Here is a 61,758-nt window from a genome sequence, read left to right on the forward strand (position 1 = left end):
TTTTATAGACTAATGTGTTTTGAGATTATGGAAGTAATAAATTCAGGAAGTTGCCCATCGAGGTGTGATAGGATGTTCTAAAGGGACAGGAAGGCAGCGGCAGGTAATTGATACTTAGCTGGAGAGCAAATTTCAAATAAGAAAAAAATCATTATCCAAACCTTCCGTAAAAAATTGACAAAGCATTGATTAAGAATAAAAGTGATTCACAGGTTACCAAGAAAGTGAGAAAACCCAAAATGAAAGGACAAATAAGCCTGTTGCAGTAACCACTACCATGATCACTATTTTCTTCAAAAAAAAGTCGGCCCAAGAATTAACCAAAGATCCCAGGCAGGCCACTATAAAATCAAATAGAAGTATCTCAAAACTTGAGTCTCTGTTTACCTTACCTCCCTTTGTTGTCTGCCTTTGTTGCCTGTAATAATTGTGATGATAATTTCAATTACTGAATCTTTTACTTATGTACTCTTTTAAATCATTGAAGTTATTTATTTTAATAATTTAACAAACACTTACTAATTGTTGGTTAAGTGAATGGTAGCCTGTATTTGACAAGAGATAGAACAAAGGTAAAATAACTGAAAATATTTGTGGAGCCCCTACCATGTACTGGGAGACATCCACATTATCTAGATAATTCTCACGACAGGGTTGGGAGATAGGTGTGCTTATCAACAATATGATAATCTGAGAAAAAAAAAGTACTTGTCCAAAATCACACTGATAAGGGAGAGGTAGCTAGAATTCAAAATTAAATTTGTGTAAATGCTTCTTAATATTTCAAAGCAGAATGTGAAACGGTGTCTCTGTCTTTGAGGAATTTAAGATTGTGCATATTAAGGATGTGTATAGTTTACTTTGGCATAGATTAAAAATTGGGATATTGGGGTCAGTGAGCCCTTCCGTTTTAAATACTAATAGTATCATGTATTTATTGAGTATAGGCTATGCATCACGAACTGTGCTAAGTGCATAACATTTTGCTAAGTGTATTGCTAAGTGAGACTTATGTGGTTTTAGATCTTGACTCTATTACTTCTTAGGTCAATGGTCATGGCCTAATTAATATCTCTATGACTCACTTTCCTCTTCTGTAAAATGAGTTTACAACGAATATTTACTTTTTAGTGTTATTATGAGAATTAAGAAAGTATGCCTGTAACATGTTTAGAAGAGTGTGAGGCACACAGGAAGGCTCAAATTGTAAGCTAATATGTGAATTATTAGATCTACTGATAGTGTAGTGAAATAATGTACTGAGGCCATACGATCATTCATGACAAAGCTTGACTATAAATCCAAGCAATTTCATTTTATTTCATTATGTTTAAGGTTTTTCAAATCTTTACTCTTAATAATTGTAGAGTGTGTAAGGGTTAATGCAAAATCTTAACTGAAACATATCTTACAAATCATCAAGACTAGGTTCATTATTTTTTAAGTCAGTAACACTTTAATAAAATGAGTAGAACCCATTATAATAACAGCTCTTTATTACATGGATTCAAATCCACAGCAGGCCAATCATGTTCCCTGACATTTAACAATCCAGTCAGTAAAAGCCTCTTAGTGCATCCTCAACACTGTAATTCCAAGGGGTTTCCTCCGAACTCCCTTTGCAAAGAAGAGGCTAAGCACCAGCAAGCAAGACTGTCGTTAACAGTAGTTTTACTTCATCATCTTCATCATCATCAATAAACACGCGGTTTCTTCCTTCTGCGTACATGGCATTGTCAAATGGGTGCTACACTCTGCCTGTGGTACCAAGTTTATAAATAAAATACACCGAAACAAAGGGGAAGCCATTAAAAAGAGTTTAATAACAAGTAGGCCATAAGGAAACCTGGGGCGCTGATGGAATCTCTGGAAGAGATTTAGAAACAACACACAAACTCAGAATGACTGTAAACGGTTTGCTTGGGAAGGGGTGCCAGAGGAACTTTGTAGGCGCTGCTGAAGGGTTTTCTAAGTTGCTCCGGGCTCACAGTCTTTCTGCTGTTATCTTTAAATACCCAGCGCCCGGGGGCGGCATCACTCTGCGTGGCGCAGGAGACCCCAGGCCACGGCGGGCTGTGCCGGGACTGGTGGGGTTCAGCCAGACACCGAGCCTGCCCGTTGGCCCTCAGCTCTTCTAGATCCAAACATGTTACATTAAAACCTTGTTCCTTGGCGATGTCACTAAGCAGTTGATTGTAACCTATATTTGGAATACAGGGGAGGCTTCTTTTCAGGAGAATGATCTTTTCACCAGGGGAATTCCTCAAATAATGCCAAGTACATCCTAGAGAATGTCCCACTACGTCTGCTAAAGAAATATAGTTCCCTGGGGTATATTGTCTCCCAGGAGCAGGCGCTGCCTCCTGGGGAAGGGTGCTTTGGGCAGTGGCCAGCCATGGTGACGAGCCAGCTCCTGCGACGAGCCAGTGGGATGGAGCAGGTTCACTGGCATCAAGGGCCAGGAGCTGCAGCGCAGATGCCAGCATCGGCCTGCGGAGCGTTTGGGCAGCCCCTGCGGCCCTGTGTTTTGCCAGCTTCTCCCTCGACGCTTCACCTGTGCCGGTGATGTCACCAACGGCTACCCTGAAGGTCCAAGCGGGCACGTGTATTTGCACATCGGACCTTTCACATTCATACACAGGGATCCCCGCCCCCCTTGCTCCCCTCTGAGTCCCTCCAGGGAAGGGGACGGGGTGTGGGTGCATTAGATTCATCACTTTAAATATAGACACCCTAGAATAAGTGCACACAAGCCCCTCACGTCAGTGAAGAGCTATACCAGAGGATAAATTCCAATCTCTTTGTTTCTAGCCATTGTTCTTACAAAGGGACTATTTGTGGCCCAAGTGGCATCGCGCGTGTCTGAGCAGGAGGCGCTCCAGTGCATTTTATTTGCGTGTGTGAGCATGCTTTTACTCTATAAATGGGCTACATGGTAGAAGAGGGGAGCAGGCCGCGCTGGTAGTTTTGTTGGGGCGTGAGCTACATTTTTATAGACTTAGAGAGTCTGGATTAATTTCTCTCATTTTGTCATCTGCATATCAAAGTTAGAGCGCCCGAAACGGTTCAAGGACAGTAACTTTAGAGGTTACCTAGTTTTCCATGAAATAATTAGGTGAAAAAGGTAACAACAAGGTGAGAAAGTAGGATTGTTAACATGAATTTCCTCTGTTGCTTTGACTACATTTTTATGTAAGAACTCAGGCTCTAGACTCAGACAGCTCTGGTTTCAAGCTGTGGTTTGCTAATAGCAGTTAGGTGTTCTGTGGGCGCTTTATCAGAAAGGCCTCACCTAATGTTTACCTCTCTAAAGTATTATTACTCCCCTGTCTGCTTCATACTGAATTTCATACCATATTTGCTTGCCTCATGTTTTATTTTTTCAAAATTCTTCAAAAAAATTCTTCATGCAGTTTTGAATTTGTAACTCATAACTCTGATTTATTTAGGGGAAAAAGAATTTCTCTACATTTGAGATAAAGAAAAGTGTTGAAGGATATAAAGCTAGGAGTTCACACTTAAAATTGATGACTTCCTCAAGAATAGAAACTAGAGATCTTCTCGTACTCTGCAATTGAGAAGCCAGAAATATAGGTGGTAGTTTATACATGGTGAACCACATGGGTATGGGGAAGTTTAAATGAAAAGATTGCCAAAAAGGGAAAGAAAATAGTATCTGTGGCCCCAAGAATGGAGAAAATTGAAGATTGAACACATATTTAGCAAAATTGTTTGGTTAGGAGATCAGACCACATTTGATTAGCAGGAAAATTAATTTTGTGTCAAGTGAAGACAGAATGATAGACTTTGCCTGAATATTCCAACAGCCTTAGTCTGTTCAGAAGCCTAATTTTAGGTATGAACCAAAATTCTCTTAGTTTCAGGGGCTGGAGGGGAGAACAATTCAGGTGGTTATTTCCATGCACACATTAAAATAATGGTTTAATTTATTTCCATTCAAATTAACAAGCAACTACTATAAGAGTAAATTTTAAACCAGTATTTTAACTATTATTTTAAAATAGTATTTATTTATTTGTAAGTAAGGAAGTATTTACATGGTATAATTGGAAGCATGAAATTCTACTTTTCAGTGGCTTCTCTATAGGCTAATTCTAAATCTTAAAATTGCACCATAGAAATAAATTCATTTGTTATAAAGCTCCACTGCAAAGGAATTTTTAATTGGAAGGTGACACAATTAACTTAAATCTGTACAAGAGTGTGGAGGAGAGAATTTAAAAATTAATTGATAAGAAAATATAGCTACAAGATCAGGGCAGGAGGTATAGCACATATTTTAAGAAAAGGTGATGAGTATTAGTGATACAATTTGGGGTGAGAATGTATAATAAAAAGAATTGGACCATGTGGTTACCAGTTCTGTTATTTTAAAAAAAATTTTATAATCATTGACTGAAACTAAGTTAGAAGAAGCTATGGTCAGTCCCTACTGAACAGCCTACTCTTTCATATATAAAATCATGTTGGTTTAATATAATTGCTAAATAATGAAGAAATTCATACTATCCTTGTTATACTGTATATGTTCTATATGCTTTTCATTAAAGTACCTCTATTTAGAACTAGGGGTAGTAGATCTCAAAGTTTCCTTCCTGTTCAAAATAATTTTATGAGTTAAAAATTTTATTTTCTATGTGAGAGTCATAGTCACTGGACTTCATTAGTGACAACTTTATATTATTGATTTGGTAACACTAACATTAAGAAAATAAAATCAGCAATGAATACTTCTATGGTTAATACATCAATGATCATTTATTGACTTGTTTCAGTTTCATTTTGTGACAAAGTCCACGCAGGTTTCCTCCTTTTACAAATGAGATAACTTAAATTCAAAGAAATAAAGTGATTGGTACCCAAATTCACACACTGCTATAATTAGTAATAGAATCTAGGTCCCAACTATATAAGCCTCTCCCACAAACTTCCCATAAACTTTTTTTATGAATTATGCAGTGTCAAGAATCTTTATGGGTTTTGGCAAAAGGCACCAATTGGACAAATATAGAACAGAAATTCATACTTCTATTCAAACCACTGAGGAGAAATTAACTTGCAAAATTCGATACATAGAGTCAAGAGCAAAACTGTGAAGGGACGACTGCTGTCGGCTCCTCTTAAAATTTTAACTATTGCTTTATTTTGTGGTTCTTTTAAGTGTATCTTTATCATTGACATCCCTAGAGAAATAAGTCTGCTTCTATTATAAAATATCAGCATTTTACCTTCACAGATCACTAGGAAGAAAATAAACACCATCAAAAAATTATTCGAACCAATGGCGTGGGCCCCTTGCAGAGAGTTTTAATCTTCTACTATGTAAATATAGATGTATCACTATGTAAATCTTTAATTTTGTTTTCTACATTATTCTAAAATTATTTTGAGGTAGCATGTATTCCACTAGTGACCACTGTTAAGTTTTATATCTGCTTCTATACCATTAAGCAAAAACTTTGTGTGACCTACTTGCATCTTAAACAAATCTGAGTTTGAAAAGATCCAGAGTAATGTCCTTTCCAAGGACTTAGATGCATATTACTTTAGAAATGGAAAATATTTGGCAACAAATAATAATTTTTAAGATATTTTAAATTGATTGAATGCATTCTTTTTTAAAAAAAAGATTTTTAAAAATTGATTTTTAGAGAGAGAGAGGGAGGCAGAGAGAGAAACATCGATGTGAGAGTGAGACATGGATCAGCTGCCTCCTTCATGCCCCCTCCCGGGGATCCAGCCTCCGGCCTGCAGCCTGGGCATGTGCCCTGGCAGGGAATCGAACCAGCAGCCTTTCAGCGCGTGGGACGATGGTGCCCAACCAGCTGAGCCACGCCCTCCAGGGCTGAATGCATGCGTGTTTATTAACATCAAGAGTGAACATAATGTCCTGAAAGGCTGACTTATGGAAATCACCACGAGCCTAATTAAAAAATATGAAATATCAGCTTTTTATTTTCTGAAACACTGGGATCACATACATCCATTAAACAAAGCTCCGTGACGTTAGTGTTCTCGCCAATCTTACCCGTGAACATTTCCGACCTTGACTTACGCATTGACTCATGACTTATGCGTTATTTTCAGGGAACTGTTAGTGCATTTTACTGCACCGGTCCATGGAAAATAGAAATAATGTCACTGTGTTTATTCTCTTGGGACTCTCTGAAAACAAGAACACTGAAGTCCTCTGCTTTGTGTTGTTTTTGTTTTGCTACATTGCTGCTTGGGTGGGAGAGCGCTCACGGTGATTCTGTCCCGTGCAATCTGCTGGTTGACCGACCCGCGCTTTTCTCCCTCAGTTGCCTCCCCCTCTCCGGCCTTTGCTGTGCATCACCAGTGACACCCAAGCTAGTGACCGATTTACTGCAGGAGGGAAGGCCGTTTCCTACACTAACTGCATGGCGCAGCTTTTCAGGCTTCCCTTCCCTGGGGGCACCGGGGTCTCCACCCTCCCAGGGATGGCCTGTGCCCGCTGTGTGGCCATCTAAAGCTGCTGCATGACTGGGGCATCGTGGGCAGGAAAAAGCGTCACACGGTCATCGTAGCTTGTCGCCCTGGGCCACTTGTCCGCTCTGCCACTCGGTTTCTTCTCGCCACCTCTTTACTGTTCTGTGGCCCAGTGAGGTCGATCGCTACTTCTGTGACATGTGTCCTTTGCTGAAGCTGGCGCAGGCACCTGCGGAATCGGCCTCTTGGTGATTGTCAGCCGAGGCCTGGCTGCTTTGATGGCTTCTGCCACTGTGATGGGGCCTTATTTTCTGTCACTGTCAGGGCTCCCCTGCAGAGAGCCGCCCACGGCTCTGCCCCGTGCGGTGCTCAGCTCGCAGCGGTGGCCCTGCTCTTTGTGCCTGTCCCCTCATGTACGGTAGGCCAGCCACAGCTTTTCCAGAGGACAAAGCGTTGGCTCCCTTCTGCACCAGCGCTGCTCCCATGGGGAACCCCCATCCACACACTCAGAAACGCGGGGTGAGGGAAGCCCCGGGCCAGGCGGGCGCCAGAAACCGCCTTTGATCGAGCGCCTTCCCTTCTCATTACTTACCCTGTTCAAGGGACACTTGTTCCACTTTAGTTTAGCAAACCAGGCCCTTCGCTGCATGAAAAATAATCACGACACTGGTGTCATTTCATTAATATTATAGTAAAATTAATGTTCAAATGTGTAACACCAATATTTTACCTGATTTTAATTTTATATAAATAAAAGTATACAGGATACACTCTTTTTCGTATCTGGCTTCTTTGGATCAGCAGTATGTTTATAACATTTTTTCATCTAGTTGTTTGCAGATTTCTTTATTCTCTTTGTTGGATAGCACTGTATGAACATGCCCTGTTTTATACATAAAAATGGCGATGGCTTCCTAAGTCTTTTTAAATTTTTAAAAAATTCTTGGGTATTATCATAATCTTGCCATATAGTTTGGTAAATATAAATAAATGTTTCTGTGAGATATAGACCTGGGTAATTTTCTGGTAAATTATACATATTTTCATCTATTTTAGTTATAAAAATACAAGGTGCGGCAAAATGAATACATATATATGTATATGTACATATGACACTTATGTGTGTGTCCTATAAATAGATAAGTGCTTTTCACCATTTAGTTTGTTTTGTTTGCTCTTTGCTTTTAGGAAGGTTTGCATAGTTGAAAATATTTTGATTTTTAATACTTATATCTGTATCTATTTTTTAACCCCTCTTTATTTGTGCATTTATTTATTATAAGTGAATTGAAATAAACTGTTAATGCTCTTTATTTACCAAACTGTGTGATCGTGTAAGGGACCAAGAGCCAACACTGCCACACAACATAATTCATAGCTCAAAACTGAAAAATGGGGAAACAAAGGTAAAGATTAAAGGTGAGCCAGTGCTTGAATGTGGTCACGTAATTTACTGCCTTTGAACACTTGTTCCCTTCTCCTTGAAAGAAAGGGGTGTGGAATGAATATATTCCACCTATGAACATCTATTTTCCACTTGTTTCTCTGTTGCTCTCTTTAAAGCAATTAATACGCTGAGATTTTAGTGTCTCAATTTAAATCATGGTATCACCCTGCCATCTACTGGATGTTGTGTTTGTATTGCTTGCGAGGGAAAGACAAATTCAGACTCTGCTATGATTTTTGCAGAGACTTTGTACTGGGCTATATGAAAAGACCCTAATTACTATGTAATTGGGTTGACAATAACACCCCAAATAGATGAGAGCCTAAGTTGCAATACTGGGGGAAATGAAAACCAACATTTTGTCTCATTATGTCAAACTAAAAGAAATTAAATTAAAACAAATATGTTGCCCCTTGTGTAATAAGAAATAACAGTAGACTGGAAATTAAGAAATCCATGTCAAGTTTATCTTTGCTCTTTAATCTCTTTTGAAATATGGGCCATACAGGAGACCCAGTTCAGATCAGGGAAAGATAAAGATAATTTCTGTAATCATGTTAATTGTGAGTTATCCTAGACATAGAGCACTAGTCATAGGCATATGCTTTATATTTTCCATTCTCAAAGGTCTCTCTCTCTCTCTCTGCATTCATCATCTATCATACTGGATTTGAGAGGCTATTTAGAATTGCATTTCTTATTTCTCATAGTATGCTATATTTATATACTTGTATATGTTTGCAAGAATGGTCTTCTCATTTACAGACAAGAGTTAATAAAGCTTGACTTAAACCAAATCCTTATTGGCTAGTAAGGTTAGTGTATGCCTATTTAGTTACTATAATAATTTTATTAAATGGGCAGTTCAACCAACCTGTTTGGTATGAATACGTTCTGGGTTTAGAGAAGCATGAAGATAATTTAAAAACAGTGGAGTGTTTTGAGAAGACCAAAAAGGAAGTGATCTTATTGACAGCTCTATACAGATAGGAGGATTAGTCACAGGATCTGGGAAATGAAGAGAGACATTGTTTTCTTTCTCAAGAGCCTCCCCCTTCCTTTTACTGACATTGAGTTTATATCAGTATAGCCCTTCTCTATGTCCTATTAGTGAAATTGAGCAACCCAGGGACTATGAGTCATTTATACTATTTTGTTTCTGGACACTTTGGAGACAAAGTTCTTTTTTTTTTTGTTCTGAAAATTTTTTTTGGTGTGTGTGTGGTTTTTAAAGTAATGGAATGAATTCTTTCTCTTGAAGACATAGAAAACAAGATCAGCCTTTCCAATTTTAGCTAAATAATGTTTGAAGACATTACTGAGAGTTCCCTTTTGTTTCCTTTCTGTAGTAAGAAGCATCTTCAGGCCCTTGATTAGTTTATTAGATGCTAGGTGCTTTGGTTCCTGTATATATCACTGTTGATTACTTGACATTGTAAGGTACCTATCCAATTATCGTTAGTTATTGGAACCATTGGGTTACCTGCAATGAAATGCTGTCAAGAATATAATGCTCCCTTCCAAACTAAAATGAGAATGGCGGTTACCTCTTACCATCTGCATAAACTATTAATGCAGCAAAACTAAATGCCATGACTATAATAATAGAATTAAAGTTCATTCACAATACCTATACCTTTTTACAACCACAGCCTCTTCATTATTTGAAACTTGTCCTGTTGGCCTGGGACCCTATGACAGGGGTCAACAACTGACACGAGTCCCAACTGCATTCCTTGCAAAATTTGGCTCCTCTGATCCCTCCAACCTTATCTTGTGCTGCTCCCTGCATGTACCTGCTTCTAACTGATAGGAATATGAACATCCAAATTCCTACCTTTGTTCATACTATCTTCTCTGCTTAAAAAGTCTTTTGTTTTTCTTTCCTGTTTCTGTAATCTATATTAACATTATAGTTTGGCCCCAAGTTCAAAGTCGTATTCTGATTTTGCCAATCAGGAAAAATCTTTGACATTATTTAACGATCTCCACTTCTCAAGAGAACGCCTAATAACCTTGACAAAAGCTTACATAAAAAACATAACAAAGCAAACAAAACAACTTACACATAGTGACAATGCAGAAACGTTTTAAAATTGTTTTTTCTCCCACTATGTTATAATTACATTAAAATAATAACATTATTATAAGCCAGGTTCCTGTATTACTACTCAAAGGACATCTGCTTACTGATCTGGAAATAATTTTGGACCTTGCACAATCAAGAAATGAATTTGCATTTCACTGGTTCACAAACCAAGAGTCATAAATCAAATTTGGTCTACTCTCTTCTTATAAATAAAATGTTATTGGAACAGAGCCATGCCCATTGATTCATGCACTGCCTAGGGATGCATACATGTACAGCATACAGAATCAGAGAGTTAAGATTGAGACTATATGGCTCACAGAGCCTAAAATATTTACAATGTGAATCTACAGTAAAAATTTGCTGACACCTTTCTATTAAATTAAGTAACTGAGATTGAGATGTTTACATGTTAAGATATGGCAGCTTCTTAAATAGTATATATATAATTTTTCAATTTCAGTAACAAATATAAGCACTGAGTAGCATTGTGCTCATATTTGGAAGAATAATCTAAACAGTAGTATTTTAAGAAAATCAGTTGTTTTCATATAAAATGAAGCTCACAACACAATGTGAGGATAGTACAAAGAAAGGATAGTAAACAGCATAACCAAAATATGATACTTATTATATAAGTTTTATATTAAGATACATAGTAATAAACATGTATGTACATAGGTAAAACCAGGAATACGATCAGGATGAAGATTAGTTATCTCTGAACTTTTGCCCAATAGTTGATACTTCTTTTGTACATTTCTGTATTTTACAGGTATCTAAAGACAAAATATTTTAAACCTGGTTGAACATTTTTAAAAGATTGATAGATTAAAATTGATGAAATTATTCCCCAATATTTAGAAGAAATGATATGCAACCAGAATGTCACATGAGACATTACTTCACCTAATTGCTCTCTCTGTGGCCTCCAAGGCAATACTTCAGTATTCTCCAGGGCTGACATCCCTGAGGCCTTGGTGGCATATATGTTAGCAGGTTGGTGTTAGCATTCAGCTTTTTGGTCTCCGTTTCTCTCTGCCATCTCTAACTTCATTTACAATAGATCGGAGGAAATTTCCTTAAATGTTGCAATATACTCTGGGCTCCTGTTAATATTTTTACAGGTTACTATATATTTTTTTAAAAGTTGAATTCTCAGCAGGAACTTTCCTGGAGTTCATTAATTTTAGCAAAGAAACTTTAGTAAATGAGCACGTCAAACTCTTCTGCACTCAGGTGAGTTGATTCCCTCTTATTTCACTTTAGAAGGAAAATAATGAATTCCAGTAATCTTTGCAGGAGGCAAGCACATGTGTCACTCTAACAGCCAGGATACCTACTTAGCCAACTGGAAGTATTTGGAAATTCACTGACATACATCACTAGGAAAGTTTCAGTTTTTGTTAATCAAAATATTCTTATCCTCTTTATATACACAATTAAAAGAATATTTTATTGTTGAGAGTATTCCAGATGTCCTACATTTCCCCCTCTTTGCTCCTCTCCACTCAGCTCCCTCCCCACAATCTTTAATTTTAATAACAAAAAGAATTATATGTTGTAATATGTCATTTGTAATTATATATATTATTCCTCAAGATAATTCTCAGAAGGGAAAAAAATTGAGGGTGAGGCCCATATTTTATAATTTCACAGTTTCTAGAATGCCTATGACAGTGCTGAGCACAGGGTGGCTCTGCAGTGAGAAAGCCGCTCCAGCTCAGGTGCCCCCGGAAAGGAGGGGAAGCGTGTGCTCGCACCTGGAGCTCCCCGTCAGCTGAACGTGGCTCACGCTCCTGAGCCTAAATGGGGGGCCATGAACTCTTGCCCCAAGTCTGCTGGTATAAATACGGAGGGCAGGAGGTAGAGCGAAGAGCTACACATGTGGCTAAGAATGAGATGAATATATATCAGAAATTATATTGATCTTTCTTTCATTAAATCTATTGGGGTGACATTGGTTAATAAAATTTTACAGGTTTCAAGTGTACATTCCATGATGCATCATCTGTATATTACTTTGTGTGACAACCACCCAAAGTCAGATCTTCTGTCGCCTTATATTTGAGCCCCTTTAACCTTAAGTGTATGACCATGGCCATGAAGGGTGAGTCAAGTGGAGATAAAATTATTGGGAGAGATCAAGAAGCTAAGAGAATAAGGAACTGCAAGGATTGTCTTTGTGTCTCTGAAAACTTCCTCAATGCCTAACCAAATAAAACCACACTGCAATGCCTCAGGAACAGTGCCCATGTTTGGAGGGTTGCAGGTAGGCTAAGTTGGCCACTTAATGATGATGTGGTAGAAAGGTCTCCAGCATAATAAAAACAGATGGGACATATTATAATTAAGGTCACTTCTACAACAAATCCCTATAAATATCAGATATTTCAATACGCCAAGAAAGGATAACAGATTTTTACAATTTTCAATAGGTAGGTAAATATGGCTGATCAAGTGGATTATTTTTCTGCAGGAAATATCTGAAATATGAGGGGAGAAATATGTGATCAAACATAAGAAGCGATCTAGAAAGGGAAATTCAGAAATAGCTCTAGCAACAATAAGAAGAAAGAAAAAGAAAAATTATAATGATGATTTTGCTAGATCATTAATTTACGTTTGAGTTCTAACTTCTCTTTGTCAAACTGGTTAGGCAGGGAAGGAACTATGGAAACTTAGGATATGTGTTTCCTCCAAGACAAGCGTTTTAAGTAAACTCATATTTAGGCCAAAAGCTAGACTGGTCCCTCTCATGCTGCCAACTGTCTCTGAGGATACTGAGTCTGATCATTTAAAATATAACAGAGCCAACTCTATTTTTGTTCTTCCTCTCTCAACTGCCTTCTTTTATTATTCCATCTGCACAAGTGTCACATTCGTTCTAGAAACTGTGATATCAGTAAATTCTAGCTTTTGAAATAATGCAACACATGAAAGCAAGTATTCTCCACAACACTCTGCATACACACTGTGCCTCTCAACATTTGCTCAGTCTAACCTGCCTTATCCAAATTTTGCTTCTCATTTCTCTGAATCAACTTTCCTGTCCACAGAAACCAAGAAAACCAGACTGATGAAGTCACTTTCATTCTTTTGGGCTTCTCAGAATATCCAGAACTCCAGGTGCCTCTGTTCCTGTTGTTCCTGACCATCTACACTGTCACTGTGCTGGGGAACCTGGGCATGATCATGACCATCAAGATCAATCCCAAACTCCACATCCCCATGTACTACTTTCTCAGCCATTTGTCTTTCGTTGATTTCTGCTACTCTACGGTGGTTACACCTAAACTATTAGAAAACTTGGTCGTGGAAGACAGGACCATCTCCTTCACAGGATGCATCATGCAATTCTTCTTGGCTTGTATATTTGTGGTGACGGAAACATTCATATTGGCAGTGATGGCCTATGACCGATTTGTGGCAGTGTGTAACCCTCTTCTCTACACAGTTGTCGTGTCTCAGAAGCTTTGTTCCCTCATGGTAGGTGCATCGTACTCTTGGGGTATAGCTTGTTCCCTGACCCTTACCTACTTTCTATTGGAATTACCCTTCAGAGGAAATAATATCATAAATAACTTTGTCTGTGAGCACTCTGCCATTGTCTCTGTGTCTTGTTCTGACCCCTACATTAGCCAGAAGATCATTTTAGTCTCTGCCACATTCAATGAAATAAGCAGCCTGATGATCATTCTTACTTCGTATGTTTTCATTTTTATTACTGTCGTGAAGATGCCTTCAACAGGGGGGCGCCACAAAGCCTTCTCCACATGTGCCTCCCACCTGACGGCCATCATCATCTTCCATGGGACCATTCTTTTTCTCTACTGTGTGCCCAACTCCAAAAACTCTTGGCTCATGGTCAAGGTGGCCTCCGTCTTTTACACAGTGGTCATCCCCATGCTGAATCCACTGATCTACAGCCTCAGAAACAAAGATGTGAAGGAAACAGTCAGCAAATTAATCAATACAAAACTATTGCGTCAGTTAATGCGAAATGACTAAGATTTACGTAGGCTGCTTAGTACCGTGGTAGCTTATGGTCACTCATTCAGTCTCAATTAGGGTCCATTAAAAAGTCAGAAGCTGTTTTTCAAAAGGTGAATAGTTATCTGTAGAGGAAGTTACTGCTTTGTTTTGAAATCCTGGTGGTCGAATCTGTAATTCACTATAGGGGCTTATCCAAAGTTCTGAACAATCCTTTACCTGTGAACACACCTCAAGGACAATCATATATGCTGGATCATTTGTCCCAAACAGCACAGCAGCTGGCATGGCAGACTGGACTTGTTGGAGTTTCTCTTGTTTTGGGACCCACAAAAAATGAACAATATTTTGAATAACTTTGTAAGGGGGCTGGAGTAACTTGCCTAAAATGGATGTATGCTGCCCACCAAATCAAAAGAGGCCCACTGAATTTTGCTGGAGAGGAGGCAGAATTTGAGAAATATGGCTTTACCTTAGTTATATTAATTCCAGAGGGCATTTTGGTTGTGTACAAACACAGGCTGGTAGTCAATTTCGAGATGCAATTTTTCTATGTAACTTCAAAGAAATTCCAGCCATTAAAAATGGCACAAGAGACCTGGCATTTGCCTTAATTACCAGTTTCAATGCTTGCGAGACATGTTGCTAGGGATTCTCCAGAGTTTGAGTCCCCAGGGCTACAGAGTTAGATGTAAGAGCCTTGGTACCCCTGTTATACTCAGCTTACGAGAAACAGGAGGGTGGTGGCCTGTTTCTCTGTAGCAGGTAAGTTCATTTAGGTTTCTATGAAACAGTGAACATACTTTTATTTTATTTTTCTTTTGATAGTAGGTCACTGTAAATGCTCTGCAATTCCGAGTCTAATTATATTAAAGAAAGAAGTTAGCACTCATGGAAATATTTGGCTTCAAGTCCATTGACAGCTATTTCACAAAGAACAGAATACACTTTCCATCTGGAAATAAATATTTACTCATATTCTCTTTTTATGCACCTCATATTGGTATATCGACTTTCACAAGAAAGTATTAGTTCTGAGAGAACTCTACATGATAAATCTTGAGGCCCTTAAGAGATATATCTATACGATGTCTGGGCTGTAATAAGAGGCTAGCCCTTACACTATAAAGCCTAATAAAGTATACACTACATTCAGAGGTCAAAAGGAATCATTGTCCTCCCCAACCCCTCAGTAGCTAAGGTAGTCAACGAAAGAAGTAGCCTTTTCTAAACAAAAGGTGCTAAAAGGGGATTGATATTCTTTTTTCCTAGATTTCTCTAATATTTTACTTTATCCCTAGAATAGAAACGTATCCTCTTGAAGATTTTAGTTGATTTGTGTGTACAGGCAGAATACAGTAGCAATATATGTTCTTTTTTGAGGCAAACATTTCACAGTTTTTCACAGACTCTCTATGCATTTATGTGCAAACATTTTTATCAGTTGTTTGCATATTATGCTACTAGCTAATGTGGATGTACATACCGTACTATGGTTAGTATTTCTTATGGAAACACAAATTGCAATGGAAATGCAAAGATGCTTTAGAGACTCAGCTTGGTTCGTTACATCCATAGCAGTTATCTACATGAGGCAAGTTCTGTATGGAAGAAACTAGGACCCAGAACTCTTTCTTCTCATTTTCTTTGGTGTTCCACAGAAATTCATGACGTGTTTGTCGCTTACTGCCATAAATTTCTTTGACAGACACAACTCTCTTCCCCCACCCCTCCCTTCAAATGTACTGTGGTGATGGCTGCAAGAAATATGAGCGTGGAGACGACCTTTGTCCTCTTGGGTTTCACAGATTACCCGGAGCTCCAGATCCCCCTCTTCCTCGTGTTTCTGGTCATGTACATCGACACCGTGGTGGGCAATCTTGGGATGATAGTGATCATCAAGGTTAACCCCAAGTTTCACACCCCCATGTACTTTTTCCTTAGTCACCTTTCTTTTGTTGATTTTTGCTACTCTTCCATCGTTACTCCCAAGCTGCTTGAGAACTTGGTCATAGCGGATAAGAGCATCTTCTACGCTAGCTGCATGTCGCAGTACTTCCTGTCCTGTACGGCTGTGGTGACTGAGTCCTTCTTGCTGGCAGTCATGGCCTGTGACCGCTTTGTGGCCATCTGCAATCCTCTGCTCTACACTGTGACCATGTCGCTGAGGCTCTGTGCCCTGCTGGTGGCTGGGTCGTATCTCTGGGGTATGTTTGGCCCCTTGGTACTCCTTTGCTATGCTCTCCAACTCAACTTTTTTGGATATAATGTCATTAACCACTTTTTCTGTGAATATACTGCTCTCATAGCCGTTTCGAGCTCTGATACACACATTCCCCACCTGCTGCTCTTTGGTTTCGCCACCTTCAATGAGGTGAGTACACTACTGATCATCCTCACTTCATATGTTTTTATTTTTGTGACTGTACTAAACATCCCTCCTGCCAGTGGGCGTCGCAAAGCATTCTCTACCTGCGCCTCCCACCTGACGGCCATCACCATCTTCCATGGGACCATCCTTTCCCTCTACTGTGTGCCCAACTCCAAAAACTCTCGACAAACCGTCAAAGTGGCCTCTGCCTTTTACACAGTGGTCAACCCCATGCTGAACCCTCTGATCTACAGCCTGAGGGACAGAGACGTGAAGGGCGCCTTCCGGAAATTCATAGACATGAAAGTCTCATCTCACTGAACCAACCTCAAAGGGTGTTTTCAACCCTGATGAACAACAGGAGCAGAGCCTATACCACTTCTAAAATCTATAGCATATATTTGCATGAAGTTTTCAAAGATGGCTGTGATGTTCCTATATTGTGATTTGGTTAGCTCAGATTCCTTGAAGATGCCAAAGAATTTAATTCTGGGATGGATTCCACAGGATTTTGATCTGTAAAGCATTTATTTCTTCAAATTCTGTAAAAGAAACCAAAACGCACACACACATAAAAATACTACAAAGCACAACAGGTGATCCATGTGGGGAACAAAGTTACTAAGAGGATGATCTTTACTCACCTTAGGAAAGGTGTTTCTGCTTTGTTGCTTTATGTGACCACAGGTGACTTGCCTTTAAATTTATTTATGTTGTGTGTCTTTGTTGGGAGATACAGGTGGATATGCTGTATGTATAGTTTAGCATTAGTTATTACCAGAAAATGATTACATTTCTATTTGTTTTTGTATTGTCCATTAAATATGAACCTGTTGATGAAGGGGCATTCTTCCCCTCCCCCCCAAAACCTAAGATAGTATCTGTCTCAGGATAAGCCTATAATAAATATGTTTAATGAACAAATGAATAAATGAATGAGTAGTTATGTATCCTTATTATGTGCTCAGCCTCCTTTCCTGGGTTCCTGCACCAGAAAGCAAAGTTCACAAAATGGTCACTGTGGATTCTGATCAGTGCATACACACCCTTCAACCAGCCCATGTTCAATGGTGTTGCTTGTTATTACGAGAGATCACATATCTTTCGAGAGAAGAGTTTTAATGTGAGTCATGTCCGTGTTACTCTTATATCAGTAGCATAGCCTTGCATGTAATGGGCATGCAAAAACGTTTGCCGAATGAAGGGACGTGATACTACTTTGGTAAAGCTACTTTTAGGATGTTCTAAAGGGGACTATTTATGGCAGAGATTCCCATTTGTAGGCAGTTTCACCGTGCTGTATCTGATTTTGAAAGTTTAAGATTTTATTGTAATAAACCTGACAAGAGAGAGGAAGTCAGCAGAGTGGATATTGATTTTATTTTATTTTATTTTATTCTATTCTATTTTATTGTATTGTATTGTATTTTACTTTTTACTTTGCCCAGTTTCAATAATCCTTTCTGAAAACATCCTTCTCACATTTTATGAACTATCTCTTCTCTGCATTCAAATTCCTCATAGTTCTGGTACATTTGGCTCTATTCCCAGTTCCATGGAAGTTCACATTTTTCATTCAATTAAGATTCATGGTACTTTGTGATTGTTACTGATCTAGAAGCTTGAAGTACACCAGTGAACAAAGCAATAAAAAAAACCATCCCTGTTTTCCTGGACCTTTTATTCTATCTATCAGGGGGAACAAACAATATATAATAAATGCAATAAATAAGCATTAAAATATATTTGAACCCTGATAAGTACTCTAAACACTACATTGGGTAGAAGGGTAACCCAGAAGTATAATAGCATGGTCACTGAAGGTTTCACTAAGAAGGATGCATTTGAACAAAAACTTCCAGGAAAGCATTCCAGTATAAAAGAAACACTAGTAAAAAAGGCCATAAAAATGAGTGTGTATGTGTGTTTTGAGAAGCAGCAAAGAGGTCAGACTAGCTGGAGAAGACAGAGGAGGGAAACAATGATAGAGTAGGAGAGATTTGAAAGGGACTAGTTCATTTTCCTGACTGAATACTTTGTAAATGCTTCTGCTTTCACTCTCAGTGAATCATGATGAGCTAACAGATGGATCTCACCCTTCTCCACCATGGTAGAGTGGGTAGTGTGGAGGAAGAGGGTTATTCCTGGCATACAGTAGTCACTTGGTTAATATTTGATAATGAGGACTTTTACAATTATGTAATTTTGATTACATAATTGACTTTAAAAGATAAAGTGACTTTAAAAGATAAATTTTCATATGAAATGTCCCTCATGATGTTCTAGATTTCCAGGACACAAGAATAACATCAGAGAAAAATGATTAATTTTAATTGTTTATTTCATGACCTCAAGAGCATGAGGCAATGGAGAGTCTCTAGGGTCCATATCTCAAAGGCTGTGATTACAGATATAAGAGTATATGCGTCACTCCCAACCAGGAGAGGTCCTACCTTTGCCATCAGCAGCTTTATTTTAAGATTCTAAAGACAGATTAATATTAATTTCAATGTACAGTATCTAGAATACAATGTGAGAAGGGGAAACTTACCCTTTAGAGCTATGCAGTTCTTGAGAAATATTTAGTCATTGCAAAGGTTACATTTGTGTCCGTCCAGGGAGAGAATGTGCTGTTGCCCAACAGAGCTTTGCATTTGAGGGCCTGGCTCAGCTGAGCTCCCCAGTAACAGCCCCACGAACAGCCGGTGCCTGGTGGGGTGGAGGGGAAGATCTTGTAGAATTTTGGAAATGTGCGCCGTCTTGCTTCTATAAATTCTTGGAGGGACTGTCCAGGTAGAGAGACAGGTATTTAAATAAAATGAAAAAATCAGAGAATAAATAGACTCCCTAGGGGAAAAAAATTAAAAGGGACCAGATTTAATTAAGATTATAAAGCAGGACACATTGGCCCCTGAAAGCAAAAATTACAACAAAATATGGGAAAATTATACCTCTGGTTTGTGGATTTCTGCCATGCCTCCATCACTGTCCCCAAGACCCTGGTGAACCTCGTCATCAAAGACAGAACCCTTTCATTTCTAGGATGTGTTGGACAATTCTTTTTCCTTGGTACCTTTGTGGCTGCTGAGTCCTCTTTATTGGCTGTGATGGCCTGTGACCGCTTCGTGGCCATTTGCAACCCTCTGCTCTACCCAGTTGCCGTGTCCCAGAAACTCTGTGGCCTGCTTGTGGTTGGAGCACACGCGTGGGGAGCAGCGTGTTCCTCGCATGTTCTGCTCTCAGGCTGTCATGTCAGGGTTTCAACACAATCAGCCACTTCTTCTGTGAGTCCTCCCCGCGCTCCCTCTCTTGCTCTGATTCTTCCATCAGCCAGCTGCTGCTTTTCGTTTCTGCCACCTTGAAGGGGGTCAGCACTCTACTTGTTATTCTCACATCCTGTGCATTTAGCCTTGTCACCATCCCCAGGATGCACTCAGCCAGTGGTCGCCGCAAGGCCTTCGCCACCTGTGCCTCCCACCTGAGGCCATCACCATCTTCCACGGCACCATCCACAGCAGAGGATACTGTGAGCCCACCTCCAAAAACTCCAGGCCACAGTCAAAGTGGCGTCGGTCTTTTACACAGTGGTCATTCCCATGCTGAATCCCCTGATCTACGGTCTGAGGAATAAAGATGCCAAGGATACAGTCAGCAAGCTAATGAACACTAAAGTCTTTTCTTGTTGAGCATATTACATTAGTAGAGTTTGTCCCTACATGCAAATAAAGTGTGTCCTTCAAGGTTCATTTTAAAGATATTTTTTAAATTGTTGAAGAGCTAATGTTGTACAATGGAAAGGACATGGATTTTTATTCAAAGAGACTAAGCTCTATCTCTTACTGAAGAAAAATCAGCAATTCCTCTCTCTTTAATTTTTCATTTACAAATTTGAGATAACATAAGTTCCTAATGTGACTGGAAAGATTAAAAGATGCTATAGATATCATGTGAGATGCCTTATAGAATCTCAATAAACATTAATTTCACCCCTCTTTCTGATAACATATCTGGAGTGGACTAGGCCTTCAAGAAACAAGTGGATTTCTCTTGTAAAAGTACAAATAGCAGTTAAGATAAGATAGCCTTCATTTTCAAGGAATGCAACACCTGGTGTTGACGGTAAGGGCAATGGAGAAAGTGGCCATTGTATAAGGTAGAAAATAATCAGTATCATAAAGGGTTTGGGAGAAAGGAAAATTCAAATCTATTTAGGAACTTTGGAGAGATGACTTCATAAAGTAGGTTTTGTTTGCACTTGGCCTTGGACAGCAGAATAAACAGTTTCGGGAGACACATTTCAACAAGGTAGGAGTTTTATTCAGGAGACAAAAGTGACAGAGTAGTTCAAAGAACTTATATGCATATATGCATAAGCCATGGACACAGATAGTAGTGTGGGGAATACCTGGGGGGGGGGCGGATGTGGGGTGGAGGGATCAATGTGAGAAAAAGGGGGACACCTGTAATACTTTCAACAATAAAGATAAAAAATAAAGAGTGCAGAATGTAATACTGATTCAACGACCCAACACATTTTTAATTGAGTGAATACTGTATAGCGTGTGTCTGTGTGTGTTGTATTGTGTATACAGGTAACTTGGCGTGAGCGGAAATTTGGTAAGACATGGTCTATATCCTGAAAGTGCTTTCAGAGGAGCCCCGTGTGGCCGTATAATAAGCTGTGATAGGATTCACCAGCAGCTCAAAAATGGTAGATTGGATCTCAGGAAATCTTAGAAGCAAGAAGTAGGCATGGCTAGAGCCTGCCCTACCTGCCTTGCATGCTATTATTCCGCCTATGCAAAGATCAAAAACATTATCAACCCTTTATTATTTTTTCTGAACGTTAGCATAATCTCTGAATCCTCAACTGGACTCCCACCTTTAGAATGTGCTTGGAATTGCCCTAAGGGTTGGAAACCAGTTGTCTATGGAATCTTATTCAAAATAAAATGAAAACCAGATAGTTGCTAGCAGCACAACCTGTTCAATCCGGCCAGGCGAAAATAACTGACCTCTTTAGCATTATCGCTTTTGTTTGAATAACTTGTATACACTCCTCCTTCCCTCTACTAAAATCAATAATGCAATGGAAGAAATAAATTTCCAGGTGTTTTGGCAAAGAAGAAAAATAACCTGGGGAACAACCTTGTATGGGTTCAATACAGTTATTGGTCATTGTTATTAAAATATCTCATTCCCATGCATTATTTTACGAGGAATCAATTAAATAGCCATTGTGTACAGAATGATAAAATATGTAAGAAACAGTGATTTATATACCAGATACCTGATGAGGGAATGCTTTCCTCTCCTACTGATTTCAGTTTCTCCAGGTATTCACAAGTCAATCTTTCCTCTACACATCTGGCACTTATACAATTTCTAATTTTCTTTCAAATTAGGAAATTATCTATATTAACCTTGAATTGAATCAATAAAGGATAATCCTCCTTTACAGAGAATTTTATTTACTTCTGTCCTGCATGGGCCAAAGAGGATCACGTTTTGTTCTAGAAGTAATACAACCCTCTTGGCTTTTACTCTGAGGAAACCAAGGCCCCCATTATTTCAGCGACCTGGCCAAGGTTGTAAAAGCAATTGTTTCCAGAATTAAAGCCATAATTTAAGACCCCAGACACACTGGCAAGCATATTTTTCACTAAACACTGACATACAATCTTACATTTATTCATTTTCAAGTTGTGGCATTGCAGATTCTTTATGGTAGATTTTATTGCTTCTATAAAGAATATGGAGTATATTAGTAATCTTCACATTTTTGTGGTTATATGCCTCTCAGTTAGTTTGGAAAAGTATATATAGCAAATGTTTGATTTTATGTGTAAATATTTCATCATAAATTTAAATAACAGTGAAAAGTGCAATTTTGATTGCATAGCATAATCCATTTAAAACAAATTGTATTTTGTCTTTCTCTGTATGACTTCTTTCACTCAGCAAAATGCCCTCTAGGTCCACCCATGTGGTTGCACGGGGCAAGATTTTATTTTTTTTATGGCCGAGTCATATCCATTGTCTATATGCACCACTGCTTTATGTATCCACTCATTGATGGAAACTTAGGTTGCTTCCATATCTTGGCTATTGCAAAGAATACTGCAGTGAACATTTGGATGTGGGTGTCTTTTTGGTTTAGTGTTTTGAAGATGAAATATCTTAATAGTTGTATTCAGGACAGCACCGAGCATGTAGGAATCTGTCCATAAGAAGGATGATTATTTTTACCCGTTTCTGGTATTTGGCTGAACTCTGGTGTGACTTTAGCTCCTACGCCCTTGAGGAAGGAGCTTTTGAATATAAGACAGGCAGAGTGTATGAGACCTGTTTACAGATTTCATAACATCACTGTGATCTCTGGTTCACGGAGCAGTGCTTGGATGAGGCACGGGCCGCCCTCGTGGAAGTCATTCATTATTTGAGTCCCAAGATGGTGATGTTTTCTTAATATCTTGCTGGTGTCCCACAGAGATCAATGATTGTTTAGGGAGGCTTAAGGAACATGGGCCCCAGGGACACACACACACACACACACACACACACACACACACACACACACACACAACCATAAAGCCTATAACATTTTCCATCGTAACACCTTCAGAAGCGGGGAGCAATGTCTGTCCCCCAGGCTGGTCAGTTGGACTACACTCTGTTTTGGGGGGGTGGGCATGCATGATCTTTTCTGGGACCCAGGAGCTTGTTCTTTTCATTTCCTCCTTGAGGTAACTCCGTATAGCCGTGTGTAAGAGAAGAGAGAATTGCAAAGGAGGGCAATAGTATTAGACATGTTTTTAAAATCTGTATTTAGCCCTCTTGTAATTAGTGCCTTTAGAAATGTCATGTTTTGTGCACCCCGTTGGGAAAATATTTTCTCTGTGTATTGAGAAACAATCTCAGTGAGAAATGGGAACAATCTAATTTGCAGAACCAAGGATCTTGTGACAACTTTTAGTGAAAAAGGGGAGAGTGCAAACAGATTGGGGAGAGTGCAAACAAATTGGGAAGAATGCTTGATTTCTCTCCCCATCCGCCTTCCACTCTCTCACACTAACTCCATCCTCAAAACCTGGCAAAAATTGCATGGAGACCCTCCTGATGGCCACTCTGAGGCTGAGCTCATGGAGGGGCACAGGCATTTGAACCGCCTCTGAAGCAGAAAGGAGAGGAATTGTTCTGGCCGTGTGCAAAACACTTTGGATTGATTCTCCGTAGCAGGTTTCTCAGCTTTGGTACTATTGAAATTTTGGGCCAGATAATATTTTGATGTTTGCATGTGCTGGTAGAATGTGTGTGTGGGGTGGTGGTGGGGAGAGGCTGTTGCGTGCATCAGAGAGCGTTTAGCTGCATCCCTAGTCTCTACCTGCGAGATGGCAGGCCTCCCTATCGTGACAACATGTCTCCAGACATTGGCAAATGTGCCATGGGAATAAAATCACTCCTGGTTAAGAGCCCCTGCTCTATACATAATCAGCAGCCCACGTTTTCATATTCAGACTTAAACCAGGAAAAGTTTTAAAAAAATTATGTACTGCTTTGAACTAAGAAAAAGACAACTCACTCTTGCTGGCCACTGAAGAGAGAAAACCATATCATCAGAATAATAATTTGTTTTTAAACTGGGGTTTCTTAATATACATATACTTCACTTCTTTGAGGTCATTTGAAGAATGAGAATACCTGGAGTGCTGGGTTATAGTTCAGATTCTCTTTCCTCCAAGGAAAATTAGCCGGTGTGTCTACAGTCATGTATGTATCTCCCAAAGGTCAGGAGGGAGAGAGTAAATGAGGGTGTCCTCACCCTCTGTTGGCATTTTCTACCTGTCAAAGGTCTTGAATGTTTCTGTCCCTTATTAAAAGATCGCACCCTTCTTTCTGAGTCAACTCCATAACACATGATTTTTGAGAATTCAAGCAAGCTTTTACAATGCTTGTTTAAAAAATAATTGGAATAAAATATTTATGTTTTATGTATGTTCTGAGGCTTAAATATACAGTTCAAATTATGTATACCTATATAATATCTTACCTGTGCAATCTGGCTTACTATTTCTTAAATTGCCATTTTAGCATAGTCATTTTCCAAGTCATTAAAGTTATTCAAAAATATCATTTTAATAGCTGTATAGTTTTCCATAATCTATATGTCCCATAACTGACCCTTTCCCTCCTGCTTGACACTTTATTCCTGAGTTTTACCTTCGTCAACAATGTGGTAGCAAACATTTTTGTTAATAATTTCATATTCACATCTTTGTTTAGTTCTTCAAATAGATTTAAAGCAGTGAATTCATTTGTTAAATAGGTCATTATACCGCTTCAGAATCATGTGTAGTTGCAGGAAGTTTGAATATAAGATTCCCAATTCACTAAATAGTGGCTGACATTAAATGTCTAATTAACAACATCACTATGCTAATTTTATAGAAAAATGCATAAAAGCTACTTTTGCCATCTAAAATAGATTGATAAAAAAACTTATGGCTTAGCAATCTTAATTAAGCATACTTCTTATAATTTTAGTGGAAAACTGTATAATTATTAAGAATAATTATTTCCTGGGATCCCAGTCTTTCCAGTACTAAAAAGCCTGCAGGAAAAAAGGGTTTTGAATTTCATAAAACAATATGGCTAATTAAATAATATTTGATGTCTTGCTAATGATTCCCTCCCCCAGGCCCTAAATTGTGCAGGTCTAGTTTCAGGACTCACAGAGACTCTCTGGATGTGAACGCTTTGGTGTGATCTGTGAGTTAAACTGTGAGCTCGTTGCATTTGTCTCCTACAATGTTTGGGCATTTTCTAAACTTCATAAGAGCGATGTCCTATTTGCTGAAAAAATTAACTGTCCTACTTATCTCGTATCTTTTTAGGAGACAGTCAAAACTGAATTCGGGATCATATAATTGAGAATGACTGTTAATGTTTTTCTCCAATCCAAAAAGGGGGGACATGGGCAAGGAAAATTGCACCGCTGTGACAGAGTTCATTCTTCTTGGATTATCGCATGTCCCCGAGCTGAGAGTCTTTCTTTTCATGCTGTTCCTTCTGATCTATGGAGTCACGGTTCTGGGCAACCTGGGCATGATCGCACTGATTCAGGTCAGCTCTCGGCTCCACACTCCCATGTACTTTTTCCTGAGCCACCTGTCCTTTGTGGATTTCTGTTACTCCACCATCATCGTGCCAAAGATGCTAACTAATATCTTAAACGAAGACAAAGCCATTTCCTTCCTGGCGTGTGCTGTGCAGTTCTACTTGTTTTGCACGTGTGTGGTAACTGAGGTCTTCCTGCTGGCGGTGATGGCCTACGACCGCTTTGTGGCCATCTGCAACCCGCTGCTCTACACGGTCAGCATGTCCCGGGGCCTCTGCGTGGAGCTGGTGTCCTGCTGCTACCTCGGTGGCACTGTGTGCTCTCTGATTCACTTGTGCTTAGCTCTTGAGATCCCATCGTACAGATCCAATGTGATTAATCACTTCTTTTGTGACCTGCCCCCCCTCTTGTCTCTCGCCTGCTCTGACGTCTCTATGAATGAACTGCTCCTGTACATCGTGGCCTCTTTCAATGAGGTCACCACCGTGGCGATCATCCTCACCTCCTACGTGTTTATCCTTGTCACCATCCTGAGGATGCGCTCTGCGGAGGGGAGGCACAAAGCCTTCGCCACCTGTGCCTCCCACCTCACAGCCATCGCCGTCTTCCACGGGACCATCCTTTTCACGTATTTGCGGCCCAATTCTGGCAGCAATTCAGTTACTGACAAGGTGGCCACAGTGTTCTACACAGTGGTGATCCCCATGCTGAACCCCCTGATCTATAGTCTAAGGAACAGGGACGTGAAAGATGCTTTCCGAAGAGTGGGGAGCTCCGGAATGTTTCCCTAGGGAATCCAAAGTGGAGGCTGGTGGAGGGGTGAAGCGGGGCCTGCAGTGGTGGAGGGGAGACAACAGCCAGGGGGCAGGGCTTCATGAGCGGGTGGGTTTGATTCACTTACCTTTATACTTACTTTTGATTACCTACCAATCAGCATAAATATATTATTAATCTATATGGCAGCTTGACCAAGAGCATATCTCAGTTCTTTCCGTCAGAACTTTCTAGAAACTTTTCATAAAGTAATTGAATAGACTTGTTGTAAGTATTGAGAGCTAATTGCTTTCCTTGGGCTGGAATGTTGTTTTAAATTAAATGTCAATTTTAATGATAATCTAAACAAGGAAATAACAAATCCAGATTATTGTATATATTAGGGAGGATTCATTTTTTTCCAACAGTAGTAATATTTATTATAAGATGCCTTCATAGACACAGGTATCTAAGTTTTAAAATTCTGTAACATCCTATCTTTTTAATTCTATTATCAATTTTGCTTATAGTTCCTCTTTGGTCCTGCACTGTTTATATTTGGATAAAATTCCAAATTGTTCAGAAACTTATTGGGGAGAAAGCATTCTAATTATTTTTATGAAGGTAAAATGAAAACTAGACAACAATATTATATTGGTTCATGAAATAATTTGGTAGGGTTGTATGATTTTAAACTTAATGATAAAATAAAACTTTTTCAAATATTTACATATGTAATGGTAACCAAAATGTTTTATGTATTTACAAATAAGCTACCTTCCTTTGCATGTTGTCACTAACTTAATTTATAACTTACCTGGAACAATTATGGAAAATTAGCAAAAATGTTATATTGCTCTTGCTTGGAATCAATGAACAATTCATGTTTAAAATGTAAGTCTTTATGTTTTATTCTTTATCTTGGTGTAGAATGATTCCATTTTTGTGAAGGTCGAGATATAAACCTTAATTTCTATTCTGAGGAAATGAAAATACATAGGTTAAGTGCTCTGACCAATGTATTAAAATTAGTGAGCCACAAAATAAAGATAATAAATTGAAAGTTCAAACAGAGGCATTACAGTTTTCAATAAATACTGATGTAACATTTCACATTATTCCATTCTGTCATTTTAGGTTTCAAATAATCTTTGGCGCCTCTTACAACTGCTATGCAGACCATGATTCATGTTAGTGTTATTATTTTTTCCTCATGTGCTTCTTAAATGAATTACTTTTTGAAGTCTATATGTGTATTAATACTTTTAATTGACTTCTAAAATAATTCATCACAAATTTAACTGGAAAAAGAAAAACCTATTATTTTCAGTGTATACCATAGCTCTTACATCCATCATGGTTAATTTGAAATACATGGATCATCAGATTTCCCATTATTTTTTTTGTCCTGAGTCATATTTAATTCTCGATACTCTACAGAATTGTGTATGAATGACTTGTATTTATTTTTCTTTTTATTTATTGTCCCTGCTCTGGCTAGGACTTCTAGTCCTATCCTGAATAGAAGAGAATAGAATGGATCCTAGTCTTGTTCCTGATCTTATAGAAAATGCTTTCAGTTTTTATCACTGAGAGTGATGTTAGCTATAGGCTTGTCATATATGGTCTTTATTACGTTGAGGTACATTTCATATTTTTTCATAGATATGGGACAGTGATAGGAGGATCTGGCTGTGGAAACATTTAGAAATCATTTTAACTAAAAGCTGTCCTTTCAAATATAGTTTGAATTGTGACAGACTATGAGCTAGTATTTACTGGGCACTCCTATTATCACATTACTATATTTGAGGATGTATTGGCAATAGACTACTTGATAGGCGGAATCTATTACAAATTTTCACGAGTGCTTTTCATCAATGTTCGCTTTATTTTATTCTTTATTATATTGTTCAAAATATTACAGATGTAACCCCTTTTCCCCATTGACCCCTTCCACCCCACACCCACTGCCATCCCCAGGCTTCCCCACACTATTGCCTGTGTCCATGGGTTGTGCATCTATGCATATAAATTCTTTGGTTACTCTCTCCCCCTCTACCCACCCCCATCTTCCCTCTGAGATTCGTCAGTCTGATCCATGCTTCTGTGTCACTGAATCTATTTTGTTCATCAGTTTATTAAGTTCTTTAGATTCCACTTATAAGGAGATCATATGATGATTGTCTTTCTCTGCCTGGCTTATTTCACTTAGCATAATACTCTCCAGGTCCATCCATACTGTCCCAAGGGTATGAGATCCTTCTTCTTTACAGCTGCATAGTATTCCATGGTGTGAGTGTCCCACAGCTTTTTTATCCACTCATCTACTGACGGGCACTTGGGCTGTTTCCAGATTTTAGCTATTGTAAATCGCACTGCTGTGGACAGAGAGGTGCATAGATTCTTTCTGATTAGTGTTTCAGGATTCTTAGGGTATATTCCTAGAGGTGGGGTCACTGGGCCAAAAGGCAGCTCCATTTTTAATCTTTTGAGGAACCTCCATACTGTTTTCCATAGTGGCTGCACCAGTCTGGTGGGAGTTGTCTGGCAGAGATTCTCAGTATCTAATCCATCCTAAGCTTTAGGTCTTCTCTTTGCATATGGATCTCTCTGGATTCTTTCCCTACCCCTAGCAATGGAATTCTGTTACTGGGAAGTCCATTCTTTTGCTAGTTGGTTACTCAGTGACCTCAGCTATCCATCAGACCAACTCCCACCATCAAATCCGATGACAATAAATGACTTTGAAGTGTGTGGAACACAGAGGTAATCATATTATCAACAAAACTAAAGCCTAGCTTAAAGCACTGCACTTAATGCCAAGCAAAATATATAAGTAATTGTCAGGCAAAATGCCATTTACTTGAGTCTTTACTGACCTTCAAAGGATATGCACTTAAATAAACATAGGTGTAGCGCAAAGAAGCATGAGAAAATGCTTACAGGAAAGAAAGGCGTTAGGCTCAGATTTGGATAATGACTTAGAGACATCAGACAGGCCATCTCAAATAGCTATATTCCTGTGGGTACTAGGGGAAAAAGTATTAACATGTATGAACAGATGGGGAGTTTCAACAAAGTCCTGGAAACTAATTTTGAAAATTTGCCAGAATAATGATGTAAAAACAGAGATAAATATGGGGACAGCATTAGCCTCAACATACTCAAGGAAAGTGTTAGTGAAATGAAGGTAGATCAATAGAAAATACTCAAAATGATATGCAGGGAAAAAAAGTGAAGAAACAAGGGAAACTATTTAAACTGTATGACAATATTGAATAGTCAAAATAACTATATTTGAAAACTCAGAAGTAAAATAGAATGGGGTCAGGCCAGAAGAAATATATGTAGAGACAATGGCTAAGAATATTCTAAAATTAACAAAAGACACCAAACCACAGGCCCAAGAATCTCAGATAACACCAAGGAGAATGAACACACACACACACACACCCCACAGAAGGAAAACAAGTAAAAGAGTAAATAATGCAAGAACCATTACATGTAGAGAAATGACTTTCAACGACAGCAGGCTTAACACTGAATGATTTACTTGTGGAGGGATGTCAATTGCGCCGTAGGAGGTTAAGCAGCATCATGGCCTCTACAAGCTAGATGCCAGCAGCGCCCCTTTCTAGTTATGACCATCAAAAATAATCCACAGCCCTGGCTGGGTCGCTCAGTTGGTTGGAGCATCATTACATACAACAAAAGGTTTTGGGTTCCTATCCCCATCAGGACACATACCTAAGTTGTGGGAAGTTGTCAGTTTGATCCCAGATCAGGGTGCCTATGGGAGATAACCAATGAACATTTCTCCCTCCCCTCCCCTCCCCTCCCCTCCCCTCCCCTCCCCTCCCCTCCCCTCCCCTCCCCTCCCCTCCCCTCCCCTTCCCTCCTCTCTCTCTCTCTCTCTCTCTCTCTCTCTCTCTCTCTCTCTCATAAAAAAAACCCAAATCCTTGGGTGAGAATGAAAAAAAAGTACAAATTGGTGGTTTAAAAATAGTCACAAGAATGGAAAGTACAACATATGGAATATAGTCACTAAAAGATTGTGATAACTATGTATGGTGCTAGTTGGGTACTGGAAATACTGGAGGGAACACTTGGTAAAGTATGTGGGCTCACTTTTAATATTGAATTTAAAACATAAGAGTGGGTATTTAATTTTTAAAAAATATATGTTTTTATTGATTTTAGAGAGAGAGGACGGAAGAGGGATAGAGAGATAGGAACATCGATGAGAGAGAAACAATTATTGGCTGCCTCCTGCACCCCCCTGGGGATGTAGCCCACAACCTGAGCATGTGCCCTGACTGGGAATCGAACCTGTGACCTCTCGGTTCATGGGTCAACACTCAACCACTGAGCCATGCAGCCAGGCAAGAATGGGTATTTAAAGTACAGGAAGAGAAAGAAAAAGTAGCCTTCATGGTTAGTTATAGAAATCAACCAAGATCTCTAAAGCCAAGGAGCCTAGTGGGGGAAGGTGGCCTGGCTCTTTATCTAACTGTATTATTATGGTAACAATAAGCTGTCACATATATGACACCAGGATGGGACAGTGTAATGCACCATAACATCTAGAAGGAGGCGCTTTGGTTGTAAACAGTTTTTTCCCAAATGGAGATAATTTTAAAAATAAATTTCCTGATGATATTCCACAGAGATTAATTACTATTTGTCTTACATCACACATGATCTTAGTTTAATTTTTATATATTTTGTTATACCATAAAAATTAATAATTGATTTGCAACTTAAGGGACCCATTCCCCAGGAGCTTAAATCACAGTATAATCACAGTCTCTAGCTGTGTATGATACTCGTCCTAACACTTCAGCACCACGGAGGAAACATCTGCCACTCAGGTTCGTTAGCTAAAACTAGGCTCTGGTTACTTGAAAATGAAAATGGATATATTTTCCCAGGAAACAGGTATTTTAAAGATATAGCTACTCATTTGTCTTTCAATTAGAGAGCGATTTAACAGACAGTATTCCTGTGCACTTGCCGTTTCAATTTTTTTCGTCTTTTAGTATTGAGAGACCGTTGATGGTGAAATTAGAGCAATTTCCCTGGAACACCAAACACTGATGTGTATGAAAGAGTACAGAGTGAGCAAATGGCAGCCCCTCTCTCTCTCTCTCAACTCTTTCCATTTTATTTCACACAAATTTTGGTCATGAAATTTAAAGTTTGTGACCATTGGAGGAACTCCCTAATTGTCACCCTAATTCATTTTTTTATGTTAATAGAGTGACTTTTATAATTATTTTAAATTAAAATTTTTGAAGTGACATTGGTTAATAAGATTACATAGGTTTCAAGTGTGCATTTCTAAGGTACATAATCTGTGTATTGCATTATGTGCCCACCACCCAAAGTCAAATCTTCTTCTGTCACCACGTATTTGACCCCCTTTGCCCTTTACTACCCCCACTCCCCTTCCCTCTGGAAACCACCACACTGTTGCCACCCTAATTCTGAAGGTTAAATTTATGTGCCTGAGAGTTGACCATGGAGAGATGGTCAGGACATGAGGACTATCTAAGTTAATTAAATGAGGTCTTTAAGATTTGTTTTGGGTTTCCCATAAACTAGTTTCTTATTATCAGCCTAGGACACTGGAAGAAAATTTTCCAAGTTGGTTTTCCTGCTTTAACTGTTGAATGAGCAAATAAGTCAGGATTTTTGTTTTTATTTTGGTCAAGTAATGAGAAAACCATGACTTCAGGAAGGTGGTTTGTGTCCACTTTAATATTAGCTCAAGATATGGAGAAAATACCAGGTTATGTTTTCAGTCCAGAATCTCTTCACTCAATTTTCATTGCATACGTGTGTGAAGTCATGGGTATAAGGAATAAAATTCTTCAACTCCTTATGCCTCTTCTTTAAGGACAGGTGGAAAGGTAGATCTAATTTATACAGAATATATAATATAACCACTTTCCCAACCAAGTACTTCAGAGAACCTGGGAAAATTTTTCACTTACTCCCTTTTTATAATGTGGGTAAAGCACTAACCTTTTGGTTATAGCCAAATTACAGCTATAATTTAAAATCTCTATCATATGTATTCATGCCTCCACAAGTACATCTTCATTTCCATCTACATGTATATACCAAGTGTTTTATTATGTATCTTTTTAAAAGAAATTAACCATCTCCAAAACATAATTTCAAATAGCTTTCTATCCTAGATATGATGCACCATAGTTTAACAATTGCTCTCTTATTGACAATTAAATTTTCTCATTGTTAATATTATAAACAATGCTGCGATGCAGCTTTGGGTGTGCTGTTTCACAATTTTGTTAATGTATTTAATATATCTTATGAAAATCTCTCATGAAAATATAAGATAGCTTTTGTTGTTGTCAAGGTTAATTCTTCTAATCTATGCAGCCTAATTATTTTCCAGAAAAATTTATAGAAAAGTTCCACCTTCCTGAGTCCTTATTAGCATAGGCCATTACTATCATAATTGATTAAACCACTTTGTTAATCTGATATGAAAATGATCATTTAAAGTGTATATTTTAATTTTCTTTTTTTATAATTCCAAATTTAAAGGGTTTTCATGAGCCACAAATCTCAAAAATTAGTCACCTCAAAGATGAAATCGTGAAGAACTTTGCTTCTAATTTATGTTTGTCATAGATTCAACTAAAAAAAAAAAGCATACATTATATAGAATCACAGTAGGTGTTACCCTGGTGGACAGAGTTTATATTTTTTTCAGAGAACAGGAGTTAATTTTTGTGTGCCTTTGTATATCATTGACTCTGGTTTGAAACCAACCAAACCACTGAACTTTGATTGATCATGGCAATTTATTGTGATAGATGAAGGTTGGAATCATTGAATGTTTTTGGTGATGTGTAAGTCTATTTAGATCAGTGGGACCCGCTAGACAATTGATATATTAATTATATGACAATTTTGTTTCTGTCATATCTAATAAATACACTGATAGATATCAATGTTATATTTTCCTGAAATTATATACCTGTTGATTTTCTCCCCTACTCTCTTTCTAGAAGCAACACAAAACTCATCATTTAGTTACCCATCCTGACTTATGGTAGAAATGGGGGAGGAAAATTGCTCTGCTGTGACAGAGTTCATTCTTCTTGGATTATCAGATGTCCCTGAGCTGAGAGTCTTTCTTTTCATGGTGTTCCTTCTGATCTATGGAGTCACGGTTTTGGGCAACCTGGGCATGATCGCACTGATTCAGGTCAGCTCTCAACTCCACACTCCCATGTACTTTTTCCTGAGCCACCTGTCCTTTATAGATTATTGCTACTCTACGATCATTGTGCCAAAGATGTTAGCTAATATTTTAAATGAAGACAAAACCATCTCCTTCCTGGGATGCATGGTGCAGTTTTTTTTATTCTGTGCCTATGCAATCACTGAGGTCTTCCTGCTGGCGGTGATGGCCTACGACCGCTTTGTGGCCATCTGCAACCCGCTGCTCTACACGGTCAGCATGTCCCGGAGCCTCTGCGTGGAGCTGGTGTCCTGCTGCTACCTCGGTGGCACTGTGTGCTCTCTGATTCACTTGTGCTTAGCTCTTGAGATCCCATCGTACAGATCCAATGTGATTAACCACTTCTTTTGTGACCTGCCCCCCCTCTTGTCTCTCGCCTGCTCTGACGTCTCTATGAATGAACTGCTCCTGTACATCGTGGCCTCTTTCAATGAGGTCACCACCGTGGCGATCATCCTGACCTCCTACGTGTTTATCCTTGTCACCATCCTGAGGATGCGCTCTGCGGAGGGGAGGCACAAAGCCTTCGCCACCTGTGCCTCCCACCTCACAGCCATCGCCGTCTTCCACGGGACCATCCTTTTCACGTATTTGCGGCCCAATTCTGGCAGCAATTCAGTTACTGACAAGGTGGCCACAGTGTTCTACACAGTGGTGATCCCCATGCTGAACCCCCTGATCTATAGTCTAAGGAACAGGGACGTGAAAGCAGCTCTCAGAAAAGTGGTGAGCTCCAGAATGTTTTCTTAGATGATATTTTCTTAGCAGGACTCAGGTTCTCACAGTGAGGCTGGTGGAGGGGTGATTGATGAGCTGCATTTTGGGAGTGGGGAGAACAGCCAGGGGGTAAGTCTTTATGCGTGATTCCCTTTCACTCACTTATCTCTGTGCCTTCACCGTTGATCAGGATATGGCTCAGCATATTTCAAAAATTGCAGCCTATTTCTTTGCTTTTATTCAATCTACAGTATTTTAAATGGCTATGGAGAATAGACTCTTAATACACCCAGATTTAGTTTGCTGTAAAACCTTCATAAGGTTAATGAAGAACTCTTGAGAATCATACTTTCTGATCCATTATGGAAACTATGACTCATTTCATATTCGAATTTCTCTGATTTTACAATGAAGAATCACCTTTGCCAGCTATGCAGAGTGACTCCCATATGTGTATATCTCCTGTTTGTTGTTCATTTCTTGCCTCACTTCTTATATTTTTCTTGCCATTGCAGTGTCTATTGTGTTTGGAACTTCAGAGACTAACACCTAAAAATGGAAACCATAATAATAATAATTTCACAGAAATGTTAGGGAAATTAAGTTACATCTCATGTGTAATGAGTTTAGGAAAATTCATGGCACTTAATTAGTTCTCTGTTTCTCTCCCTGTTGCTCTGTCTCGGTGCATGTGTGTATATTAAATATACATATAGAGATAGTAGCCATGGTTATAAGTGGCGGCATTTCTGACTGTGGCCTTTTTAATCACTTTATCGCTCATAATCATCATGCTTACTTTACAATTTGTGGAGCAAATGCTGACTGCGACTTACAGTGACCTCAGCCTCTGTGTATGGTCTTTGTTGTGTTTTTGCTGGGGATGAAATGAAGTTTTTCATCCCTCCTCCATGTGTCTCAACCACACTCCTTCATTCAATCCTGGTTTATATGCACCATTGAAAATTTATTTGTGATTCCATTATGTTTATGCCCATTTCTGCATTATCTTTACTTGTTCAATGCAGCTTCTCTCCTTCTATCTGTAATAATGTGAGAAAGCACTGGGCTCGAGATTTTGAAACCCAGGGTCTGTGACTTGACCTCGATTTTCCATATTTGACAAGTCATTTTACCTTCTTCATTCCTCAGTTTTAATCATTGAACAACACTGGTAACCTCTCACCATGTTGCTGAGATTAAATTTTGACAAATACGCGTCCTCGCTGGGCCCAGGAAGGCGCTCAGGCAGCGTGTGTTTAGATGAAGTCTTTGAGGCCCGGGGTTTCTCCCCTTTCCCTGCCTCTGGCACGTGAGCAGTTTTCTTTACTTTTCTCTTTATTGGATGGTTGGGTGAGGAAATCCTGGTGACTAGGTGTTGTGCGTGCGGGGCTCACTGTATGGACTCTGGGCTCTGCGGCCCTTCGGGGACATGAGCTGGCTCCGCGCTGTGCCCGCTGCCCCGAGCGGGCGGCCAGGGCTCGCTCCCGCAGGGAGGCCTCGCGGGGATGCGACTGGGGAAGGCTGAGAGTGCAAGGGCCACCTAGGAGGTAGAATATTGTATTGTATACTTGAGGTTTGCAGAGAGGGTAAAACTAAGTAACTATGTGAAGTGGTAGATTTGTTAATTTGTTTGATTGTGGTGATCATTTCACAATGTGTATGTTTTTCAAAGCATCAAGTTGTACACCTTAAATATATACAATTTTAATTTGTTAATTATACCTCAATAAATCTAGAAAAATAACTTAAAAAGAATAAAACAATTTACTAAATGAGAGAAATATTTGTTTTATAAAGACAACTTTTGCTATGACTTGTTAGTGTGCAAAAATTTTTAGAGACCATGGGAATGATCATGATGCATGGAAAGAAGACTTTAAACTTTCAGTTAATTTTCATATAAAATCTTTCTAAAGCTGCTGCTGCATTTCTTAGTGAAAAATTGGCATATACCTTTTGGGGAAACTTAGCTACCCTCAGTATCTGCTGGTTGCAGGACCCCTGTGGATACCACTATCTGGAGATGCTCATGTCCCCCATATAAAATGGCATAGATCAATGCATATGGTTGGCCGTCTGCATCCATAGACTCCAGTACATGTATCTATTGGGAAAAAAATCTGTGTATAACTGAACCGTCGCTGTTCGAACCCATGGTGTTCAGGGTCAAGTGTCTAATAAGCAGTTCTGTTTACCCTCAGCACTGTCGACAATTTGTCCTGGATAATTTCTACTGTGAGGCACTGTCGTGTGCATTGTGGGCTGTTTACAAAAGAAGAACAGTACTTAATGCCAAAATTACAACACATGGTGTTTACCCTGGTGCAAGTTAGATGTATATATCAGTAAAATAAACAAATTAATGGCTGACTGATTTTTGACAAAGCTACCAAGGCTATTCATTTCATAAATGGTGAAGCGTAATTGACTGTTCATATGTAAATGGATGCACCAAAATGTATACTTCATACCATATACGAACATTAACTCAACGTGGATCATAGACATAAATTTAGGAGCCAAAGTTATATATGTGATGAAAGGTTTATATCCACAATATATAAAGAACACTTACAACTAGAGCAGAGGAAGTCAAACAGGCAAAATATTTGCATAGACATTTCACCAAAGAAGAGTGAATTTAAAGTGTTTCCATTGGGAAAAAAAAAGCAAACAGAAAATTTGAAGACATCCTTGACAACAACATCACTTCAAATGATTTCTATAAGCTCATGGTGGTAATACACAAAATGTGAGCTGGTGAGATATTTTAAAAAATTTAATTGTGGAAGATGATGTGGGAATGGAGAACTAGAATATATCTTCAGCCTTGAGTGCTGTGTCTGACACGTCAAGTTTAGGAAGATATTTGATATTTTAGAATATAAAAATTGATTTACTTAAAATTATTTTCTTACCATATAGACCTCGTCAAGTTTCTGTGTACACCCAGGGATACACATAGACTAGTGGACCACCGTGGCCTACATTGACATTGGACAGAAGAAGAGTTCACCTAGAATAGGTCATTGGAGGGGTCCCAGTTGATGGCTCCAGCATTGCCCATGCATTAGGGAAATTGAGCCTCAGCACTGGCTCCGAGTCTGTTTTTGCCCCATGAAGTCATAAGGGTGGAAAGAAGCACACGGCAGCATGGGGCCTTTTCCTGCCCTTTATTTTGACTTTATCCAAGTTAAAACAGTGCTTGGGCTTCCATCCTCTCCTTTGTAAGACAGACCTAGAAATAGATTGTTCTCTTGATTGGGTATCTTGATGAGGAAATGAGTCAATATTGCATAATACTTAGAATAGGTTCTAACACATAACAAGTGTCCAAGAAGTGTGAAATATTAATAGTTTTCTCACCAGTAGGTTATCTCCTTCCTAGTATTTAAAGGGATTCTGGTGTGGCTTTAGTCCCTGTACTTGCTGGAATCTAGGGGATATTGTAATTTTATAAGGAGGGGAATTATTGATAAATATTCATGTGATTTCATTATGGCACTGTGGCTTGTGACCCACACATATGACACATACAGCACCACGAAATCTGGAAGGAGACATGTCTGGTTTTAATCAGTGTTTTCATAAATTGGGGCATTTAAAAGAGTTCCTGATGCTATTCCATAGAGATCAATTATGTGTCTTCTATCACATAGGTGATTACTTTAATTTAAATTTATTTTTATAGCATTAAAGGGTAATAATAGCTTTGGAACTAAAGGGACCCATTTCTCAGGGGTTAAAATTACAGTATAAGTCTCTTACTGTGTAGTATACTCATCCTAACACCAATGTGATGTTTTTCTTAAGAAAATATTAATCTGTGCTTTCTTTATTATTTCCATTTCACAAGACATACAAAACTTACCACTTGGTTTTCTAAACCTGACAGATTGATAGGGGAAAGGGCACAAACCTAATAAGAACAGAATCGCAGTTGCTTAATGGCTTCAGCTTACTAACTATAGAGAGAGGTTTTCTTACAGACCCTGGGATACTGGAGGATGTGCTGCAAGAAGTAAAACACCAGCTTGTGGAAAGATCAGGCGTCTCGGAGCCCGATGGCTCCATTCCTCAGGAAAGAAAATACATTTTCAAAGCAGACCAAGGGCAGGACATGCTTTGGCTTGGTGGCTGTGCCTGGACCCTGCTCTCCTCCGGGACTTTGCCTCAGGAACGCTGACCTTTCTCTGGTCCCAGGATCAGGCTGAGCGGTTTGTAACGTCATAGATTAGCCCCCTGGTTATCGGACTTGGGGCTCCTGAGACGCAGGCTGCAGACCCTCCCCTGCTCCTTTCTCTGATACACTTGCAGCTCCCCCTGCATGCAGTTGTCTGCCTCACCTGCACACGGTCAGCCAGCTGAGAGAAGAAAGGACAGAGCAGGATTTCCAGGACCACCTGCTCTCCCATGCTGCTGGTATTTTTGGACTAAATTCTCATATAGGAGTCAACCCTGTCTCTGCTTAATTTAGCTCAAGTAGTGACAGGCAGCCTCAGCCCGGTTTAGTGTCCAGGATGAAGATTGTGGACATGAGGGAGGGAAACTGCACCACTGTGACAGAGTTCATTCTTCTTGGATTATCAGATGTCCCCGAGTTGAGACTCTTTCTCTCCCTGCTGTTCCTTGTCATCTATGGAGTCACGGTTCTGGGCAACCTGGGCATGATCGCACTGATTCAGGTCAGCTCTCGGCTCCACACTCCCATGTACTTTTTCCTGAGCCACCTGTCCTTTGTGGATTTTTGCTACTCCACCATCATTGTGCCAAAGATGCTGTTCAACATGTTAAACAAAGATAGAACCATCTCCTTCCTGGGATGCATGGTGCAGTTTTATTTATTCTGTGCCTATGGAATCAGTGAGGTCTTCCTGCTGGCGGTGATGGCCTATGACCGCTTTGTGGCCATCTGCAACCCGCTGCTCTACACGGTCAGCATGTCCCGGGGTCTCTGCGTGGAGCTGGTGTCCTGCTGCTACCTCGGTGGCACTGTGTGCTCTCTGATTCACTTGTGCTTAGCTCTTAAGATCCCATCGTACAGATCCAATGTGATTAACCACTTCTTTTGTGACCTACCCCCGATCTTTAACCTCGCCTGCTCTGACGTCTCTATAAATGAGCTCATGGTGCTCATTGTGGTCACTTTCAATGAGGTCACCACCGTGGTGATCATCCTCACTTCCTACGTGTTTATCCTTGTCACCATCCTGAGGATGCGCTCTGCAGAGGGGAGGCACAAAGCCTTCGCCACCTGTGCCTCCCACCTCACTGCCATCGCTGTCCTCCAGGGGACCATCATTTTGACGTATTGCCTGCCCAGTTCTGGCAGCAGTTCAGATACTGACAAGGTGGCCACAGTGTTCTACACAGTGGTGATCCCCATGCTGAACCCCCTGATCTATAGTGTGAGGAACAGGGACGTGAAAGATGCTTTCCGAAAAGTGGTGAGCTCCAGAATGTTTTCTTAGATGATATTTTCTTAGCAGGACTCAGGTTCTCACAGGGAGGCTGGTGGAGGGGCGAATCGGTGGGCCGCAGCGTTAGAGTGGAGACAACAGGCAGGAGGTAGGTCTCTGTGAAGGATTCCTTTTCACTCCCTTATCTTTGTGTCTCTCCACTTGAGCTGCTTAAAGTTGAGAATATTTCAAAATTTGCAGCCGCAGTCTTTGCTTAGTCAATCTAAAATGTTTTAAATAGGTTGTGTAATTGACTGTTAAGAAACACAAATTTAGTTCTGTAAAATCTTTATTGAGTTAATGAGAAACTCTTGAGAATCACACTTTCTGATCTATTATGGAAACTATGACTCATTTCAGATTTGAAGTTCTCTTATTTTACAATGAAGAATCACCTTTGCCAGCTATGCAGAGTGACTCCCATATGTGTATATCTCCAGTTTGTTGTTCATTTCTTGCCTCACTTCTTATATTTTTCTTGCCATTGCAGCGTCTATTGTGTTTGGAATTTCAGAGACTAACACCTAAAAATGGAAACCATAATAATAATAATTTCACAGAAAGCTTAGGTTACATCTCATGTGTAATGAGCTTAGGAAAATTCATGGCACTTAATTAGCTCTGTTTCTCTCTCTGTTTCGCTCCCTGTTGCTCTGTCTCGGTGCATGTGTGTATATTAAATATACATATAGAGATAGTAGCCATGGTTGTAAGTGGCAGCATTTCTGACTGTGGCCTTTTGAATCACTTTATCGCTCCTTATCATCATGCTTACTTTACAATTTGTGGAGCAAACACTTACTGTGACTTACAGTGACCTCGGCTTCTATTTATGGTCTTTGTTATGTTGCTCGTGATGAAATGAAGTTTTTCATCCCTCCTCCACGTGTCTCAACCACACTCCTTCATTCAATCCTGGTTTATATGCACCATTGAAAATTTATTTGTGATTCCATTATGTTTATGCCCATTTCTGCATTATCTTTACTTGTTCAATGCAGCTTCTCTCCTTCTATCTGTAATAATGTGAGAAAGCACTGGGCTCGAGATTTTGAAACCCAGGGTCTGTGACTTGACCCCGATTTTCCATATATGACAAGTCATTTTACCTTCTTCATTCCTCAGTTTTAATCATTGATCAACGCTGATAACCTCTCACCATGATGCTGAGATTAAATTTTGACAAATACGCGTCCTCGCTGGGCCCAGGAAGGCGCTCAGGCAGCGTGTGTTTAGATGAAGTCTTTGAGGCCCGGGGTTTCTCCCCTTTCCCTGCCTCTGGCATGTGAGCAGTTTTCTTTACTTTTCTCTTTATTGGATGGTTGGGTGAGGAAATCCTGGTGACTAGGTGTTGTGCGTGCGGGGCTCACTGTATGGACTCTGGGCTCTGCGGCCCTTCGGGGACATGAGCTGGCTCCGCGCTGTGCCCGCTGCCCCGAGCGGGCGGCCAGGGCTCGCTCCCGCAGGGAGGCCTCGCGGGGATGCGACTGGGGAAGGCTGAGAGTGCAAGGGCCACCCTAGGAGGTAGAATATTGTATTGTATACTTGAGGTTTGCAGAGAGGGTAAAACTAAGTAACTATGTGAAGTGGTAGATTTGTTAATTTGTTTGATTGTGGTGATCATTTCACAATGTGTATGTTTTTCAAAGCATCAAGTTGTACACCTTAAATATATACAATTTTAATTTGTTAATTATACCTCAATAAATCTAGAAAAATAACTTAAAAAGAATAAAACAATTTACTAAATGAGAGAAATATTTGTTTTATAAAGACAACTTTTGCTATGACTTGTTAGTGTGCAAAAATTTTTAGAGACCATGGGAATGATCATGATGCATGGAAAGAAGACTTTAAACTTTCAGTTAATTTTCATATAAAATCTTTCTAAAGCTGCTGCTGCATTTCTTAGTGAAAAATTGGCATATACCTTTTGGGGAAACTTAGCTACCCTCAGTATCTGCTGGTTGCAGGACCCCTGTGGATACCACTATCTGGAGATGCTCATGTCCCCCGTATAAAATGGCATAGATCAATGCATATGGTTGGCCGTCTGCATCCATAGACCCCAGTACATGTATCTATTGGGAAAAAAATCTGTGTATAACTGAACCGTCGCTGTTCGAACCCATGGTGTTCAGGGTCAAGTGTCTAATAAGCAGTTCTGTTCACCCTCAGCACTGTCGACAATTTGTCCTGGATAATTTCTACTGTGAGGCACTGTCGTGTGCATTGTGGGCTGTTTACAAAAGAAGAACAGTACTTAATGCCAAAATTACAACACATGGTGTTTACCTTGGTGCAAGTTAGATGTATATATCAGTAAAATAAACAAATTAATGGCTGACTGATTTTTGACAAAGCTACCAAGGCTATTCATTTCATAAATGGTGAAGCGTAATTGACTGTTCATATGTAAATGGATGCACTCAAATGTATACTTCACACCATATATGAACATTAACTCAACATGGATCATAGACATAAATTTAGGAGCCAAAATTATATATGTGATGAAAGATTTATTTCCACAATATAAAAAGAACTCTTACAACTAGAGCAGAGGAAGTCAAACAGGCAAAATATTTGCATAGACATTTCACCAAAGAAGAGTGAATTTAAAGTGTTTCCATTGGAAAAAGGAGAAAACAGAAAATTTGAAGACATCCTTGACAACAACATGATTTCAAATGATTTCTATAAGCTTATGGTGGTAATACACAAAATGTGGGCTGGTGAGATATTTTAAAAAATTTAATTGGGAAAGATAATGTGGGAATGGAGAACTAGAATATATCTTCAGCCTTGAGTGCTGTGTCTGACACGTCAAGTTTAGGAAGATATTTGATATTTTAGAATATAAAAATTGATTTACTTAAAATTATTTTCTTACCATATAGACCTCGTCAAGTTTCTGTGTACACCCAGGGATACACATAGACTAGTGGACCACTGTGGCCTACATTGACATTGGACAGAAGAAGAGTTCACCTAGAACAGGTCATTGGAGGGGTCCCAGTTGATGGCTCCAGCATTGCCCATGCATTAGGGAAATTGAGCCTCAGCACTGGCTCCGAGTCTGTTTTTGCCCCATGAAGTCATAAGGGTGGAAAGAAGCACACGGCAGCAAGGGGCCTTTTCCTGCCCTTTATTTTGCCTTTATCCAAGTTAAAACAGTGCTTGGGCTTCCATCCTCTCCTTTGTAAGACAGACCTAGAAATAGATTGTTCTCTTGATTGGGTATCTTGATGAGGAAATGAGTCAATATTGCATAATACTTAGAATAGGTTCTAACACATAACAAGTGTCCAAGAAGTGTGAAATATTAATGGTTTTCTGACCAGTAGGTTATCTCCTTCCTAGTATTTAAAGGGATTCTGGTGTGGCTTTAGTCCCTGTACCTTGCTGGAATCTAGGGGATACTGTAATTTTATAAGGAGGGGAATTAATGATAAACAGTCATGTGATTTCATTATGGCACTGTGGCTTGTGACCCACACATATGACCCAGGATGGAATGTCATACAGCACCACGAAATCTGGAAGCAGACATGTCTGGTTTTAAACAGTGTTTTCATAAATTAGTTATTTAAAAAAGTTCCTGATGCTATTCCATAGAGATCAATTATGTGTCTTCTACCACATAGGTGATTACTTTAATTTAAATTTATTTTTATAGCATTAAAGGGTAATAATAGCTTTGGAACTAAAGGGACCCATTTCTCAGGGGTTAAAATTACAGTATAAGTCTCTTACTGTGTAGTATACTCATCCTAACACCAATGTGATGTTTTTCTTAAGAAAATACTAATCTGTGCTTTCTGTATTATTTCCATTTCACAAGACATACAAAACTTACCACTTGGTTTTCTAAACCTGACAGATTGATAGGGGAAAGGGCACAAACCTAATAAGAACAGAACCGCAGTTACTTAATGGCTTCAGGTTACTAACTATAGAGAGAGGTTTTCTTACAGACCCTGGGATATTGGAAGATGTGCTGCAAGAAGTAAACACCAGCTTGTGGAAAGATCAGGCGTCTCGGAGCCTGATGGCTCCATTCCTCAGGAAAGAAAATACATTTTCAAAGCAGACCAAGGGCAGGACATGCTTTGGCTTGGTGGCTGTGCCTGGACCCTGCTCTCCTCCGGGACTTTGCCTCAGGAACGCTGACCTTTCTCTGGTCCCAGGATCAGGCTGAGCGGTTTGTAACGTCATAGATTAGCCCCCTGGTTATCGGACTTGGGGCTCCTGAGACGCAGGCTGCAGACCCTCCCCTGCTCCTTTCTCTGATACACTTGCAGCTCCCCCTGCATGCAGTTGTCTGCCTCACCTGCACACGGTCAGCCAGCTGAGAGAAGAAAGGACAGAGCAGGATTTCCAGGACCACCTGCTCTCCCATGCTGCTGGTATTTTTGGACTAAATTCTCATATAGGAGTCAACCCTGTCTCTGCTTAATTTAGCTCAAGTAGTGACAGGCAGCCTCAGCCCGGTTTAGTGTCCAGGATGAAGATTGTGGACATGAGGGAGGGAAACTGCACCACTGTGACAGAGTTCATTCTTCTTGGATTATCAGATGTCCCCGAGTTGAGACTCTTTCTCTCCCTGCTGTTCCTTGTCATCTATGGAGTCACGGTTCTGGGCAACCTGGGCATGATCGCACTGATTCAGGTCAGCTCTCGGCTCCACACTCCCATGTACTTTTTCCTGAGCCACCTGTCCTTTGTGGATTTTTGCTACTCCACCATCATTGTGCCAAAGATGCTGTTCAACATGTTAAACAAAGATAGAACCATCTCCTTCCTGGGATGCATGGTGCAGTTTTTTTTATTCTGTTCTTATGTAATCACTGAGGTCTTCCTGCTGGCGGTGATGGCCTACGACCGCTTTGTGGCCATCTGCAACCCGCTGCTCTACACGGTCAGCATGTCCCGGAGTCTCTGCGTGGAGCTGGTGTCCTGCTGCTACCTCGGTGGCACTGTGTGCTCTCTGATTCACTTGTGCTTAGCTCTTAAGATCCCGTCCTTTAGTTCCAATGTGATTAACCACTTCTTTTGTGACCTACCCCCGATCTTTAACCTCGCCTGCTCTGACGTCTCTATAAATGAGCTCATGGTGTTCATTGTGGTCACTTTCATTGAGACCATCACCGTGGTGACCATCCTCACCTCCTACGTGTTTATCCTTGTCACCATCCTGAGGATGCGCTCTGCAGAGGGGAGGCACAAAGCCTTCGCCACCTGTGCCTCCCACCTCACTGCCATCGCTGTCCTCCAGGGGACCATCATTTTGACGTATTGCCTGCCCAGTTCTGGCAGCAATTCAGATACTGACAAGGTGGCCACAGTGTTCTACACAATAGTGATCCCCATGCTGAACCCCCTGATCTATAGTGTGAGGAACAGGGACGTGAAAGATGCTTTCCGAAAAGTGGTGAGCTCCAGAATGTTTTCTTAGATGATATTTTCTTAGCAGGACCCAGGTTCTCACAGGGAGGCTGGTGGAGGGGCGAATCGGTGGGCCGCAGCGTTAGAGTGGAGACAACAGGCAGGAGGTAGGTCTCTGTGAAGGATTCCTTTTCGTTCACTTATCTTTGTGTCTCTCCACTTGAGCTGCTTAAAGTTGAGCATATTTCAAAATTTGCAGCCTAAGTCTGTACTTATATTCAATCTAAAATGTTTTAAATAGGTTGTGTAATTGTTAAGAAACACAAATTTAGTTTTTGTAAAATCTTTATGGAGTTAATGAGAAACTCTTGAGAATCACATTTTCTGATCCATTATGGAAACTATGAGTCATTTCAAATTTGAATTTCTCTTATTTTATAATGAAGAATCACCTTTGCCAGCTATGCACAGTGTATATCTCCAGTTTGTTGTTCATTTCTTGCCTCACTTCTTATATTTTTCTTGCCATTGCAGCATCTATTGTGTTTGGAATTTCAGAGACTAACACCTAAAAAATGGAAACCATAACAATAATTATTTCACAGAAATGTTAGGGAAATTAAGTTACATCTCATGTGTAATGAGTTTAGGAAAATTCATAGCACTTAATTAGTTCTCTGTTTCTCTCCTTGTTGCTCTGTCTCTGTGCATGTGTTTATATTAAATATACATATAGAGATAGTAGCCATGGTTATAAGTGGCAGCATTTCTGACTGTGGCCTTTTTAATCACTTTATCGCTCCTTCTCATCACACTTACTTTACAATTTGTGGAGAAAACGCTGACTGCGACTTACAGTGACCTCGGTCTCTGTTTACGGTCTTTGTTGTGGTTTTGCTGGGGATGAAATGAAGTTTTCATCCCTCCTCCATGTGTCTCAACCACACTTCTTCATTCAATCCTGGTTTATATGCACCATTGAAAATTTATTTGTGATTCCATTATGTTTATGCCCATTTCTGCATTATCTTTACTTGTTCAATGCAGCTTCTCTCCTTCCATCTAGAATAATGTGAGGTTATGAAACCCAGGGTCTGTGACTTGACCCCGATTTTCCATATAGGACAAGTCATTTTACCTTCTTCATTCCTCAGTTTTAATCATTGATCAACGCTGATAGCCTCTCACCATGATGCTGAGATTAAATTTTGACAAATACGCGTCCTCGCTGGGCCCAGGAAGGCGCTCAGGCAGCGTGTGTTTAGATGAAGTCTTTGAGGCCCGGGGTTTCTCCCCTTTCCCTGCCTCTGGCACGTGAGCAGTTTTCTTTACTTTTCTCTTTATTGGATGGTTGGGTGAGGAAATCCTGGTGACTAGGTGTTGTGCGTGCGGGGCTCACTGTATGGACTCTGGGCTCTGCGGCCCTTCGGGGACATGAGCTGGCTCCGCGCTGTGCCCGCTGCCCCGAGCGGGCAGCCAGGGCTCGCTCCCGCAGGGAGGCCTCGCGGGGATGCGACTGGGGAAGGCTGAGAGTGCAAGGGCCACCCTAGGGGTTAATTTATTTAAGGATCATCAACTGCAGGAAGCAGCCGCTTCTCATGCTGAGGGACAGTGCATGTGAGGGGCTGCTCTGCCCCTAGTAGCCTTGGGAGATCACGATGGAATAGCCGAGGGAGCTGCGGGCAGGGTCCTCCCCCTCCCCAGTGCGGTTGAATGTGACCAGAGAGCAGGGACATGTAGAAAGTTAAAAAATACATGTTGAGCCTGGCCGGGCGTGGCTCAGCGGTTAAGCGTCGACCAAGGATCCAGGCGATCAGGGTTCGATTCCCGGTCAGGGCACATGCCCGGGTTGCGGGCTGCAGCCGATCAATGACTCTCTCATCATTGATGTTTCTATCTCTTTCTCTCCTTCTCCTTTCCTCTCTCTGAAATCAATAAAGATATATTTAAAAAAAAAAAGAAATACATGTTGAAAGACAAGTATCTGCATGACGTCACTGTTACATGTAATCTAAAACAGTGTAAGGAATTTATATGCATATGTACATAACAGTATGGTGAAGGCCTGGGGTGGGGAGTGGGTGGGGGGTGGAATGGATCAATGGGGAAAAAAGGGGACATCTGTAATATTTTCAACAGTAAAGATAAATTAAAAAAATAAAATAAGACAGTCAAACTCATAAGAGCAGAGAGTAGAATGTTGTTGCCAGGGGCTAGTTGGGGCAGAAATGGAGAGATGTTGGTCAAGGGGTACAAAGTTCAGTAAAGAAGATGAATATATTTTCAAGATAAAATGTATAGCACAGTGACTATAGTTAAAATATAGTACTATAATTTGCAAAGAGGGTAAATCTAAGGTAACTATGTGAAGTGATAGATATGTTAACTAGTTTGATTGTGGTGATTATTTCACAATGTATATGTATTTCAAAGTGTCAAGTTGTACACCTTAAATATATACAATTTTAACACATTAATTATACCTCAATAAATCTAGAAAAATAATTTTAAAAGAATAAAAAAATGTACTAAAAAGAGAAATGTTTGTTGAGTAAATAAAGACAACTTTTGCTATGACTTGTTATTCACAAATTTTTAGAGACTATGGGAATGATTATGAAGCATGGAAATAAGACATTTAAACTTTCAGTTAATTTTCATATAAAATCTTTCTAAAGCTGCTGCTGCATTTCTTAGTGAAAAATTGGCATATAACTTTTGGTTCCCTGAAAACTTAACTACCCTCAGTATCTTCTGGTTGCAGGACCCCTGTGGATACCACTATCTGGAGATGCTGATGTCCCCCGTATAAAATGACATAAATCAATGCATATAGTTGGCTGTCTGCATCCATAGACTCCAGTACATGTATTTATTGTGAATCAAATCTGTGTATAAGTGAACCCTCACTGTTCAAACTCATGGTGTTCAGGGTCAAGTGCATAATATGTAGGTCCATTCAGCCTCAGTGCCCTTGACATTTTGTCCTGGATATTTTCTATTTTGAGGTACTGTCCTGAGCATTGTAGGCTATTTAAAAAAAGAAGAACAGTACATAATGCTAAAATGAGAAAACATGGTGTTTACCCTGGTGTAAGGTAAATGTACATATCAGTGTATTTAACAGCATTGACACTGAAAAAATAGACAGATTCATGATTAATTTTTGACAAAGCTACCAAGGCTATTCTTTTCAATCAATGCTGAGGAGTAATTGACTGTTCATATGTAAAAAGATGAACTAAGATGTATCTTCACCTCATGTATGAACATTAACTCAAAATGGATCATAGACATAAATTTAAGATTCAAAGGCACAAGTTATATATGTGATGAAAGATTTATATCCATAATGTATAAAGAACACTTACAAAGAGAGCAGAGGATGTCAAACTGGCAAAATATTTGCATAGACATTTCACCAAAGAAGAGTGAATTTAAGGTGCCACCATTGCAAAAAACCAGAAAATTTGAAGATATAATTCAAACCAACATCATCCAAAATGATTTCTATTTGACCCACCACACATTAATGCTCATGGGGGTGACATACGAAATATGGACTGGAGGGATGTTTGTTTCTTTGTTTTAATTATGAAAGATGATGTGGGAATGGAGGACCAGAATGTTTCCTCAGCTTAGCGTGCTGTCTCTGACATGTCAAGTTTAGGAAGCTATTACATGGTAATTTTGAATATAAAAATTTTTTTACTTGAAAGTACATTTTGACCACATAGATCTCGTCAAGTTTATGTGTACACCCAGGGATACACATAGACTAGTAGATCACCGTGGCCTACATTGACACTGGACAGTCAGAAGAAGAGCACACCTAGAACAGGTCATTGGAGGGGTCCCAGCTGATGGCCCCAGCATTGCCCATGCATTAGGGAAATTGAGCCTCAGCACTGGCTCGGAGTCTGTTCTTTGCCCCATGAAGTCATAAGGGTGGGAAGAAGTACACAGCAGCATGAGGCCTTTTCCTGCCACTTATTTTGATTTTTTGCAAGTTACAACTCAGTGCTTGGGCCTCCATCATCTCCTTTATAAGATAGACCTTGAAACAGGACTGTTCTCTTATTGTTTATGATGATGATGAAGTGAGTGAATACTGTATAATATTTAGAATAGATTCTTGCAGGTAACAAGTGCCCGAGAAGTGTGAACTATTAGTTTTCTCACCAGTAGGTTATCTCCTTCCTAGTATTTGAAGGAATTCTGGTGTGGCTTTAGTCACTGTACCTTGCTGGAATCTAGGGGATTTTGTAATATTATAAGAAAGGGGGAATTCATGAGAAACACTCATGTGATTTCATTATGGCAATGTGACCTGTGACCCACACATATGACTCTAATATGGAATGTCATATAGCACCACGAAATCTGGACAGAGACATGTTTGATTTTAAAAAATTGCTTCAGAAATTTTGGCATTTAAAAAAGTTCCTGATGCTATTCCATAGAGATTAATTATGTGTCTTCTACCACATGAGGTATTAGCTGAATTTTAATTTATTTTTACAGCATAAAAGATTAATGATAAATTTAGAACTAAAGGGACCCTTTCCCCAGGGGTTAAAAATGACAGTATAAGTCCTTAACTGTGTATTATACTTGTCCTAAGATCTTCAGCACCACGGAGGAAATGCCTGTCATTCAGGTTTGTTAGTTAGAACTAGGCTCTGGTTGCTTGGAAATGGATATATTTCCCCAGCAAACAATTATTTCAAGATATGTTTAATTCATCTGCCTTCTAGTTAGAGAGTGATGTAGCAGACCATATTCCTGTGCACTGACTGTTTCAAATGTTTTTGTGTTTTAGTATTGAGAGACCATTGATGGTGAAATTAGAACAGTTTCCTCTGGAAAACCAAAGGATGTGTATGAAAGAGTACAGAGAGAACAAATGGCAGTCTCTCCCTCCCCACCTCTCCCTCCCGCCCTCCCTCTCTCTCTTTTTATAACTTTCTCCACTCCAGTTTCTCTCATGGAATGGAAATTTTATAACCATAAAGGAGTTCCCTAATTGTCCCCCTCATGCTAAGGGTTGAATTTATGTGTCTGTCCCTGAGTAGGTCATGGGGAATCAGGACGTGTAGAATATCTCTGCTCAGTAAGTGAGGTGAATTCTTTTAGATTTGTTTTGGGTTTACCACAAACTACTTTCTTATGATCAGCCTAGAACATTAGGAAGAACTGTTTCCAAATTGACCCTCCTGTTTTAACTCTAACGTGGGCAAAAAATTCAGGTTAACCTGTTTTTTGGGGTTGTGGGTCATGTAATGAGAAAAACCTGACTTCAGCAAGGTTTTTTGTTTTCACTTCTTTAAAATTAGTTCACGATATGGAGAAAATACCAGGTTATGTTCTCAGTCCAGAATCTCTTCACTCAGTTTTCCTTACTCGTGTGTGTATGAAGTCATGGGTATGCTCCTCTAGGAAGGAGGGCAGAGAATAAAGTTTCCCCCTTCCATGTGACTTATCTTTAAGGGCAGGTCTGAACAGTAAATTGGATTTTTAGAATATACAATGTAAGTACCTCCCTCAATCAACCAGTAGAGAATTGGGAAAGTTTTCACTTACCTCTTTCCCAACATGGGTAAAGGATTTATCTTTTAGGTTTGTAGCCAAGTAAAAGTGATAACATATGATATTTCTACCATAGGTATTAATTTCTCCACATATACATTTTATTTAAATCTACATATATACACCAAGTGTACTAGGTATTTTTTAAAAATAGTCATCTCCACAACATCATTTCATATAACATGATAACTTACTGCTTTAGATATGACACACCACAGTATAAAAAGTATTCTATTTTGACAATTATTTTTTTCTCATTGTGAATATAATAAACAATGCTGCAATGTAGCTTTGGATATAATTTTTCACAATTTGTAAATGTAATTAAACAATTTTTATAACATCTTACTAAAAATGAAATCGCTCATAAATATATCGGGTAGCTTTATTATTGTCAGGGTTAAGGATACATGTTACCGAATTGCTACCCAGATAAATTTCTTCAAGAGCTGTATCTTTCTGAGTCATTATTGGTGTTCAGCAATACCATAATATTTAACCAAGTCACTTTGTTAAATTGACAAGTAAAAATGATGATGGGTTTCAGTATATATTTTAAATCTTTTTTTCATTCTGCATAGTTCCAAATTTTGACAGTACTCATGAGCCACTAATCTCAAAGAGATTTGTCACACTCCCCAACGAGGAAACTGTACATGACCATTTGCTGAAACCTTATGCTACTGACAGACTGATCTAAAAAAAAATAGTGTATATTATATAGGATCGCAATAGCTGTTATTTTGCTTGAAAAAAGTTATTACATTTTTCAGGGAACTGGAGTTGATATCATGTGGCTTCAAAGTGTATCATTGGATCTATTTCAAAGTCCATCAAAACACCTAAGTTAATTCATCAACTCAATTTCTTGTGGTAGATAACAGTTGGGAATCATATAGGTTTCTGCTGATACGTCAAATTTGGTCAGTGAGATCTGCTGACACAGTGAACATTTAGAATTATTTGACAATTGCATTTCAAATACACTGTGTTTGACATCAATGTGATATTTTTCTTAAGTTAATATAATAGGTAAGGACCTGGGAAGGGGGCAGGAGCGGGGTGGAGGGGGTTAATGGGGGAATAAATGAGGGTATCTGTAGAACTTTCAACAATAAAGATAAATTAAAAACAAACAAACAAACAAAAACCTTATCATTTGCTTTTCTAAACCTGACAGATGGTGGACATGGGGGAGGGAAACTGCACCACTGTGACAGAGTTCATTCTTCTTGGATTATCAGATGTCCCCGAGTTGAGACTCTTTCTCTCCCTGCTGTTCCTTGTCATCTATGGAGTCACGGTTCTGGGCAACCTGGGCATGATCGCACTGATTCAGGTCAGCTCTCGGCTCCACACTCCCATGTACTTTTTCCTGAGCCACCTGTCCTTTGTGGATTTTTGCTACTCTACGATCATTGTGCCAAAGATGCTGTTCAACATGTTAAACAAAGATAAAACCATCTCCTTCCTGGGATGCATGGTGCAGTTTTATTTATTCTGTGCCTATGGAATCACTGAGTTCTTCCTGCTGGCGGTGATGGCCTACGACCGCTTTGTGGCCATCTGCAACCCGCTGCTCTACACGGTCAGCATGTCCCGGGGTCTCTGCGTGGAGCTGGTGTCCTGCTGCTACCTCGGTGGCACTGTGTGCTCTCTGATTCACTTGTGCTTAGCTCTTAAGATCCCATCGTACAGATCCAATGTGATTAACCACTTCTTTTGTGACCTACCCCCGATCTTTAACCTCGCCTGCTCTGACGTCTCTATAAATGAGCTCATGGTGCTCATTGTGGTCACTTTCATTGAGGTCACCACCATGGTGATCATCCTGACCTCCTACGTGTTTATCCTTGTCACCATCCTGAGGATGCGCTCTGCGGAGGGGAGGCACAAAGCCTTCGCCACCTGTGCCTCCCACCTCACTGCCATCGCCGTCTTCCACGGGACCATCCTTTTGACATATTGCCTGCCCAGTTCCGCCAACGGCGTGGATACAGACAAGGTGGCCACAGTGTTCTACACAGTGGTGATCCCCATGCTGAACCCCCTGATCTATAGTGTGAGGAACAGGGACGTGAAAGATGCTTTCCGAAAAGTGGTGAGCTCTAGAATGTTTTCTTAGATGATATTTTCTTAGCAGGACTCAGGTTCTCACAGGGAGGCTGGTGGAGGGGCGAATCGGTGGGCCGCAGCGTTATAGAGTGGAGAGAACAGGCAGGGCCCAGGTCTTTAGGACTCATTTTCATTCACTTTTCTTTGTGTCTCCACAAAGAACCAGGGTCCAGTTGAATATATTTCAAAGTTTGCAGCCTACATCTTTGTTTTAATTCAATCTACAATGTTTTAAATGTTTTGGGGGATTGGACTGTTAAGACACACACATTTAGTTCATTGTAAAATTACCATAAGCTTAATGAAGAACTCTTGAGAAACACACTTTCTGATTCATTTTGGAAACTATGATTAATTTTAAAATCGAAAGCCTCTTATTTTATAATGAAGAATCACCTTTGCCAGCTATGCACAGAATGAGACTCCCATATGTTTCTTTTCTCTTTGTTGTTCATTTCTTGGTTCCTTTATTATATTTTTGTTATTGTTATTGCAGGGTCTAATGTTTTTGGAACTATAGAGACTAATATCTAAAAAATAGTGACATTAATAATAATTATATCACAGAAATATTAAGAAAATTAAGTTACATGCCATGTATAGGGAGCTTAGGAAAATTTATTGCACTTAATTAGTTTCCTGTTTTTTGTCTTTGTTGTTCTCTCAGTGTGCATATGCGTATATATATGTAAATAAAATGTATGCATACATAGAATAGCCATGGTTATAAGTGGCGGCATTTCTGACTGTGGCCCTTTAAATCACTTTATCGCTCCTTACCATCACGCTTACTTTACAATTTGTGGAGCAAACACTGACTGCGACTTACAGTGACCTCAGCCTCTGTGTATGGTCTTTGTTGTGTTTTTGCTGGGGATGAAATGAAGTTTTTCATCCCTCCTCCATGTGTCTCAACCACACTTCTTCATTCAATCCTGGTTTATATGCACCACTGAAAATTTATTTCTGATTTCATTATGTTTATGTCAATTTCTGCTTTATCTTTACTTGTTCAATGCAGCTTCTCTCCTTCTATCTGTAATAATGTGAAAAAGCACTGGGCTTGAGTTTACGAAAACCAGGATTTATGACAACCCCGAATTTTAAAATTTGACTAGTAATTTAAATGTCTTCATTCCTCAGTTTTAATCATTGAACAACACTGGTAACCTCTCACCATGATGCTGAGATTAAATTTTGACAAATACGCGTCCTCGCTGGGCCCAGGAAGGCGCTCAGGCAGCGTGTGTTTAGATGAAGTCTTTGAGGCCCGGGGTTTCTCCCCTTTCCCTGCCTCTGGCACGTGAGCAGTTTTCTTTACTTTTCTCTTTATTGGATGGTTGGGTGAGGAAATCCTGGTGACTAGGTGTTGTGCGTGCGGGGCTCACTGTATGGACTCTGGGCTCTGCGGCCCTTCGGGGACATGAGCTGGCTCCGCGCTGTGCCCGCTGCCCCGAGCGGGCAGCCAGGGCTCGCTCCCGCAGGGAGGCCTCGCGGGGATGCGACTGGGGAAGGCTGAGAGTGCAAGGGCCACCCTAGGGGTTAATTTATTTAAGGATCATCAACTGCAGGAAGCAGCCGCTTCTCATGCTGAGGGACAGTGCATGTGAGGGGCTGCTCTGCCCCTAGTAGCCTTGGGAGATCCCGATGGAATAGCCGAGGGAGCTGCGGGCAGGGTCCTCCCCCTCCCCAGTGCGGTTGAATGTGACCAGAGAGCAGCTATGCCTCACGGAGTAGGGACATGTAGAAAGTTAAGAAATATATGTTGAAAGACAAATAATGGCATGATCTCACTTTTCCATGTAATCTAAAACAGTCAAACTCATAGGAGCAGAGAGAAACATTTGATTGCCAGGAGCTGGGAGGGGTCAAGGAGTACAAAGTTCAGTTAAGAAAGATGAATATATTTTCAAGATAAAATGTACAGCAAAGTGTCTATAGTTAACAATATGGTATTGTATACTTGAAGTTTGCAGAGGGTAAAACTAAGGTAGCTATCTGAAGTGATAAATATGTTAATTATTTTGATTGTGATGATTATTTCACAGTTTATATGTATTTCAAAACATCAAGTTGTGTGTTTTAAATATATACAATTTTAACATGTTAATTATACCTCAATAACTCTAGGAAAATAATTTAAAAAGAATAAAACAATGTACTAAAAAGGAGAATTATTTGTTGGGTAAATAAAGACAACTTTTGTTATGACTTGTTTTTATGCAAAAATTTTTAGACTATGGGAATGATCATGCAGCATAGAAAGAAGACATTTAAACTTTCAGTTAACTTTCATATTAAATCTTTCTAAAGCTACTGCTATTTCTCTTAGTGAAAAATTTGCATGTAACTTTTGACTCCCTGCAATCTTAACTACTATCCTCAGTATCTGCTGGTTTTAGGACCCCTGTAGATATGACAATTTGGAGATACTCATGTCCCCTGTATAAAATGGCATAAATCAATGCAAATAGTTGGCTTCAGCATACATAGACTCCAGTACAGCTATTTATTAGGAAAAAAAATCTGTGCATATGTGAACCCACACTGTTCTAACCCATGCTGTTCAGGGTCAAGTGTATAATGAACAGTGCTGTTCAACCTCAGCCCCGTTGACAGATTGTCCTGGATAATTTCTGTTTTGAGGTACTATTGTGTGGACTATAGGCTGCATAACAAAAGAAGAACAGTACTTCATACCACAATTACAAACTATGGTGTTTTTCCTGGTGTAAGGTAGACGTGTATATCAATCTAATACCATTGATACTGAAAAAATAAAGAGATTAATGTTTCGTTGATTTCTGACAAAACTACCAGCGCTCTTCATTTCATAAATGGTGCAGAGTATTTGACTGTTCATATGTCAAAAGATGCACTAAAACCTATACTTCAGACCATATACAAAATTTAACTCAAAATCAATCATAGAAATAAATTTAAGATCCAAAGGCACAAGTTATATATCCAATGAAAGGTTTCTATCTTTAATATATAAAGAAGTCTTACAACTAGAGCAGAGGCAGTCAAATAGGCAAAATATTTGCATAGACATTTCACCAAAGAAGAATGTCTCTAAGGTGCCTCCATTGCAAAAGCCAGAAAATTTGAAGACATCCTTCAAACCAACATCACCCCAAGTTATTTCTATAAACTCATGGAAGTAATACATGAAATGTGGGCTGATGAGAGATTTATTTATTTTAAATTTAATTGGGGAAGATGATGTGGGAATGGAGAACTAGAATGTTTCCTCAGCCTTGGTGCTGTTTCTGATACCTCAATTTTAGGAAGATATTCTCTGATATTTTAGAATATAAAAATTATTTTTTGACTGTATAGAGCTTGTGAATTTTCTGTGTACACCCAGTGATACACAATAGACTAGTAGATCACTGTGGCCTACATTGACATTGGATAGTCAGAAGAAGAGTTCACCTAGAACAGGTCATTGGAGGGGTCCCAGTTGATGGCTCCAGCATTGCCCATGCATTAGGGAAATTGAGCCTCAGCACTGGCTCCGAGTCTGTTCTTTGCCCCATGAAGTCATAAGGGTGGGAAGAAGCACACGGCAGCATGGGGCCCTCTCCTGCCACTTGTTTTGACTTAATTCAAATTAAAACACCATGCTTGTGCCTCCATCATCTCCTTTGTAAGAGAGACCTAGAAACAGGATTGTTCTCTTGATTGGTTATCATGGTGAGGAAATGAGTCAATATTATATAATATTTAGAATAGGTTGTAACACATAACAAATGCCAAGAAGTGTGAAGTATTAATAGTTTTTTGATGCGTAGGTATCACCTTCCTAGCCTTTAAAGAGATCCTGGTATAGCTTTAGTCACTGTACCTTGCTAGAAATTAGGAGATTTTGTAATATTATAATAAAGAGGGAATTAATGATAAGCACTCATGTGACTTCATTATGGCAATGTGACCCACACATATGACCCTAGTATGGAATGTCATACAGCACCATGAAATCTGGAAGGAGTCATGTTTGGTTTTAAACAATTGCTTCACTAATTAGGGCATTTAAAAAAGTTTCCGATTCTATTCCATAGAGATTAATTATGTGTCTTCTACCACATGTAGTATTAGTTTAATTTTAATTTATTTTTATAGCATTAAAATTATTAATTGATTTGTAACTTAAGGGACCCATTTCCCAGGAGTTAAAATTACTGTCTAAGTCCCAACTGTGTTCTACAGTGGTCCTAACATCTCCAGAACCATGGAGGAAATGTCTGTCACTCAGGTTTGTTAGCTACAGCTAGGCTCGGGTTACTTGAAAATGGAAAAGAAAATATTTTCCCAGCAAACAATTATTTAAAGATATGTTTAACTCATCTGGCTTCTAGAGAGTGATTTAACAGACCATATTCCTGTGCACTTACTGTTTCACATATTTTTGTCTTTTAGTATTGAGAGACAGTTGACGGTGAAATTAGAACAATTTCCCTGGAACACCAGATGCTGATGTGTGAGAGTACAGAGTGAACAAAGGGCAGTCTCTCTCTCTCTCTCTCTCTCTCTCCCTCCCCCCCTGCCATTTTTAAAGGAGTTCCCTAATTGTCCCCCTCATGCTAAGGGTTGAATTTATGTGTCCCTGAGTTGCTCATGGGGAATCAGGACGTGTAGACTATCTCTGCTCAGTAAGTGAGGTGAATTCTTTTAGATTTGTTTTGGGTTTACCACAAACTACTTTCTTATGATCAGCCCAGAACATTAGGAAGAAGTGTTTCCAAGTTGACTCTCCTGTTTTAACTCTAACGTGGGCAAAAAATTCAGGTTAACCTGTTTTTTGGGGGTGTGGGTCATGTAATGAGAAAATCATGACTTCAGCAAGGTGATTTATTTTCACTTTAAAATTAGTTCACGATATGGAGAAAATACCAGGTTATGTTCTCAGTCCAGAATCTCTTCACTCAGTTTTCCTTACTCGTGTGTGTATGAAGTCATGGGTATGCTCCTCTAGGAAGGAGGGCAGAGAATAAAGTTTCCCCCCTTCCATGTGACTTATCTTTAAGGGCAGGTCTGAACAGTAAATTGGATTTATAGAATATACAATGTGTATAATATGAAATGTTAAAGAGCAATTATTTATAAATATATATAGTATACATCATATAGACATGTAACTTAATATTATGAATTTTATACAAGTATAAAATGAACACCCATCAAAATTTTACTTCATTAATTAGGTTGCTATTGGTTTAAAAGATAATTCAAGGAATTATAGATCAGGAATTCACAAGTAAATCTACAAATAGATACAAAATTGACTTTCTTCACAGGGTGGGAGGGAAATCAATTTTCTACCCTGGACAAAATGTGTACAGTATCACTTGAATTGCTATCAATGACCTACAACTTTCAGATTTATAAACTAGATCAAGGGCAAGGGAAGGCAGAGATAACTCAGAGAGGCAGGTAGGAAAAACATTTCAACATCTTTTACAATTTCTCACTACAGACAACATGAAAACATTTCTGGATATCGTATCATATCTCCTGGATTGAATTTAATGGATTTGTAAATGGGGATTTCTCTAGCTATGTTCCGTAGCTTGGATTCCAGATAAAATAAAACAGATGTCTGGATTGACTCAGAATTGCTCTGTTTCCAACTTTAGAACAGAGAAGTCATAAGATGCTGAGGATATGGGGGCTGGAGAAGAAAATTTATCACATTTTTTGATGAGAAAGGTACTATTGCTTTCCTATTATAGATGATGAAACTAAAACTCAGTGATTAATTGGCCTGCCCAAGGTTTCACAACCACTAAGTGACAGAGCTGGGAATCAGTCATGTTTATAACTAATTCAGAATTCTCTTTCTATGTTACCTGTGGATTTCAAACAATTCAGAATTCCTTTGTCCCTCAGAGGTGAAGCCAGGTCTCGAGGTGAGAAATATAGAACTTCTGTTCCTTTACCTATACAAGGCTTCACCTTAAGCAATAACGCTTGATCCGTTGTGGAAGTAAAGGCAACACAAATAGGAGTAGAGGCTATGTATTCAGAGTTTGCTGTCTAATAATGTGGTTAATTACTATTACGGGACATTGACGGAAGATGAGAGAGTTGAAGAAAGTAAAGAGTGAAGCCCGGGTTTAGAGTTCAGCAACTGCTTTGATGGTGGTGCCATTTAATGTGGGAAATAGTAGCTTTAATTTTATTAACCAATGTCACACTAATAAATTTAATGGGGAAAAAAGGAATAGAAGTGATAATTTATCAATTTAATAAAAAAAGGAAAATCTATGCATTATACTACATTAACTGTAGAAATGCCTAGGAGTTATCAGGATGCCCAAGTAGATTTAAAACTACTCTTCTATTTATTTTGATCAATTTCTTTTCTATTTTTTCATTAGCATTGAGGTTATTATTAATATTACCATTATTACTCTGTCTCAACTTCAGAAGTCCAGGAGCACTGCAGAGAATGGAGCTGGAGAATGGCACTATGGTGACCGAGTTCTTTCTCTTGGGATTTAGTGACCATCCAGAACTTCAAAGCCTTCTTTTTGCTGTGTTTTTCCCATCTACCAGGTTACCCTGATACGGAACCTTGGCATGATTTTGTTAATCATGACTAGTTCTCACTTGCACACCCCTATGTACTTTTTCCTCGGTATATTGTCCTTCATAGAGGCATGCTACTCTTCCGTCATTGCCGCCAAATTACTTGAGGACTTGGTTTCCGATACAAAGACCATTTCTTACAGTGACTATGCTGCGTAATTATATTTTTTCTACTCTTTGGTTGACGCAGAATCTTTTCTCTTGGCTGCCATGGCTTATGACTGGTATATAGCAATCTGCAACCCACTGCTATATACTGTTACTATGTCTAAGAGGATTTGCTGTCAGCTTGCTATTGGAGCATTTTTGGGGGGCACCATAAGCTCAGTTATCACATCACTAATACTTTCCATCTGTCTTTCTGCTCCACTGAAATGAACCATTTCTTCCGTGATATCTCCCCGCTCTTTTCTCTGTCTTGCACTGGCTCCTACAGGCATGATATTGTCCTGGTAGTCTTTGCCAGTTTGGTGGAAGCTCTCTGCCTTCTAACAGTTCTTGCCTCTTATGTGTGCATCACAGCAGCTATTCGTAGAACAGGTTCTGCCCAGGGAAGGAGAAAAGGGCTCTCCACCTGTGCTTCCCATCTGACTGTGGCCACTATTTACCATGGGACCCTCATCTTCACTTATTTGCATCCCAGCACTGGTCATTCCCTGGAGATTGACGAAGCGACCTCTGCGTTCTATACATTGATTATGCCTATGCTGAACCCCCTAATTTATAGTTTAAGGAACAAAGGTGCCAAAAATGCCTTTAGGAAAGTGATTAGCCAGAAATTTCTTTCTCTTTAAGAAAGGGTGGAATGGCCTGACAACTTTTCAACAAAGTCTATTTTTTGACATTTGGTTCTAACTGTTGGAAAAGTCAGTTTAATATGGGCGTTCCCCAAATCTGTGGGTAATGAAGCCTCAACCACAGAACAGGGCATGGTGCCATGGACAACACCATCTTCCCTTCCAGCATCAGGAGCTGAGGGACTGAACTTGAGTTCATTGGCTAAGGTCACAGAGCTGACAAGTAAATGATGTTATACAGATATGAACTCAGGTCAGTTTCACTTCAAAGTCTAGTTTGTATCTTATACCTTCTCCCATCATTATCATTTTCTTAAAATGAATATAAATAAGAAAACGAAGACAAAAGAAGCCTGGTATCCAAACCATCTGTAAAGGCTATTAAATCAAAGTCTTTAGAAATATTTTTGTTTATCTTAAATCTCTGTTCAAACTAATGCAAGGCTAGTAACTTGCTGAGAACTGCATGTTCTTAAAGTATTGTTTAATTCTCATGATGTTTTGAAGTACATAATAGCTCATTTTATACAATACCAGGGTATATAAAATTAAGGAAGAGAATTTAAATAGAAATCTTTGTGTGACCCATTACTTCATGTTCCTTTTTTGACAACAACCTAAAATAAAATGAATACTCTTGGGAACCCAAAATTGTGTTGTTTTTCATAACTGGATAGATTCCTAATTGATAGCAGTGTAAACAACGCATGCAATGAATATAGTTTTTGGAATAGATGATAGGATTACCTAATATTCATCTATTCAGCAATGACCACCATTAAAATTTTGTTCCAGTTTATTTCAAAGGTACACAGAGAGTAAATATAAATAAGTATAAATGGAATACCAATGTAAATACTATCTTGTTGTTTGTTTTTATTTCATTACAACATTATTAAGTTAATAAGTCTTTCTTTTAACTTAAAATGTATCCATCGGGCATTTTAGCTTTCTAAATTTATTTTATCTAGTATAGTGCTACAAACACAACAAGGGAAATGAAGTCTCTTTTCCATTGGACTTCGAAAAAGGCCAGGGCCTTTATCCCCAACTTCCATTTATGCAGGTTCTGTGCAGTTATCAATAGCATCGGGTCTGCTCTCTGGAGTGAGGGCAAGAAGGGAAACCCACAGGCTGATATGAAGACTGTGAGGTGTAATACAAATCTAGAGCTGCTGACCCTGGGGACATCTGCTGATATAACTGAGCCAGAATGATGAGAAATAGGGGATCCAAGAAGATTTTTACATTAAATATTTTCCCCCCTGATTCTTATCACAGCCAACACCAAAAGATGAGTGCAGATAGATGTGATCTATGATGATGATACTAGAAAAAAATAAAACATGAGAATTCCTTTTTGCATCATATTTCAGCCTACTCTAATTAATTTATTGAACAAATATTCTGAAAGGTATCCTGGAGCTGAGCATTGTTAACAGGAAAACAGAAATGATGGTGAACAAAGTAGGCAAGGGTTGTGCCTTTATGAAACTTTGAGTATAGGGCAGGAGATTTCTGATTTGGTTTTATTTATTTATGTATTTAATTTATATCCTTTTAAATGTTAGG

General features: G+C 39.4%; 7 protein-coding genes and 2 pseudogenes across 7 annotated transcripts; 8 read left to right on the forward strand and 1 right to left on the reverse strand.

The window, feature by feature from the left end:
* Window positions 1-1,877: 1,877 nt before the first annotated feature.
* On the reverse strand, window positions 1,878-2,714 carry LOC148092055 (interferon-inducible double-stranded RNA-dependent protein kinase activator A pseudogene; annotated as a pseudogene).
* Window positions 2,715-13,046: 10,332 nt separating this feature from the next.
* LOC107530264 (olfactory receptor 5D3-like) lies at window positions 13,047-14,018 on the forward strand (the record flags this gene model as incomplete). Its single annotated transcript, XM_016203952.2, has 1 exon — window positions 13,047-14,018. A coding segment is annotated over one exon (972 nt), but the record flags the coding sequence as incomplete, so codon positions are not given.
* A 1,735-nt stretch (window positions 14,019-15,753) lies between these two features.
* On the forward strand, window positions 15,754-16,692 carry LOC107530263 (olfactory receptor 5D14). Its single transcript, XM_016203950.2, has one exon. It carries the CDS (start codon window positions 15,754-15,756, stop codon window positions 16,690-16,692), a length of 939 nt encoding a protein of 312 aa, XP_016059436.2.
* Window positions 16,693-19,307: 2,615 nt separating this feature from the next.
* On the forward strand, window positions 19,308-20,057 carry LOC107530262 (olfactory receptor 5D18-like; annotated as a pseudogene).
* A 5,287-nt stretch (window positions 20,058-25,344) lies between these two features.
* LOC107530261 (olfactory receptor 5L1-like) lies at window positions 25,345-26,280 on the forward strand. The gene has a single exon (XM_016203949.2). It carries the CDS (start codon window positions 25,345-25,347, stop codon window positions 26,278-26,280), a length of 936 nt encoding a protein of 311 aa, XP_016059435.2.
* A 7,049-nt stretch (window positions 26,281-33,329) lies between these two features.
* On the forward strand, window positions 33,330-34,274 carry LOC107530276 (olfactory receptor 5L1-like). The gene has a single exon (XM_087822367.1). It carries the CDS (start codon window positions 33,330-33,332, stop codon window positions 34,272-34,274), a length of 945 nt encoding a protein of 314 aa, XP_087678493.1.
* Window positions 34,275-38,779: 4,505 nt separating this feature from the next.
* LOC107530275 (olfactory receptor 5L1-like) lies at window positions 38,780-39,715 on the forward strand. The gene has a single exon (XM_087822368.1). The coding sequence runs from the start codon at window positions 38,780-38,782 to the stop codon at window positions 39,713-39,715; it is 936 nt and encodes a 311-aa protein (XP_087678494.1).
* Window positions 39,716-44,225: 4,510 nt separating this feature from the next.
* LOC148092056 (olfactory receptor 5L1-like) lies at window positions 44,226-45,161 on the forward strand. The gene has a single exon (XM_087822369.1). It carries the CDS (start codon window positions 44,226-44,228, stop codon window positions 45,159-45,161), a length of 936 nt encoding a protein of 311 aa, XP_087678495.1.
* A 6,699-nt stretch (window positions 45,162-51,860) lies between these two features.
* LOC107530274 (olfactory receptor 5L1-like) lies at window positions 51,861-52,805 on the forward strand. Its single transcript, XM_016203960.2, has one exon. It carries the CDS (start codon window positions 51,861-51,863, stop codon window positions 52,803-52,805), a length of 945 nt encoding a protein of 314 aa, XP_016059446.2.
* Window positions 52,806-61,758: the final 8,953 nt, after the last annotated feature.

Source organism: Miniopterus natalensis, chromosome 11 (assembly GCF_054644295.1).
Source record: "Miniopterus natalensis isolate mMinNat1 chromosome 11, mMinNat1.hap1, whole genome shotgun sequence".
Taxonomy (NCBI): Eukaryota; Metazoa; Chordata; class Mammalia; order Chiroptera; family Miniopteridae; genus Miniopterus; species Miniopterus natalensis.

Coding starts and splice junctions, on each gene's coding strand:
- LOC107530275 (XM_087822368.1), top strand. CDS start 38,780: ATGAGGGAGGGAAACTGCACCACTGTGACAGAGTTCATTCTTCTTGGA.
- LOC107530263 (XM_016203950.2), top strand. CDS start 15,754: ATGGCTGCAAGAAATATGAGCGTGGAGACGACCTTTGTCCTCTTGGGT.
- LOC107530274 (XM_016203960.2), top strand. CDS start 51,861: ATGGTGGACATGGGGGAGGGAAACTGCACCACTGTGACAGAGTTCATT.
- LOC107530276 (XM_087822367.1), top strand. CDS start 33,330: ATGGTAGAAATGGGGGAGGAAAATTGCTCTGCTGTGACAGAGTTCATT.
- LOC107530261 (XM_016203949.2), top strand. CDS start 25,345: ATGGGCAAGGAAAATTGCACCGCTGTGACAGAGTTCATTCTTCTTGGA.
- LOC148092056 (XM_087822369.1), top strand. CDS start 44,226: ATGAGGGAGGGAAACTGCACCACTGTGACAGAGTTCATTCTTCTTGGA.